The sequence below is a fragment of the Trichoplusia ni genome, chromosome 6 (assembly GCF_003590095.1).
Source record: "Trichoplusia ni isolate ovarian cell line Hi5 chromosome 6, tn1, whole genome shotgun sequence".
NCBI lineage: Eukaryota > Metazoa > Arthropoda > Insecta > Lepidoptera > Noctuidae > Trichoplusia > Trichoplusia ni.
In genome coordinates, this window is record NC_039483.1 from 8,905,380 (window position 1) to 8,977,468 (window position 72,089).

The 72,089-nt window shown below is 33.9% G+C and overlaps 3 protein-coding genes across 3 annotated transcripts; all 3 read left to right on the forward strand.

Annotated features, from left to right (window-relative positions):
* The first annotated feature begins 2,569 nt into the window (after positions 1–2,569).
* On the forward strand, positions 2,570–12,647 carry LOC113494895 (estrogen sulfotransferase-like). The gene is made up of 7 exons (XM_026873410.1): positions 2,570–2,709; positions 8,386–8,520; positions 8,863–8,962; positions 9,208–9,530; positions 9,701–9,795; positions 10,026–10,191; positions 10,465–12,647. Exons 1-7 carry the CDS (start codon positions 2,628–2,630, stop codon positions 10,596–10,598), a joined length of 1,035 nt encoding a protein of 344 aa, XP_026729211.1. The 5' UTR covers positions 2,570–2,627; the 3' UTR covers positions 10,599–12,647.
* Positions 12,648–17,292: 4,645 nt separating this feature from the next.
* On the forward strand, positions 17,293–21,226 carry LOC113494830 (probable 3-hydroxyisobutyrate dehydrogenase, mitochondrial). Its single transcript, XM_026873316.1, has 6 exons — positions 17,293–18,032; positions 18,265–18,447; positions 18,998–19,115; positions 19,938–20,148; positions 20,494–20,650; positions 21,052–21,226. Exons 1-6 carry the CDS (start codon positions 17,895–17,897, stop codon positions 21,211–21,213), a joined length of 969 nt encoding a protein of 322 aa, XP_026729117.1. The 5' UTR covers positions 17,293–17,894; the 3' UTR covers positions 21,214–21,226.
* A 2,050-nt stretch (positions 21,227–23,276) lies between these two features.
* LOC113494831 (probable 3-hydroxyisobutyrate dehydrogenase, mitochondrial) lies at positions 23,277–37,429 on the forward strand. Its single transcript, XM_026873317.1, has 6 exons — positions 23,277–23,475; positions 32,264–32,446; positions 33,461–33,578; positions 35,988–36,198; positions 36,500–36,656; positions 37,253–37,429. Exons 1-6 carry the CDS (start codon positions 23,344–23,346, stop codon positions 37,412–37,414), a joined length of 963 nt encoding a protein of 320 aa, XP_026729118.1. The 5' UTR covers positions 23,277–23,343; the 3' UTR covers positions 37,415–37,429.
* Positions 37,430–72,089: the final 34,660 nt, after the last annotated feature.

The window sequence follows — 72,089 nt, forward strand, 5'->3', positions numbered from 1 at the left end:
GGCCAGAAATTAAACAACAAATAAGATAGATTAAGGATAAGGTTGTTGAGATCATAAATTTGAGTTTAGACCAATTTTGTTTTTCTTAATCTCATTTGTACGGAACCCACAGTGTCGCGAGATAGGCTCGTACTTGACCGGTTGTATTCCTTTAATAATTATTTATTTAATAAAACAGATATATCTTACTATCGTCATATTATGACAGATAGTCTACTACTAATTACAATTATCTATAAATTCTCAAATTTTATTTATTTTCCGTGTTTTTTTATCTATTCAAAATTATCATTTTATTTTCCTCCTTTATTGCCGTTAAGAAGAAACAAAAGATATTGTTTTAATGAACAGGTGGAACATTAAGTTACACTCATAGAATCTAAAGTATTAATCACATTGATTAATGCTATAGTATGCCAAACGCAATTAACTTCACTAATTTGTAACACCTTGAACCAATGAAACTGGATCACGATGGAAAATTTTCATAGAAACTTAATTTAACAGCGAATGTTAATGAATGTAGAGGTCAAATAATTAATTGCTTCCATGTACACTTTTGCTAGTAAAGACTGATGTTATGTTCTTAAAATTGAGTTTGGTGATATTGTATTTATTTGTTAGGATAAAGTAGAGTTAATTCTGATATATCAAGACCCGATTAAGTGCTAGTCAGAAACACGAACATCAGAGTAAAAAAGTCGGTTGAGTGATAAATACATTTGTAGCTAATAATTTTATCAACGCATCCTCGATTTTTTTTCTCTAGCCCACTGTGTCCTCCCCCAAATCCTTCCACGACTCTCTATTCTGGGCCGCATGGAACCAGCCTGCGCGGTAAGCGTTAAGGTCGTCTCGCCACCGCTTCCTAGGTCGCCCACGACAACGCCGTCCATCCGTTGGCTCCCATAGTGTGGTGACTTTGGCCCAACGATCGCTTGCCATGCGGCTAACATGGAATTTATTTTACACCCACTTAATAATTAAGACAGTCACGCCATCAAATTTCGTTAAACACAGCCTGGTAACGGATGACGGACACGTTTTAAATAGCTCTTTAACTCAGTCTTCGCTAAATATGCATCAACTTAGAGCTATGTCACGCTCACACAGAAATACAAGTTCCAGTTCAAAAGGAACAAATTTATTTAAAATTTTAGTTAATTGAATGGTATTTTTCAGTCATAAAATAACATAATTTATATAGTTGTTATAGATTACTTGCTTTACTTCTTTGTTTTGAAGAGTTATCCGTAACATGCGTCTAAATCTTGTAGTAAAATCTTCTTCAGTATTTTGTATAATAGTAAAAGAAAGAGTATTTGAATCTGTATTCGTTGGTTTTGTTCGGTTTACTCCAACTCTAAGGTGGAAGAAAATTATTCAAATTCAAATAAGTCCTCTTTGCCAAATCCCACGAATAGTGTTATTTTAACTTTTTTTTTTTAATCCTCATCTATTTTCTCATGTTCATTAACGAGACTTATAGGTAGTTGATGTTTTTGTTGCCCTGCTTGATTTGAGTCTGATTTGAGTTTGAGTCTTTGTGCATGTGACTTGAATGTCCGTGAAAAACCACCGCGTTACAAAAAATCAATTTGATAGCGCCATTAAAAAAATCGTAAAGCAAGCAGTTCCAAATACTTAACTTATATTTTATCCTTAGATCTTGCATAATTTCATTAGATATAAGATTACAAAATCTTATTATAAAATCCTATTTTTATTTAATTCTAGATGTCAAATTCGATGTAGGACGCGCTCAAAGATTAAAATTCGTTACGCACTTACTTTAACGCATGCTTTATAATGCTAATCAAATCGTATATTGTTCTAAATACACGTAATTTGCTTCCAGAATCGCAATCATTGCATTTACGTCATACATATAATGATATAGACTTTGTTCCTTTTTTAGAATTGCTTTGTAGTTATAGCTTCTTTTATAAGCTGGCCGGCCAAATTTTTTAATATAACGTGTACCCATAAAACTTTTTTTTTTTCATTTTTTTCTAGAATAGATAATATTTTTTTTACTATAAAACAAAATCATAATTAAAACTATCAGAGAACTGTAAACCGTTAAGAGACTTGTGAACGAGTGATTCAGGGTCATTGCGGCATTATTAAAAAAAAAAATATAATAATATAAGTATTGGCCACACTATTGACAGTGCCTGGGCACTGTCAATAGTGTGGAAAATATTCAAATGAAATAGTTTTGCGTGCGAAAAAAAGGATGAGGGGTTTTTTATGGTCCCCCATAAAAATCCTTCCACATCCCCATTTTTATCATCATCAGATCCATAAGAATCTCAAAAATATTTTCGCAGTATCTGAACTCAATAAGGCCTTGAACTGTTGCTTTCATTTTGCACGATAATCCTTATCTCTGTCATCTCACAGGACGACATACAGGCTGTACTACACAAAACTCAAGCAAAAATACAAAACTGACAAAAATCAGCCAATATTTATAGAAAACAGGAGTTCAGCAAACGCACATATCAGTTATCCTTATCAATAGATATGATTAGATTAAATATAAAAGGATACCCTTATTGAAAAACCTTAGTGTTGCGAATTAATATCACAGTGTGTTAGAGAACGTTAGTGAAACAGGCAGGATGGCGCCGCAGTTGGATTTACCGTACGAAATGAAAAATTGTACGCCCGAAGAAGAAAAGTTGATCCGAAAATGTGTCCTAGGTGCGTAGTGTTGTGTCGTGTCTGTGATTATTTATTTATTTGGATGCCGGTTAATATGGTATGTCGTAAATTGTTTTTGTTTTTGGCATCGTTAGGTATTTTGTTGATTTTTAACAGGAATTGTAGAGAGAAAAATTATGAAAATTTTATTGAATTTTGCTTCTAATAATTTATAGGGTTTAATTGGTAATTTAAGTTAGGTTCATTAAAAGAAATGGTTAGTGTTACTAAAGATAACATGACCTTTGAGTCTCGTGACAAGTGAAAAGCGGTAAATGTTAATTTACCGATTCAAAAATTTAAAAAAAATATACATTTACATGTATTAAAAATCAACATCAGCAATATATTTTTTTCATCTTAAATCTTACTTCATACTAAAAATTTACTGAAAAAAAGTTAATACTTCAAACTGAAACATAGCATAGTAGCATAAAATAAAAACGTTAAAAAATAGAAATAAATAGGAATAAAAAATAAGAGGAAAAGAAGACCGGTTTGAATTACGAGATACCACCGAGGTAAAACTACTAGTCCAGAAGTAATCAAACTAAAACTTAAAAAAATAAGTATCATTCTGACATGAGAAACCGGAATAAAATCCAAGGTCGTTCTTTAAACAAATAGATATTATCCAAGTCATTGCTTATCACAACGTTAGCTATATGACAGAGCTGCGACCGGCTAAACCTAGCTCACTGATACCGGGGTACATGCAGCCTAAAACGATGAGATAACGACTAAACCATATGAGCTATTTATCTCTTGTAGTTACTAACCAACACCTGTTAAGTACGGAAAATAAGGCAAGTTTATAACTGTTCTGGGAACTGGGAAAAAAAATGAACATAGATCTTTAGTCAAAAGGAGGCCTACTACCAGCTCTTAAAGAAAACTTGTGTTAGCATGATAGTCCTCTACAAGGCGTTAAAGTAAAGCGGGGACTTTAATAGTCTTATTATTATAGATGTTTCAGTTAGGACAGACATATAACATGTCTTGGGAGCAAGGAGCATAATTTTTATAACTGTCCAGTATAATTGAAGGAGACACTTCTTAAAGTCTTAGAATCTAGGAATGGCATCATCGCTTACTTAAGTATTCTTATACTTATGTATTAACTATGAGGAACGGTGATAGACCCCCTAGCTGAACGGATAAAACATTTTAACTATTTCGTTTCAGCACAATTATTAATTTCAGTTCACTACAAATATTAACTTAACTCTTTTTCTTTAATGATTTTGGTTTGATGTATCGGTTTTCATAATATATGTAACCAATCAATAACCTGTTTTATCTAATATCGAAAATCAAGGACAATATAGATAAACAAAACAGAAACTAATCAAAATATGATAAATATGTATTCGCCAGTTATTTTGTTCATTACATCAATTCGCATTCTTTTTTTTTTGAGAGAAAATTTTTTTTTCGATAACTCAAAAAGCGCGACATTTTTAGTCAAAATATGCATGACCAAGTAAACCGTTGCATGGATTTTTCATTTTTCACTCTTCTGCTTTTGTCCCAATAATTGAATTCTAGTAATTTTATGTATAGTTCTAACAATCTACTATCCTACTATGTCAATTTGTTTTCAACTTAATTCACTTTAAATTTTGGTACTGAGTACCAAGTACCAAGAATTAACTGCAAAATAATTTTCTAAGAGCTTCAAAGGAGACTGTGTGAGTAATTAAACTAAGTACCTGTGTACATCACTCAATTGATTTAGAAAAAATGGTTCAAAGTCAGCTTTTGCTAGAAAGGAGATAGAATCTCAAAATCGCGAGAAAAATTTTCTTTAAGAATAATATCTCAATATCTGCTTAGATTAATATAAAGATAAGCAGAAAGTGTCTTATTACCTAACGTTAACGTTAAGTTATTGTAAGATTCTAATCTCAATCTCGTGATGACAAATATAGGTTATCTGTATTTGATTAACTCACAGCTAGTTCTCCCAGAGTTTGTTTGGCAATTGTCAAGCTACAATGTACCGTATGCATGCATGCTACACTTATATGCGGATTTAAAATATTCCTATTTATTTTTAAGCAAAGAAAACTAGTGCTGTCTTTGTTAGCAGAACAGCTGTGATGCGTTTCAGTTCCTAGCTAAGAAACATTTCAGCAATCAACGTCAAAAAAAGGTTGATCGTTATTCCTATGTATTTCAGCATGTTGACTACTGATTGTAGATAAGTCGCTAAAGAGTCTAATATGTCTATTGAGGGATGTGTTTTAAAGAGCTAGGTTAGAAATTATTGTCTTGCCTGAGTCCTACAAAGCTATCAGTTCCTTTCAAGTATTGTTTGGGACGTAGGATAAATCGTTTGTGTAGCTTGATTTTAGGGCTACAGCGTACGATGTTGGCTTCGGCAGTCAATTAGACTTCTAGGAAGCATATGACCAACCTCTGCGCTGATAGCTACAACTTATTTTAAACCAATGCCTAGAATTTCAGGCCTTTTTATGAAAACACATTGCTTTTAGTTCTTAATTTATATTTCACTGGTTTGAAAGAAAAATAACACCGTTATAAACATTCCGATAAATGGCGGCGTTACTTAAACTGTTATAAAATATGACAAAATCAGTAGGTAATAATTAATTGACAAAAAAAATCATATCTCATACGAAAATAAGATTAGTTGGTGATAAATCATAAAAAAACTTAGTTGATATAATACTCGTCGACGCGAAATAATACGACTGCACGATATAATAAAGGTAATTAAAAAAATTAAGATTTATTTCTTTTTATTTAGAAAAATGGATACCGTATCCAAAAACCTTATAAAATCATGAAACACACCAAATGTATTTAAAAATTTAGTTTTCAATGATATTGTATTTTCATAACTGACTCACTCACTGCTTATTGAAAAATGTTACTATGCTGTGGATGATTTCCTAAATGATTCATTTTAATTATTATTGTATTTTTTTATTTCCTCTTAATTTTATTTCTTATTGTATGTTTCAAATTCATTTGTATGGTTTAAATAGTACCTAAAAATGTATATATGCCTTCATGGCAAAACATAGCGCTCCTTATGTATATTTAACACCAGCATTTAATGCACCTATGTTTAACAAATAAATATTCTTGATTCTTGATAACACATTTTTATCGCAAAACTGTAAAGACGTTTAGTGTTCCGTAATTATATAACGTATAATATAGGTGCAACAACACTTACATATATCGATATATGTAAGTTGTTATCGTATCGATATCTTTAGATAAGTTGGAGATACCACTTTTAGTAGGGCTTACGTTTATAACTCTATACGTCATCGAGTGTTTATTTATTATCATAGAAACACAGCTCTGCATATTTAAAAATGCCTACAATATCCTCTTTGGAACACTTTCCGAAGAAGGATTATCAATCCATCATGTTTGCTCTGTAAGAATGTAGGAGTCGCTCCTATTTGCTTGCTACAATTCTTTCAAAGTTTAAGTCTGACATATAACCACGCAACCGGTATTCATAAATTCACCTCCTAATTATTTTAAACTGGCTTTTCGCCCGCGACACGAACTCTTCAAAAGTCTCAATAAAAGCTATCCTATGTTCTTTCTCAAGGTCAACCCTATCTCTGTACCAAATTTCATTAAAATCAGTTCAATAGTTTATACGTGAAAGCGTAACAAACAAACAGACAGAGTTACTTTCGCATTTATAATATTAGTAGGGATAATGTTCTCTTCAAGTCTCAAACCACTATACAACATAGCCATAAACAAATGAAGATATATATAATTGTATGTTCATCGTACAGATATCAAGTGTACTGAGTATTTGCTCGGTGCAAACTACAGTTAATTAATTAATATTCTATTAACTAGGTTAACAAGTAATTTGTGTTCACTTAGGTAACAAATTGTAGGTTACGTCACACTGATAAGGATGTATAATTAAATTCTAACTGAAATAAGTTTAATTTTGACGAACTATTTAAGAAAGTGTATCTTCATGGTTCAGAAACAAAATGAAAGAAAGATACATTTTGTCATATCCTACCAATATTATAAACAAACCAGCACAAAAACCACTGAACGGATTTGCACGAAATTTCGTACACAGATTGTTTATAACCTAGATGTTCCTGTGGGTTCATTGTAGATTTGCAGCAGTCGGAGCCGCTGTCAACGAAAGTCAAAAATATAAAGATAAAACATGATAAAATTGTATCATATTTTAGTATCTTAGGTTGTCTTAGAATATTCTCGGTCACCAGGTATCACATTTTATCGAATACATAATCGTTGTAACATATCTGTCGAATCGATCGCTAGTACATCGAGTGCGATTTGTCATTATCGTACGTTTAGTCATTATCAAAAGTATAGGGTTTATTCGTATGTACAATATTATGGTCCTTTTTAATGTTATGCCTGAAATTATGCTGAAAAACAAATGAATGGAAAGGTGGTGTATTGTCCTTGTCACACAAGAACACCATGCCACCTCCTGCTGATGCGGGGCACACATAGCCAAAATATCAGAAAAGCAAAGAGGTTTCAAAAAGAGGTGCTATAGTGTCAAAAAGATAATGAATAGTTAGGTTACCCAAATAATTCTAAATAGGTGTTAGTTACATTAAAACAGCTATGACTATATGAAAGATTATCTCGAGTAAAGTCCCGAACGAATTTCGTATATTTTTATCTAAAGTAGATAAAATCTATGGAAAGTTTCAAGTCAAATTTCAAGCGTGAGAAAATGTCATGGAATACACGCAAAAACCTTCAATTGTTACGATGATATGAGTATTCATCCTCTCCTCGTCAAATTAGAAGTTTAAAGCGCTTCAGTTAAACAATGGTATAGAATGGGGTATAGAACACGAAAAAATCCCTCATTAATTAAAGTGACTAATTGCATTATGTTCGACCGACATTTAGGTCGATAACAGCATATCTCGTGACATCAGTAACTACGTCACTACACCTCAAATGTTATTATCGATAATTTACAGTTTTATCGCTTTATTTCTTTACGATATTGATCGGTACGATTGTAGTTTATCGAATTCCTTCAGATAAATTTAGTTTGATTGGTGGGATTATGTTCCAAATATGCTCTTACTCATGTGTTATAGGCAGCCAATGAACGATATTGGTTGTTGCTACGTGAATTAAAAAAATACACAACTTACACAAAACTAAAACAACTTTAACTAAAAACAAATGAAAGTTGATTGAATAGTCCCAGTCATATGTTTTCTCGGGAAACTAAACATTCTTCAAATGAAGTGGATCCACTTGTACGCTATGATAATACACAATTAATAGTGACTAAGTATTTAACTTTAGTCATTAAGCGTTTAATTATACTTCAATTGTTTCACCGTTTAATCTAAATCATTTGCACTCAATGTACTCGTTGCTACGTCTTATAAACCAGTAATTTTATAAAATACCCAAAAGTTTTAATCTCGCAAAATGATTTAGCACAGATCTAGAATTTCATATCATGCATAAAGTCATTATAATCAATCATCAAAACCAGTTTGATAATGAATTTGAAAATATCATTCAATATACATATGAATTGCCAGTCTCAATGACATTAAACTGAACAGTTTTACTTAATGAAAATTTACTATGATGTTCTGAGCCAAAAGACATTTTATTTAACATTTATAAATTTAATTACAGGTCATACGAGAAACTTCGTGAAATGTGGAAAGGAAGGGTACGTGATGCCCGGTAGCTTCAAGAAGCATGCCCAAGGAATATACAACATGCAAGTCCGTCCGGACGACGTGTGGGTCATCACCTTTCCTAGATCTGGTTAGTGTTTACAGACATTTTTTCCTATAACCTAAAGCACACCTAGCTGTGGTATAAGGTACCGCATTAGTTCCAATGGCGAAAATAGCCCTTAATTGTTTGTTTTTGTTGTTTAAATCAACACACCTTAGTGCAGTCCTCTGCTGGCCATCGGTCGCCCTCAACCTGCGCCACAGCACCCGGTCGCCTCTTTGATTGACCTCATTTATTTAACCTACATTCTACATACATTCAATTAGGGAAGTTAAATGGAGATTCTTTTGGATTGCATAATAATCCATGAGGACCATATAATCTCTTGACAATTTTAAATATAACTCATTTTTAAAATCAAAATTTCAGGCACCACCTGGATGCAGGAGATGGTTTGGCTAGCAGAAAACAACTTGGACTTCAAATCTGCAAAGGATATTCCGTTGTACAAGAGATTCCCTATGGCAGAGTAAGTATTTATTTCTTCCTCAATGTCCTAATGGTCCAACTTCAGCAGTTCTTGTCATTTTAACTTCTGCTGTCCATAAACAATTCCGTTTAAATACAAATACAAGAATTAATCAATCATAGAAGTAAAATAAATTGAGTGATGGACTAATAATTATTTCGATTTAACATATCTTTATAAATTACGTAAACTGTTACTACCTCTTTAGCCTTTTTCTCTACTAATTTAGATTGCTCTTTTCACAGGATCACATCACAGATTCCAGATATTGCATTCGAGCTTATCAAACTGAACTTCTTAAATTTGAAGAGTTTCCAAGGTCTCAACGAAGCTGTCAAGGTTCCAAGCTGGAAGTCATTGGATAAAGCACCCTCTCCTAGATTTATTAAGACTCATCTTCCTCTGTCGATGTTGCCTCCTAACTTACTGAATACGGCCAGAGTGGTGTATGTGGCAAGAGATCCCAGGGATGTAGCTGTATCTTACTATTATTTACACAAGATGATCGCCAAGAGTTTGATGCGGTCAAACTTTTCGCATTTCTGGGAAGCTTTCAGACGGGATCTGTGTAAGTGTTTTTTCTATTTCTGTTTTTGGATTTTCTGGCTTTAACTCTAATCAAAACTAAATGCATACTATCTTTGTGAACGATGCAGATCTAAACTTTGTTTTTTTGAAGAAGTTCCTTTTACATGGTATGGTTCTTGTCGTATATTAATTTGAAGTCTCTGCTTTCAGTGCCTTGGACGCCGATAGTATCTCATACAAATGAAGCTTGGACGAAGAGGCACCACCCGAACCTACACTTCGTATTTTATGAAGATATGTTAAAGGTAAATATTATTTTTATAATCATTTACATATAGGTCTATTGCCAGGCCATACAACTATTGTCACATTTTGACTAAGTAAAGGTGTTTGTAATTACAATCTTACAAAAAATTGATCAGCTTCTTGGCATAGTTTATAGGTAGTAGAAAGTATGCTTCGCATTGCGAATTATTTGCCTTGTCTTCACCATGATTATAAATCGATAATAACGATTTTGATTCTTTTGTTGCAGGATTTACCAAAGGAAATTGGAAATGTTTGCAAGTTCCTGAATAGGCAGTACAGTGAAACTGAAATCAACCTCCTCGCGAACCACCTCAGCTTCAAGAGCATGCAGAAAAATAAAAATGTCAACAACACAGTAAATGGCGATGACAGCATACAGTTTGTGAGGAAAGGTAAGACGATACCTTTGAATAAAAGTTACATTAAAATTGAATTTTCTATAATTATCTAAAAACGACATTTTTCAAAAGATTTCGATGCCGACAAGTATAACGTAACTAATAATTTTCGCAAAAACAAAATTATCTCCCTAATAATCAATTTATTATTTTAATCTAATAACGATTAAACATGTTTCGATAATGGAAAAAAATATTACGAAATGAATGGAGAAAATGACTCAATATTCGAAACTTACATAACGATGTGCTATTTGTTGGTTACAGGTGAGGCTGGTGGATGGCAAACACACTTCGACGAGAAAATGCAACTCCAAGCCGAAGAATTCCTCATTGCACGGCTGAAAGGGCTCGATCTGTCTTACCCGTCGTTCCCTATCCATGAAATAACCAGATTATAATATTTATTGGAATCAGCTCAAACTTGAGCGTGAATGTAAAAATTGCGAACAGGAATGCATGCTGTCGTTTGTACGTGTGAGAAAGGAGCTAGTGTTGGCTTGTTTAACAGTTGTATCAATATATGTGTGTATGTTGTATCAAGAGTACCCTTCATGAATGCAAAGTGAAGCGACAGTTTTGATGGACTTTAAGAAAGGAAATAATGTCAAGACTAATAGAAATTTTAATTTACATTGATAAGGCTCTAATGATGGAAATGACATGTGCTGTCATATCATGTAGTCAAGTGACTTTAGACCTGTAATTTTCATAAATTTGAGTGTTGTTTGAAATGTCGTTCCTAGTTGAAAGGTATGATTCGAATCATTTGATATATTTTTGAATAATACGCCAGAGAAACAACGGTGTCATGCAAATTGCTTGGGAGATGAATGTTTTAAATTAAGACATTAATGGATCAATTCGTTTTTAAGATATTAACTTCTTCTGTAGTTTTTTGTTAAATGCTGAGTGGGATTCCATCGGAGTCACAATTAATACTGTGATACTGTATTTTACTTAGAACTATTTAATTTCTTGTACCATTTTTCGCCATTTTCTAGTATTGTTATTTATTTAATTAATTATATTAATTATTATTTAATTAATGTGTCTTATGAAGGGAGACCGAAATTGTTAAGACTGGTTGCCAGAATAGGATAGATGATGACGTTCTTACAAAGTTAAAATATTATTATTCCATCAGAAAGCTTGTGAAAGCAGAGCAGAGCTGACGAAACGGTTCATTTCCATTCGCTGTGATTTAGTTTGTATAACAAGAGAAAAAATATGTATTCATTGTTATTCATTAAAATACAAGTCAAACATTGTAAAAAAAACGTCATCATCCTATTGTAATGACAAATCGATTTTCAAATCAGAAGTCTGTGACATTAGGTACCAATGACTTTACGTACTCTCCGAGGCTCGGAGTATGCCATTGACAAATGGTCACCCATCCATAGACCAACCGCAGTGAGCGAGGCTTAACCTCAATTATCATTAGTAATTAAGAAGCGATGGTGATAAATGTTCCTATTAGAAACTATGTGATGATATGGAATTGTTTTTAATTATTATCAAACGGGTCTAATGCGGTTTTCCAAATAAATTATAATTATTCTTAATATAGGCTAGCAAATAGGTTTGTTCTTGTAAATTGACAAATATCATAATGCTGCATTTAAGCTTTTTAAGTAATTTATTTATCTTGTAAATATTATTATTAATATTTTTTCTAATTTATTTTCGTTTTGACAGCTGAATGCCTTTGACACGTTTGTCTTTTACATTTATTATTACATTTCAACTTCTTCATCTTCATTTGTACATACCATTAGTTTTAAGAATAATTTAACGCTCAATTTATTTAATTAGTTTAAGATCTCGTCAATATTTTGGTTTGACGTGTCGTATTATATGCTATTTTTTAAAAACTTTGGGTCTTCTTTTTCATTGTTGCAATGAGACGCCGTCCCTGTCATAGTAGCTGCTATTTAGAATTAATAGATGAAGAACTAGTCGATGCCATCCGTAAGACAGATTTCCAAAAAGTTTGGATACAGATTGTTTCTTATATCTCGAAAACAAAAAATGAATGGTACACAGTGAAATAATATCTCGTGTGACGTCCTTTACCAGTACGATTTTACAAACAAGTGATGTTACTAACCCTCACTAGCTTTCGTTCCATTAACAAGTGTTTTTATTTTTCCTAACTTTTTTTTTTAATGATGTGATAAAATGAAAACTATGTATTCAATATTTTCGCGAAACCTGTATGACGGACTATTCACATTTTTCTATGCTACATTGTGATGGCAAATGTTAATTATTATCACCAATCTTATAATTGTACTTTAAACTTTAATATGGTTCGTGATGTAAACGTAAGATGATCAAGCATTTTGAAAACCGACATATTTTACCAACTGTATCTCGGATCGCTATTTATGACTTATGATAAGTATTTATATGATGATAAGAATTAAAATTCAAGGTTAAGATAAGGGGTTATTGTTTTATTGTACTACTTATATCTTCTTAATGTTGATAAAATAATACCTGTTATTTTTTAAAGTTGATTCAAAATCGGCCTTTGATCTTGAAAGATTACCTTTCAAGAACCAAACCAACCATTTAAGAAAGACGACTCCCCATTACACAAATATTCAACTCATATGCATAAAGAAACCCAGGCACAAGCTTGTCTTCGCCGATCACACAAATTCTTAAAGCGGGGGTCGAACCAACGACACGTTGCGCTCAGTAGGTTTGTCGTGGTGCCCTCAACCCCTCGGCTATCCGCGCAATTCTACTACAGAACGAGAAATGGAACCCTAAACTCATACCGTGGTCATTTCTGCGCAATTTGCTTCTACAACTAAAATAGTTCCACTTTCAAAATATTAAAAACTAGCTTTTCGCTCGTGGCTTTGCCCGCGTCGAGGTCGGTTATATCGCGTTTCCAAAAGAACTCTTCAAAAGTCCGGGATAAAAACTATCCTTTGTTCTTTCTCAAGGTCAACTCCATGTCTGTACCAAATTTCTTCAAAATTACTTCAGTGGTTTATGCGTGAAAATGTGACAGACAGACAGAGTTACTTTCGCATTTATGATATTAAATATACGGGAAGTAGGGATAAACAAAAAATCATTTTTTTATTGAATTATCAAGGCGATTAACACACTGTCTGATGTGTGTCCGGCTGTATGTTACGGGTCTTTGCACCTGCATCATAGTCGTTTTTACGCACTGACGCAGCTTCGTCCATTTGTAGGCGCGTGATCTGCATGAACGCATATCAATGCAGATGTGTTGGACAGGACGTGTTTTCTATACAAACGGAGATATTTACAACACGTATACATGCTGTTCTGTATGTTGTCTGGATATGTTTACATCCTAGTGGTAATAGTATTTGCAGCTTTGAAATAACTTGACCAATTCTTAAGGTTTTGTGCTTCTGTATCGTGTGTCTCAGTATACCAACAATATGGTAATATTTGAATAATAGAAATAAAAATTTGCGCCAGCTGTGGTTTTGCCTCGTTTAAACAGTAGACAGAGCGGTACTTTTTTTACATTTTTAATAAAGGACACGTATTGCGTAATGCTAATTTTGAAATTGATTGGGCACAAGTGCACAGAAAAATGTACTAGTTTACTCTATTGTAGAAGTTCTCTTTAAAAAAATGTCAAAGAACAGATTGCACTTGTGTTATATTTTAACTAGCTGTTGCCCGCGACTTCGTCCGCGTGGTGAGAAGATATAAGTTATGATTTATATCTACCCTGTTTTTTCCACATTTTCCATTGTATCTTCGCTCCTATTAGTCGCAGCGTGATGGTTTATAGCCTAAAACCTTCCTCGATGAATGGTCTATTGAACACAAAATTTTTCAATTTGAACCAGTAGTTCCTGAGATTAGCGCGTTCAAACAAACAAACAAACTCTTCAGCTTTATATATTAGTATAGAAGTATAGATATAGATAGGTACTTACTTCGTTACGTAAGAAAGAAATAACTTAAATTTACGTTTCTTTTAATATAATAAGTCCACAGTGTTATATTCTTGCGGTCTTAATTTAATAAAATACAAAAGGTTTTTTTTTCAGGAATAATAGGAGGTAGCCAAAAGAAATATTCACATAATTAAACTTAGAAGAGATAATGTTAGCAAAATATACAATGGTTTTTATAAAGCCTTGTTTGTATTTCCGTTTAATTTATCAAAGCAAACAATAGGCGGCTATCGTGTAGGGTGGCGAACGTTTGTTAACGCTGGCGGGCTTATTACGTACTCCTGCAAAAGCAATCCGGAGGCAAAATGTCTACAATGATTGCTGACATTTTTTTATATTTGTATCACGTATTGAGGAAACATAATTGAATTTATATTTATAGTTCTAAGATTTTTGCATAGGACACTAGGTCATGAACCTGGAAAGATGGAATTTGTTATGGCTGAAATCGGTCATAGAGTGGTACAGTATAGTAGAATTTATTTTAAAACATCGTGTACGAGCAGGTTGGTGATTAGTTTGAATCGTGTCATTGTGCATGTGATTTGAATGTTTGTGAAACTCCCCACGATACAAGGATAAAATCTCTGTCGTGTCGGTGTCGTTTAAAAAAAAATTGTAAATTATAAAGAAATGTTTTTTATTGAAAGGGACTGTAACATTACTGTAACAGTACTAGTAATATTTTATCCAGCAGTGGTACTTTAAGTAACAGCTGCCAAATTCATACTAACCAGTGCAGACTACTTAAACCAGTGCAGATATAAAATTTGGCGCGGTCTGTTTTAACTCACTATTCGGCACATCGCGCCCTCGAAGAGAAAAAAGCATAACTCAGAATTACACTTTTTCCTGCATTATGCAACACAAGCAATATGACGAATTTAAAAAGACGGATTTATAGTTTAATGCAATCAATTAAGATTTTTTATAAATGATGATTGTTAATTCAATAGATTGATTTTTTTTTAAGACAGTGACTTTACTAATCGGATTGTAAAGAGCTCGTTCGGCGTTTCCTGGTACAAATACCTTATGTTTTATTATAGAAAAACAAACTAGAAGTCAAGTCCAAAGGAAGAGAGACGGCCCCCATCCGCTATGTCTTTTAAATATGCTCGTATAATATTACTTTCAGACGTGGTGGAAGGTCAAAGACAGCTAGAAGAACACATCCGTCATTGTAGATTAAAGCAAAATTACAAAAATGAAATATGAGTTGTGCCCTTCTCGTTTCAGGACTACAATATTTGGCGGAGTAGTCGTCAAAAAACAAATGAATTGTAAATAAAAAATGTCTGGATGCAAATGTAATTGTTCTGCGGTGATGCAAATTGGGGTTTTCGTCATGTTAGCGTGTCATAAAGCTTTTTATATTTGTTTAAAGATGAAACATTTTTGTAGTTTTTTGTTGACCGGGTTGTTTGCTTTAGTTATTGTTTCGAGGGGTCTTAATTGGTTTGGGATGTAGGGCAAATTGAAGCTCAGTTTTAAAAGGATTCGAGATTAATTACAAAGTAGAAATAGCTTCTAAATTGAGTTTCTTAATTGATTTTTCGTATTATTTTGATCAATTTCAATGTGATAATAATTGTATAATTTGAGGCCTTCCTTTTGCTTATTCGTTGCTCGACGATATCAATTCTAATTTAGAATCACGGTTTCTCTAGGTATCATTATTTATATTTTAGAGTTTTAAAGTTCAGATAATATAAAATGCCTTATTTCTTGCAAATAGCTTGGACTAGAACCTGCAACCTAGTGAACGAATCTAAAAAAATAAGTAAACACTAAGTTAATGTTCAGAACGCCTGATAAAAAAACCCAATCAGAAGCACAATTATGTTTATGCTATTATTAAAATGTTAGGCGCAATGCAATATATAATTTACATTGAAATGCACAGATGGCACTAATGGTCTGTTTTAATAATTAAATTACATACATATTTACATTATTTCTCGTTAGCAGCAACTCACGATTTAACACACTTCGACCATTTTCTGGGCTACATTTTTTTGGTTATTTCATGTAGTATATAATTATATGTTTCAAACTATTTGAGTGCTGGTTAATTAAAACTTAGTTAATACTTCTGTCTTATTAGTCTTATTAGGAAGATAAGTTAATCTCATCTTAATATATATAAATCTCGTGTCACAATGTTTGTCCTCAATGGACTCCTAAACCACTTAACCGATTATAATAAAATTCGCACACCATGTGCAGTTCGATCCAACTTGAGAGATAGGATAGTTTAAATCTCAAGTTATCGTCGCAATTTCTTCTAACCACGCGGACGAAGTCGCGGGCAACAGCTAGTAGCTTTAGAAATTTGAACTTATGAAAGTGGAACACTTACATACGGCACCGATTCCAACTTTTTGAAAACACCACAAACTAGAAAACAAAATCAAAATTTGATTAAAAGAATCACAAAAGAGAGTTTCTGTTCTGATTCAATTATAATACGTTTGTTTAGAATTGATAGCGACTACGTGTGTCGCGACCTTGACTCGCGAGAGTCTTTGAATATCTTTAGAATACGAATATATTTGATAGCAGACTGGAAATTAACTCGACTTGATAACCGGTGTGCGCGATTATCTTATAATGAGATTTTGGAGGTACAGATGTATCCCACGTACTCAAGGAATGCACGTATTGTGGGTGTACTCGTGTCGTTATATTGAAAACTAAATAATAGGAACACACTTTTCGTCCTTATTTTGCAATTGTCTTGCATTAAAAGAAATGATTTTCTAAATTTTACAACAATAGTCCTGAAGTGATCAATGCGATTTTTTGTTAGGCTTTGACGACAAACGTATCTGACCAATTTTGATGAAATCGGTAATTGACAGGCCATTATTCATCGGTCATAGTAAATAGCAGAATTGGGGCTGGATCTGCAAAGTTACGTGTCGCTTATATTGCAGTGCTAAACATAATAACAATTATTTCAAGCATACTACATACATACTTACCTACTTGAAAAGAATTTTGAGTGAATATTTTTTGTTTTTTATTTCGCTCAGTAATCATTAACAGAAATAATTTTCATTGCGACCTCCTTGTTGTTAACTTGTACTACGTATACTCGTCTACTCTTATTATTTTGACGTTTCCAAACAGCTGATACTTGTCAAAGTTGTTTACTAACTCAAAATGTAAAATTGTAGATTCAGATTTTTTCAAAATTACGAAATATTGTTAACGGTTAAGTAAACATCTAAAATGATGATAAAATAAGTGATTATCACGCAAGGAAAAAAAACGTAAAAGTATAGATATGTTTTAAAGTGAAGCGGTCTGAAACAGTGAATAATTTTTTTAAAGTGTAGTTTTGTACAGAATCTGATTTGAAAAGCAATATTTATAGAATGAGAGTGGGAATTAAATAGGGTGCTCGCGAAAATGTAATACGGAGAACCTGAATTAAAGTAACATAGTTTTGGCAGCAGCAAAGCATATCACTTGAGGCGAAGCCTTTTAAGAAGTAGATGCAACTTCAATGAATAAGAAGATTCAAAATTGTTGAGAGGGAGATTATCAAATACACATAAAATTTGACTTGTTGGCCCCCCAGAAATAATTACACAATTATTTAGCTACTCACATCCATTGCTACCGCTGAAGACGTCATTGACAATAGCAGCAAGGCAACGTGGCCGGTAACGCAGGTTCAGTTGTGTTGGTAACACAAAGTGCGTAAGAAGTAAATCCAAGATGGCGGCACGAGGCTCACAGTGTTGCCTAACCATGGCGACCAGAAGTTACAGCTGCAAAAATAATGCTGACAAGAATGTCAGCTTCCTCGGATTGGGCAACATGGGCGGTCCTATGTCTGCCAACATAGCCAAAAAGGTATTTGCACCGTTTGAGGTTCTTAGCAGCTCAGGCACAGCTCGATGAAGCGGTCAAACGTTTTTCGGCTTTTGATAGATGTCTATTTAAATAATAGTAATAAAATTTTAATAATCATCATCATTTGCTAGTAATGGTATATTTCTTGTTTGCACAAGTGGGTTGGTAGGTTGGATGGATGACCATCTACGTCATAACAATTTGACATGTTGTGGGTAATGATCTGTTTTAGGGCTACAAAGTCCGTGGCTACGACCCAGTCAAGGAGACTTTGGATGCGGCAGCCAAGAGAGGTGTCACCAGCACCAGCTCTATCGCGGAGGCGGTCAAGGGCGCTGACGTTGTGATCTCCTGTCTACCCAGCAGCAAGATTGTGCTGGAGACGTACCTTGGAGAAGATGGTGTGGTTAAAAATGCGAGTATTTGTTTTACTGTTTCTTTCCGTAGGTATTTTTCAAAAGAAAGTAAATTAAAAATGTTTAGGAGTTTCGAGAATGTTTCTGATTGAATTGTTGTAGAGGCTTTTTTTTACTCGTTGGCTTCCAGTCGTATTGAACCCCCTTTGTCTTACCAGTGAATTAAAAGAAAGTAGGTGAAGTTAATACGGAATTATTTACTAGCCTGTTTTCTTTTTTTTTTTTTTGATCTCAGCATCGTGATACCCATATTTTTCTGACATGATCTAACTACTTGAACTTTTTCTTTTCAATAGGACGGATACAGTCGTTTTTTTTTTAAGAATTGATATTTGATTATTTTTTTGGTTTCCGCGATTTTCGTGCATATGATAAAAAATACCAAATTTTTGATTACCAGTTGTCAAGCAACATGATAACTTTTTAAATCAACATTCACATACCTTAAATGTTAGTTTAAAAATGTCAAAGTTCAGTAAACGTAAATACTACTGTATGACACATTGTGTTCACTCCATCATAATAGTTACCATTTTTTCTACCTAACAGGCGGCGAAAGGCACTCTCTTCATCGACTCGAGTACAATCGATCCCAACGTGTCGAGGAAAATCTTCTGCGTCGCTCAGGAAAGTGGAAAGCATTTCGCTGATGCTCCTGTTTCTGGAGGTGAAGATAACATTATATAAAGAGCATTAGCTTAAGGCTAAAAGTAAAAGCTGTATTAAAGCGCTGCTTAAGGGCTATTCGGACTCGCGCCGCGGCGAGATTCTACGAATAGGCTTGAGGCTTTCCGATTGTCCGTCTCCAGACGTACAGATTGGCAGAGAGCGAAATCCTAAAAATTGCACTTACGGTAAAAATCTATAGCGGACTAATGTCCACTACCGCATAATTGATTGGTATTGATTTTTAAGGACAAAATGTGCTTAATGTAAAATAGGTTTTTTCAAGAAAATGTATATGTGATGCCATTTCAATAACACTATATCAGTTGACTAAAAATCTCTCTTCATTCAACGGATAATTTTATGGGAAGAGACCCGGACTTTTTAAAGGCTTACACGGGGACACAGGTCCAACATGCAGAGGCCTTGTTAATAACATTAATCTAAAATGAGATCTACCAGAGGCCATCCAATAATTAAAATCGTTATCTTCTAAACAAAATTGTTATAATTTATTTATGACGAATTGCGGTTTATAATTAAACGATTACAAAAATTGAAAATGCTTACTGTAGTTTTAGTTTTATTTCGTCTTTTGCTTATCAGAACTATAGTGATAGAAATTGCTCATGATGGCTTCGCCTAGGCGTATCAATGGGATCTTATACTGACAAGCTCAGATAGATCTACTGAGATCTCACATAGTTTTGAAACTGTTACATCTTATTTAAGCGATAAAAGAATAGGTACTTACTTTTCCTACTGCACCCTTAGACCATAAATTAAAGACCTCAAAGAACTTAAAAACTTTTTGCATTTCCAGGTGTAATGGGTGCACAAAACGCAACGTTGGCCTTCATCGTCGGAGGTCGCAAGGAAGACTTTGACAGGTCTCTACCCATCCTCAAGTGTATGGGTGTCAAGCAATTCTACTGCGGAGAGATCGGTAGTGGTCTGATAGCAAAGCTGACTAACAACATGCTTTTGGGTATCACTTGCTGGGCCACCTGTGAGTGCATGAATATGGGAATCAAGTTAGTACACAACAAAAGAGTTTCTATGCCTATAGTGGTGAATCGAGGGTAAAAAAGAAGTTTTCCAAACAAAAAAGTAGATAATTAGGTCAAATCAGTAAAATAAGTAGGTATATAAACGTTATTTTAAATGAAATAATTTAAATTTTACGTTTCTACATATATTGATACTCTTTAATGGGAATGTTATTGATTATCAACCTGTTTGATTTAAACTAAATTATTTTTCTCGTCATTTACTCACTACCTTAATAGTAATCTCATCGCAACCCTGGTCAAAGGCAAACATTGACTTCAGAAAGTATCACATCGACTGTCTTCTCTTCTATATTCTCTTCTTTCCAGGATGGGTCTCAACCCTCGGGTCTTGTTGGATGTCCTGAACAACTCTACAGGCCGCTGCTGGTGCACGGAGGTGTACTGCCCCGTCCCCGGTCTCATACCCACCGCGCCCTCTAGCAGAAATTACGACAACGGCTTCAAGAACGAGCATATGGTTAAGGTATAAAGTCCTTTTTTATATACTCGTATTTATAAATGTGATCACTGGGGAAATTTGATGAAAGAAAGTGGTTTGTTGTATTAACGATATTTTAAAGAGGAATAGGGTATAGATTGAAGATGTGTTCGCTAAATGTTATTTGCTTAGAGTAGTGAAATGACTGTTCATTAGTCGAGTCATACTCGGTTATAATTCTGATATTTTATGATATGAGGATAGCCATTATCAGGATGGTCTATTTATTTAAATGCTTGATCATCTGAACTCGTTATCGTTTATATCAAATCTACATAATAATTTCTGACTAAAGTCTCTTCTAGACTGAAAAACTGGACAGGGAGAATGTAATCTACGGCATTCTTAAATACAATCAATAATTATTGCTTTCTATCTCCCTCCAGGACTTGGAGCTGGCCAGCAACATGGCTCTTGGCATCCGCTCCCCCGTCATTCTCGGCGCCATGACCACGCAGCTGTACCGCGTCATCGAATCCCGTGGATTTGGTGAGAAGGACTTCTCTTTCGTCTACAAACTCCTCAATGAAGAAATTAAAAATAAGTAAATTTTAAGTGTCATTTTTGTTGTTTTATTTATTGTGTTGATGGTTAATTTCAACCGAATTGAAACCCTATTTAGCTATAGTTTCGTTAATAACGATGCTAGATTTGAATAGTTCGATAATCTGTTAAACAAAATAATAATGTGACGGATCCCAAATAGGGGCAGTAGTGTTCCTCGATTGAGGTCTACGTTCAGCAGTGATAGTTTTATAGAGAAATGATAGTAGTTACTATGCAATGTATTGAGGGCAAAATGTTAGTGTCTTTTAAACTTAACCATTTATTTGAATGCTTTTACGATTTCTTTGAATTAGTCTTGTAACCGAAACAAAGATAAATGACTACGATAAAAATCTGGTGACAGTATAATGGCAGTGGTGTCTTTTGGTTACAGATACCCTCTTTATAATATGGATATTGATATGTAACGAAAGTAATTTTTTGTTTCGAAAGTGATTTATTTTAATACGTTCGTATAGAATTGATAGCAACTACGAGTGTCGCGACCTTGACTTGCGAGAGTATTTGAATATCTTTAGAATACAAATAGCGGGCTCGAAAGTAACTCGACTTTATAATCGCATACGCGATTATCTTATAATGAGGTTTCAGAGGTAGGGACAAACATATCGTATGTGCGGAACGTATTGCGTGTGGACTTTTGATCTTGTATGATAAACCTTATATAAAGACTTCATAGATAGGAGTTTATAGGATCCAAAAAAATCAAATAAAGATTACATTTACTATTGTAATTAAGTTAATTATAGTGGGTTTACTATTGCAGCCGGAGGAGAAGATAGAAAAAAAATTTAATTATAGTATATCATAATATACATATATTGTAGTGTAGCTTTCCCAACTCAACAACTGTTGATGAAATTTGGAATGTCAATTGTCGGTTTTCTAGAAAAATACGAGATTTGCAAATTTTATAAAAAAATACAATTTCATCCAAGAAAACATACTTATGGTTAAACATTGTAATAAACTAATTGTATTTGCATAATTAAATCCTATAACAATTATTAAGAAATATAAACATTTAATAAAATAATAGAGCACATTACTACTAATGTTGACCAAATTGACGAGTGCTTGATATAACTCCGATTGCGTGGTGTTTATGATAATAAAGTTAGGGCGGTTACACACGACGCAAGCCACTCGTGGTGTTTTCATAAAGGGAAACAAAATATAAAGTTCAAATTTAAACGAGAACAAATAAGTATTATGTGTTATAGCATGTTTTTTTTATTTCTCCCTAGTAACTAATTTTAATTTGATGAGAGACTTGAGACTTGATGTAGTTGTTGTAAGGCTTTTTGTTCGTCAGTTCTTCAGCAAATCAAATTTTCTACGGCTCTTTCCCTTTAATTCTCGTGCAAATATAACCCCTCCGGCCTTTTAGTTGGTTGATTGAGAGACAGAAAACAAACGGCTGACTAATTATGGCTGCCTAGTGTAGAACTCACTACCATCACGACTATTTAGTTGGTGCTGTGCATGTGCTTGCATAACAACTCGTAACAAGTAACTATCGGCGAACTAAAAGTCTGCAGTCTGCGTAAACTTTTACGCTTACTTTTTTTTGCATTCCCAAACAGCTGATACCTATATGACAAAATTGTTTACTTATTGAAAATGGGTAATAAATTTTACTCAAATTATTTTTGAATGTAAATAAGTTTTAGTAAGAATTAATATTATTTCTTATCACGCAATTAAGTTAAAAAATGCGTAAGGTGGTTGGATTTGAAAATGAGTAAAATGATTTAAACCCATGGGACTTGAAAATAAAATTTATTATGGAACTAAGAAGAATCACACTATGTGAAACCTTAACTAAATTATATAGTTTTACCATAATAATATGATTTTGAAAGCAAGTGTTGATGTAATTCAAATGAACATGATCACTCAAAAATATCGAGAGATAATCAAAATTAGACTTATTTGCCCCGCCACGCCCAGCATTAATTACAAAATTATCTAGCTAATCACCGCCACTGCCATCGTGTGTCGATAACATTATTGATAATAGCAGCAAGGCAACGTGGCCGGTTACGCCGGTTCAGTAACGTTGCGCGCGCGCCGGTAACACAACGTGCGGCTAAATAAAGACAACCAAGATGGCGTCGCGAGGCACACAGTGTTTTCTAACCATAGCTTCAAGACATTACAGCTCAAAAGCTGACAAAAATGTCGCCTTCCTCGGATTGGGCAACATGGGTGGCTTCATGGCTGCCAACATAGCCAAAAAGGTAATATAAAATAGTTTGAATTGAATACCGAACGCGAGTAAGAATTATTCAAATTGACTTTGTTGAATTTGAAATTGAAATTTATAAGTCGGTTCACTTGTTTATAATGTCAATAGGTGATGGTATTCTTCTGCTAGTGATGGAATGCTAACATTCATCATCATTTGTCTTTTCTTGTTATTCTCGTATTGTTTGATTATCATTATTTACCTCTTAATCCTGTCTCTACATTTTAAGAGACAATTAGTTTGAGTTACTCGGTGACTTTCAAATAAATGTTGCAGTACGGAATTATGCAGTCGTTGTAACATATCAAATAAACAATTATGTAGGTATTTAAAATTGAAGATGTCATTACGTTAACTTTGAAAGCGCGAAATTTTTTTTCATTGCTCTACTTTATAATTCAATTCTAATAAAAATATTATATGGCTTAGGTTAGTTTTATTAATAAGATAATAATAATTGGTTACCTAGTTACCTACTATTAGTTTATCTCTATTACATAATTCTTTTATAACTACGTAAATAGTAGTTATTTTGTAACCACTGATAAAAGAAGGACAAATATCATAAAAAGTATTATTTGCTAATAATTACATTATACAAAATAAGACGACATATTAAAGTCTTTTATTTTGCGTTCGTTTGAGCATCTTATAATGAATCAAGTTCTTTTGGGGAATCTTTAAATTAAGTTGTTATGCCAATTTAGATCTTGTTGCAGTAACGAATAACTTCATACTAAATTCCCTAGTGGTATAGATCGATGCCAATGACCATTACGAACGTTGTTGTAGGTTTGATACCAATTTAGGTCTAGAATTGCATGTGATCTTCAAAAGCTAATGTGATATGAATGTTTTTGGAAACTTCGCGACAAAAATACGAAAAGAGTAGAGTAAGGTATTCCATATATTATACTTGTTTAGAGTTTAGGAATCATAGTATATTTGATTAAAATGTCTATAAAAGCTACCAAAACGTATACCTGTTTTTTTTTATAGTCATCTGTAAATAACATTTTTGAAACTACAACTGCACTATCACAATCACTCTATTTTGTACTCATCACACAGCCCTATAAAATAAATAATTATTTGTATTATATTAATGACAAGCGTATATTCATGATAAGTGAATGAATGTCGACTTTATACTTAATGAGACAAATAATAATGACGATGATAATGTTCTAAGTTATCTAATTACGTAATTAGTTAATACTTTAAGTAATAGTGAAATGACAGTGATGTTCAATCGAATGAACTATATTGAAGATTGGACATAATTAAACTAATGACATATTATTTGGACAATATGCAGTATTGAATTGTATGCCAATTAATGGTAATTTGGTTACTTAAAAATTCACTGGACTTAGAAGAATCCTAATGACAACCAATATTAATTACTTATATTACTGCTCGTAACAATACGACTTCAACGTAGACATACAATTTAGCGACTCTACAAAATGTAGACAAATGTCTTAGAAACTAGGTCTACAAAAACAAGCGGAAAAGTAATCGCAAAAGCAATTATCGTATGGATATTTGAATAAAATAATTCAAATGATTTGCCAAGTATGTTACTAACTCGACACACGCCCCCAAAGACACACACCCAAACACCTACACCAACTGCGATACGAGATGACGTCACGATAAACATGTCGTATTAATAAACGAACGACATTGACCGGGTTCAAAAACGTTCAACTCTTCGAATGAATTTATTGTCCGAATGACCGATATACATAATACTGACTCATTCAAGTGACGCTAAGATTTTTATGCAATTGTTTTTTGTGGATATTCAAATTTGGAATAGATGAATGGAGTCAATATTCTCGTTGAATTAATGTCAGCTTAGGCCTTATAAGTAAAAAGTTTTTAATGCTCTTTTAACTTCTCTAATGGTTTTTTGTATAATCTATGTCCTATTAATAATTTCATGCAGGGCTACGGTAGACTCGGTCGAAACCTTATATAAATAACAAAACAAAAAACTGATTTTGGTTCGCAACATATAACAAAATTACGTCCGCAAAATTCGGATTATGGAGAGTTTCGTTATATTCCGATGGCACTGACAAACAAACCGCTGTCGCCATCTTTAACGTTGACGTTTCGCGAATATATAGTTCAAATGTCATTTAATTTGGTTGATGTATATAAGAACTCTTTTTGTAGTTGCAGCGTACCATCGTTTTGATAACTGTATAACACTTGAAGTTGTATTGACAGGTCTGGTGGAGGTGATGGGAACATGTCTGTTGTATTAATTGATTATATCAAGGAGTAGGCCCTAGGTAGTCGTCAACTTCATTCATAAATAGAAATATATCGTTTTCACAAACGATTGATATCAGAAATAGATATAAACTTTTCTTCTTGCTTTTTTGGATTTTAGTAATTTTTGTAATAAATTGAAAGCGGTATCGTAAGTACCTAGGTATTGCTATGTGGCGCAACTTTGGGGAGGACCTATGTCTTGCGTTTGATCGCGATAGGTTTTTTTGTGTTGTTTCCACTCTAATATTATAAATGCGAAAGTATCACTGTCTGTCTGTCTCTCTTTCACGCAAATACTACTGAACCGATTGCATTGAAATTTGGTATACGATAGTCTGATTAAGGACATAATATGCTACTTTTTAAATGGAAAAAAGGGTTGTAACGGGTGTTAATGGTTAAAATTTATATAATTTTTTAAACGTTGTTAAAAGTAATGAAATATGTGCGGTTTTTGGGTAGTACTACGGTTAAGGCTACATTTTATCTCGGCATTCCCTTGGAAACGGGGACCACCGAACGCTGCGTCCTTAAGTCCACGCGGACGGGGTCGCGGGTAACAGCTAGTTATTTTAATAAAGCAAAATATTTGACTCGTGTCATATTTCATACTGAAAAACTTCAAAATGTAAGGCTGTCCAAATTAGGCTCGTGAAGGATTTGAACCTCCGACCTCCGATACTCAGGTGTTTAAACCTGGATACCGGCGCTCTCGCCCTCTGAGCTAACGAGACCTGTGAGAGGGATTTGCAATTTATCGACCAGTACACTCAAATGTCGTCACCACCATTTCAAAATCGACCTTACCGCTTAAAGAATAAAGCTGCTTTTTATATCTAAGTAACGTCTAACTCCGTACCATGAGATTTCGTACACCGACACGCTACGGGGTACAGGGTACTAGCCGTAGTCGGCAGGTAATACAAGTTCAATAATTAATACAATTTGAAAAAATAGGGACAGCGTGCGCGAACGCTAAATGTTGATCTGTTTCGCATATTCTTCGCAGTTTCGCGCTTGTTCCCCAATTTTTGTCAGTTTATTGTTCTTCGCCGTGATCCGCGGGCTAAGTGTAGAGCGGCCTTTAGAGTTTGTTGGGCGGAGGCTGGCAATAAGGGGTGGGGACTATTTGTTTGTTTTTTCTTATGACGTTCAACAGTGCTTCGCTTAAAGTAGCCTTCTATACGAATGTACGAATTTTAATTTGATTTTGATTGAGTGAATGGAAATTTTATTTTCATTGAAACCTGTTTTTTGAATCTCCTTTTATTTGCATAGTTTTTCTATGAGTAGAGAATGTCACCTGAATGATTTAATCATAATTATTATTCAATATTTCCTTTTTATTTATTTAATCATAAATTTGATTGATCAATGGAATGGATGTTGTTCCACTTTCACGCTAAAACTGCTGAAAACATTAAAACGAAACTTTGTACACATACTTTATAACCAAGATTAACTTAATAGGAAAGTTTTTATACCAAATTGATGTTCCCGTGGAATCATTTTCTATTTGTATCGGGCGAAGCCGCGGGTAACAGCTAGTACCTAATAAAGCTCGGTAAAACTTGATAAAGTTTAATAACTGACTTTATACTACGATTTATAGTTATTTAAAATGTAGAGTCGTGCATAGTTTAGATTCTTCAGTCATGCATGGTTTATCTTAGATTCAGAACAGTTAAAAAAATATATATTTATTAAAAACATAGTTCACATTACTTAAATACATGTACGGATACAAATGACTCGGATGTAAAACCAGTAAAAATATCTTAATAGTCTTAATCATAGGAGTTGAGTTAATCTACACAAAAACATAATAATATACGAGAAGGATGGTCTAAAGATAATATAGGGACACCCGAACTAGGTTTGTTTTAAACCTGTGTTTTGGGTTATCAGTGCAAAAAAATGATTGATGGATATTTTAATGTAATTCTATCACTTAATTGTATTATAAAAGACTAAGCAGGACAAGCTGTCCTGAATTATTTAATTACATTACCTGTACTTATTATTATAATTTCTAAGCTAAACAGTTTATTGTAATATTTCTAGCAATTTTTCCGTATCTGAGTAATTGAGGGACTGTAAGTATTCTATTACCATTCTATTACACCTATTTAAGCTTACACTATATAACTTTAGTAGCCTGTTAAATTTGTTATATAAATAGGGTCCTTGAAATAAATAAAATCTGTTAGTAAAAGCATGTTGCGTTTGTGGGTTAGTGCAAACTAAATCCTTTCTTCTCTTGCCGGAAGGTACCGGGCTGAAACCAATTTCAGTATGCTGGAGTCGTACTATATGTAGAATAAATAACTGGCGTACTGTAAGTACTTTGCATTCCCTGTATAACTGGTGAGTAGGAAACCTGAAAGGACGAAAAGTGGCGACCTTTAGGATTGCTCTTTGAGCACGTTCTAGGGGCAAGATAATAGATTTAGATGCACCACCCCATGAGTCTATGCAGTAGGTAAGAATGGATTGGCACAAAGCCATATACACCTGGCGAATTAGATTAAAGTCTGCAATGTTGCGTAAGTGTTTAAAGATATAGATTAATTTACGTACTCTGGTGCATAATGAATCAATATGTTTACGGAAATTAAGGTGACTGTCAATAGTGACACCTAGATATTTAGTATTTTCAGTTTTTACTAATGTAGGGCAAACGCATGCAGTCGCCGCGGACGCGCTCGTATTACACTTATGTGCATAAATATTTAGGTTAGTAGTCGACTTATTACTATTTCTCATTGAAAATAACATGTAATTTGTTTTATTTGAATTTAATGTTAGAATATTATTGTTAAGCCAGTTAGACACTACATTAAAACCATTTTGGGCATTTTGATAGACCTCATCCTTAGACTTACCTGAGAACACAAGAGCTGTATCATCAGCATACGATATAATGACACCATTTTGCAGAGACAAATTGCACAGGTCGTTTATGTAAACTAGGAATAAAGTAGGTCCCAATATACTACCCTGGGGGATTCCGTAACTACTGCTGTTTAGTCCCGCACTTCTATATTGACCAATTTTTACGCACTGCTCACGGTTATTAAGATAGTCCGAGAATAATTTGAGCTGTGTTCCTCTTATACCAATTTTTTCCAGTTTATACAATAACAGAGAGCAAGCAATGGTGTCAAATGCCTTGGCAAGGTCTAAGAAGATCCCCATTGTGTACATACCTTTATCTAGACTTGTACATACATAGTTAGTTAGCTGATGCACCGCTTGGTTAGTTGATCTTTTTGATCTAAAGCCAAATTGGCGATCCGAAAGCAAATTATTGCTCTCAAGATATTTAATAAGCCTAACGTTAATTATTTTCTCCAAAATCTTAGAAATTCCTGATAGAACTGCAATTGGTCTATAATTGGTAATATTGTTTTTGTCTCCGGCTTTAAAAACTGGGGTTACTAAGGCCTTTTTAAGCAGATTAGGAAATATACCGTTCGAAAAACATAAGTTAAATATGTAAGTTAGTGGAGGTGCAATTATGTGCTTGAATCTTTTTAGTACGCTATTTGGGATGTTATCCCATCCAACAGCACAAGAGTCTTTTAAACCATCTATAATACTAACAACCTCTTTAACGTCCGTATCTAATAACACAAACGAATGTAAGGTATTAGGCGACATATGTGTAGTTTGTGGACAAGAATTTCGGGAATAATTTTCAGCTAAATCTTTACCCAAATTGACAAAATAATTGTTCACTTTATTTGCCGCTAGTATTGGAGTTACATCGGTTGCTAAAAGTTCTAGAGCAGAGTCTGATTTCTTACATCTGAAAGTGTTACTTTTAACAACTTTCCATATCAGCTTACTGTTTTTGCCGGCTTTTTGTATTTGAACTTTGTCATATTGGGTTTTTATCTTTTTCAATAGGTTATTACAGAAATTCCTGTAGCGTTTGTAAGTAATGGAAAGCATCTCGTTATCAGGTGCAAGTTTTAGCTTTTGGTGAAGTTTATCCCTATGTCTAATGCAACGGACAAGGCCAGGCGTAATCCACGGCTTAATATTGCTGTATTTTCTAGGTATCATTTTGTTAGAGGTATTATTACTAATTAAAGTTTGTAATGAACCAACAAAATACTGCAAACTAATATTTGGATCACTAGAACTGTAAACGCGGTCAAGATTTAAGTCGCGTATGTCGTTTTCAAGTGTCGTCATGTTTAATTTTGTTATGCTACGCATGCAGTTTTTTCTAGGTAACGAGGTTTGTAATGTTAGTAATATTGCTTGGTGGTCAGTAAGCGATGAATTCATAATATAAGTTTTTGATGGTAATTTAGACTTTATAAATATGTGATCTAAGCATGAACCACTTTGGTGTGTAGGGTAATCATGAGCTGGCCATAGTCCATGGAATGTACAGATATTGAGGTAGTTATGTGCATGAGTGTTAATTTTCCCAGAAACTATGTTTATGTTTATGTCGCCTAAAAGTATGATATTATTATAAGACGAAAGCTGTTCTAAGATTATACTAAGCGAGTTTAAAAAAGTATCAACATTTTGAGATGGTGGCCTATATATAGCCAATGCTACTATGTTTAGGTTAATTTTAATCAAGAGGCTATTACAGCCTTGGAATAAGGGTTCTTCTACTGCTACTTTTAGGGTATTTTTAATATATATAACCAGGCCATCATTTTGATTGACATTTATCGCGGTTTTATACATAGTATAACCATCTAGCAATGGCAAATTATCTATTTGTTTTGATAACCAACATTCCGTAAGTACTATGATGTCACAGCTTATATCAAGGTTCTGTAGAAGAACTTCAAACCCACTAAAATTTCGGCAAATACTACGAATATTCTGAGTTAGGAAAGTTAGTAGTTTTTCACCAGTAGGAATATTCTTTTTGCAGTTTTCGACATTGCAGATTATTGCTTCAGATACGGAAAAATGATCAATTTCGCTTAAGAGATTATTTATCATTGCGTTAAGATGTAAATAAGTTAATACAAAAAGAGAAGTAAAATCTAGTGTTTAAGTGCTACTTACAAGTAAAATAATCGGCGCTCTTAGGCGCCTTCATAATCTATCGTGTGTATATAATTGTCCTCTGCATATTTGCGTGCTGGGCAGTTCACATCGCCAGTAGGGTGGTCACATTTACGCTTGAATCGCTTGCAGGTTGCACATAACAGCACAGTAACGAGTTGATCTTAAATAAAAATATAAGCACGCTATAGGTTAATAAAAAAACCCGAAAATCTCTCTGAGATTAAGCAATAAGATTGAAAATCAGTTACCAGCTGTAGAAAGAAGGGTTTTATACTTACTGAAAATTAGCAAAAAGTTATAAAAGTAATATTCAATATAATTATCGACACTATAAAAATGTGCTAATCTTCATTTGGCCGAGTGAAATCGCGTGATAAGTGATTAATTCATGAATCTTATCAATTAAAAGGTGTTTTTCATTTATTTTAATATCTACTGATAATAGTGAGTTAAGCAGCAGGTGATTTGTTTCTATGGAGATATTTACAAAAATAAGAGATGAAATTCAACGATTATAATTTCTATGTCTATATTACAGGTAAAATGGTGTCTTTATATGTATAATTCTATGCATGTCACTGAAGTCTTCCTAAAGGGCTGGACCGATTTTAATGTCTTTTTTTATCGGCTCTTCGTACCTTAAATGTGCGTTTTATATAAATGGAGCATAACACATGAGTTGGACATAAAATCAACTGTTTTTCCTCGTGTTTGTGTAGATTGTCAGTTTAAACTTTAACATGTACTCGTAGTTTGATTATGGTTGCCGAGCGCTTTCAATATATTTTCGAAAATTGCATCTTTCCCAACCTTCCGGTTACCATAAAATACATTAGCACGATTTACTTTAATAACCAAACTCTGGGGGTACTAAAATCCCTTTTAGAATTAACAGGGCGTGACCCCAAATTCAACTTGTTCGCTTCAAATCTCGGCGAACCTTAAAAATGTTTCACGTAAAAAGCTTTCATCTGCATAACTTAACATAATCTTTGAATCAACTGAAAGGATTTTAATTTTAAATTACAGTAAATGTACCATTAACCGCTGGCAGATGCGGGCGAAATTTTATCTTTTTTTTGTCTTATTGGAAATTCACTTTATTGAGTACGTTTTGTTAAAACTTTTGCAAATGCTCTGATGAATATTTAGATTTCGATTTAAGTATGCTTGGCGACAATGTAGTATAGTCATAGTGAACCTATTTCATATAAAACCTGCAGGACCGATTACTCCACCAATTTGTCCACCAAATAATTTATTTTAGCATAGCTACGGCATTTTTACAAAATAGGTTTGAGTACATCCCTAAGTGACTCACAAAATAAATCTTGTCAAAAACTGAAAAGAAACGAGAAGAAAAGGTTTTTTCTGATTTTTAGGTTACTTGGCGTAAGTCTACGAAGTAATTACATTATTTTAACCTTAATCATTTTTTCCAGGGCTTCAATGTCCGTGGATACGATCCATCCAAGGAGGCTCTGGCCGCGGCCGCCAAGAACGGCGTCACCAGCGCCACCTCCATCGCTGAGGCGGTCGACGGTGCTGATGTAGTGGTCTCCATCCTGCCCAGCAACAAGGTCGTGCTGGACGCATACCTTGGAGACGACGGTGTCGTTAAGCATGTGAGTATTTGAGATGTAGTTTATTTTTTTTCAATAATAAGTTAACTAGGTTCCTGTCTTTTTTCCATAGCTGGACCTAGTAAGAGAGAGCTACGGTATCAAAATCAAAATTACTGTGTTAGGTTTTTGTAGGATACCATGTGTTTTTTTTTCATTCTCTATTTAGAGCTACATTTTTTTTAGGTGTTCAGTATAATCGAATGTTAGTACGAAACCTATTCCCATTTCCCCTTTTTTTTTCAAATTAACCTTAATTAGATTGGCTCTAATATATTAATTGAAATTCTTCTAAATGCAGACATTCAGATCTAATCTTCATTTGAATATACTCTACGTAATAAGTATCATTCGAAGACGGGAGCATTTTTTCTTAAAACAAGAATTGATATTTCAACCATATCTCCAGTTTCTTGCCAAAGTATCTAAACTTTCCCATCACCAACTTAAACAAAACAAAAAATGACAATCCTTCTTACGTTTCCTTTAGTGAAAATTGAGAGACTTAGCGAACTGTGGTCAAGTAATATTATACAAACAGAAGTATCAGTTACATTTGAGGAAGTTCTGACCGAAACTAACCACGATACAAGTCCCCGCCGTCGTGCAGATGGCTGAAGTTTAAACGGAACAAGTTGAAATGTGAAGACCACGGTGTTATGGGTTCTGCTGTTTAATTTGCTCATTTCCGGGATAATTCAAGAACATTTATCATATAATGTGTTCAAGTTTTTGATAACTGTAGTCTTTTATTATTGACTGCATGGATAGCTGTGTGATATTTAAAGTCACCATGCCAAATCCATTGTATATGACTTCATTTTTATAATAGAAATTAATTCCATAATGAAGTGATAAAACATGAACTATTTTGGACTTTTAAATATTACAATTTTTTAATAACGTTTGTCTAAATAGTGTACATTTTTGTTAACAGTTTTTACTATCTATTATAAAATACCTAATTTTCATTTTTCACCAAGCATGTGTATATAAAGTATACTCTTTTTGTTATAGTCCGCGAAAGGCACCCTCCTCATCGACTCAAGTACAGTGGACCCCAACGTGCCCAAGCAAATCTTCGGCGTCGCTCAAGAGGCCGGCAAGAACTTCACAGATGCACCTGTGTCTGGAGGTGAGGATAACATTATGTCATTAGCTCTTAGACTATCAGCCATTTTTAAGAAGGTCACCTTAATGTGTCAAGCTGACTTTTTGATCTTCAATTAAATCGTAACGTATTCTTTACGTTGTTTAAGCATGTCATTAAACCGAAGAGTCTTTAATTCATGAGTTGAAAATGTGAGATAAGTTTTAGGTAATAAAGAATGCTGTATCATGCAAAATTTAAGTAACGTATCGCAGAATGCTAAAACTAAAGATAGCAAACGTGTTTCCAACTCGCAAAATTTTCTTTTGTTTTACCAAACAAAAATCCATCTTAACAGTTTTCCTTTTTTCCTTCTTTAACAGATCCCATTCATAAATTCCTCTTTTACGATCCGAAGAAATGAAAATGTTACTGAGTTTAGTACACGTATATTTCATGTATGATGTTATTACTCTCCGCTAAAGTCGACACATTCGCACCCACGCGAACCAATTCACGATAAATTGAAATATTGAAAGCTGCCAATAAAGAGTGACAAATTCTTTTTGGAGGAAATTTAATTATTGTTTTAGCTGACAGTGAGATGGAAAATAAATATTATTTTCGACGAAAACGAGTTTAACGTCTTAGCGAACGTATATTTTGCAACGAACAAATATTTTAACCCCGTTTAGTCCCCGTGGGTAGAAGATATACATAAGTTATGATTTATACCTGCCCTGTTTTTTTCACATAGATTTTCTTATTGTATCTTCGCTCCTATTAGTCGCGGCGTGATGGTTTATAGCCTAAAGCCTGCCTCGATGAATGGTCTATTCAACACAAAAAGATTTTTTCAATTTGGACCAGTAGTTCCTGAGATTAGCGCCTTCAAACAAACAAACTCTTCAGCTTTATATATTAGTATAGATAAGCTTTATATATTAGTATAGATAGATTGGTAGCTCTTTAGAGATTTTGTAACGCCTGTGAAAGTAGGATTATGCTTAGATGTCCAGCCATTGTTTATGTCAAAACCGAGGATGTCGAAAAACTGTGTTTTTTTACGCCTGGATATTGCCGAAAAGACAATGTGTTGCGCTTTAGTAGGTGTTTTCCGAAAGTGATATTCGGGATTCAAAATGTGTTCAAACACCACCTGATTTTGAGCAATAACATAGTGATTTTCAGTCTTTTAATTCACTTATTATCGCTTCTGATACCAGTATACTTACCTACTTAATATTTGCTTAAGATTTATAAACGTGATTTTGTTGTTATCATTTAGTTACATCATTAATATAATGTTGATAACCGTATCGCAATGCTAACCTTGCCTTGGTATGATTGGCATATAATAATTTGATTAAAGTAATTTAATCATCTGTCAGCCGAAAAAGTTGTGTTGGTTCTGATAATAGTATAAGAAGAACGATGTTTCGAATCAAGTTTCAATGAAAATTAAGCTTCTTTGATTCATTATAATTATTTCATTTATAACAAGCATAACTGGTAGATCCAGTTACAGAAAGTAATACGAGTATATTTAGTTAGCAAGATCGAAATTTTCTATCCTCATATAAATATTCTTTTCTAAACTACGCTGGGGTCAGCTTTCAGTCTAACCAGATGCAACTCCTCAATTACCCAGTTACCTGGACACCACGATAAATCTTAGTAGGACCTAATAACGACTTTCAAAGATGTAAAATAATAGCCGAGACCCACAATTAAATGGCCTTCTAAAATCCGGTGGAATTCGTTATGACATAGGTGACCCATCCACGGACCGACTGCATCAAGCGTAGCTTAACCTGTGATCGGTTAATTTGTGCATTTCTAGATTAGCCACAAGCTCCTCCAGTTACAGCTTATTACATTCTATATTGAAAATGTATAATACTTGCAATTTGAGTATTCGGAAGTACTATATAACGAACTGTTGTCATGGCAACGTCAACTCATGATGGCTGCCCCAAGGGGGATTAATGTCAGCTTATCACTAGATATCTCAATGGTAATGAAACGCAAATAATTTTTCATATCTTTTACTGATGACATTAGCGTTGTAAATTACTTTATTATTTCGGCAAAAATGTTTTGAAAGTTAATATGACATGCATGTTGTTTTCATGTATCTGTTTATAGATTCTATAATACTACTGTTGATGATCACTGCGTCAATTTTGATAGTCTGATGTTTCTCGGTTTTGGAATAAAGACGATTGGATATCTCATGTAAAAAAAATCGACAAGAAATCAACATAATTTGATAAAACCTTGCATAACCTGGGCAATGGAATTGAAGTTTTGATAGAACTAGCTTAGAATGAAGAATAATTTATGAATGCTCGAATATGCCTAAAAAAACAAATTAATTGGATCTCTATAGCACTTCTCGTGACGACCACCAAAATAAATACGACTACTAAAATTCCTTTTCTATATTCCCAGGTGTCATGGGCGCACAAAACGCGACTCTGGCTTTCATGGCTGGAGGTCGCAAGGAGGACTTCGAGAGGTCCCTCCCCATCCTGCAGTGCATGGGTATCAAGCACTTCCACTGCGGAGAGATCGGCAGCGGCCAGGTCGCCAAGCTCACCAACAACATGCTCATGGGCATCACTGGAATGGCCACCGCTGAGTGCATGAACATGGGCATCAAGTAAGTTGGCTATCAAAAGAGGTTCCATAACAGTATTTATGAAGAAACAATATAATACATGATAGCGTAATCCCGAATTTGGTTAATTTGAATCGGATTTTCAAATTTTCAAGTAAACCAAGTTACGAATTTGACTACACTGAACTTTTGGCGCCTCCTTCTTTGGCTTTAGAAGAGAAAAAAAACTTCGTTATACGTACCACAGTGTACTGTGAAGTTGGTGGCAATGATGGTTATTCGAATAATCTCATAGATTTACTACATTATTACCAGATATTTATAAGCTCTATCTTCTTTTCAGGATGGGCCTGAACCCCAAGGTCCTGTTGGATGTCTTGAACAACTCTTCAGCCCGCTCCTGGTCCACCGAGGTGTACTGCCCAGTCCCCGGCCTGGTCCCCACCGCGCCTTCCAGCAGAAACTACGACAACGGCTTCAAGAACGAACTTATGGTTAAGGTATGGGATATCATGATTATTTTAGAATAGTCTGTGGTGACAATTTATAAAACGTGACTGGAAAAGGTAGATTTAAAAGATATGAAAAAAATCTGTGTGTTCTAAAACTTAATAATCTTATTATAACTTATTTCAAAGGATCAATATTATAGGCTCGAATTGTTGCATTTCTAATATTTTCTATCATTTTTTCAAAGCTGCTTGCTTTTTACTATTTACTCAAGCTACCTTTTGGTATTGCATCGATCAGAATTTCAAACCAAAATAGACTTCCATAAGGTATTATAGTAAGTATAATCGACTTGTTTTTCTATTAATTGTTGGATTACACAGAACAACAAGATTATTGACAATTCCAAATCTACTTACGTAAGTACTCGTAGATAAGATAGCGGCATGTTTTTCTATTAGCCCCAAGCAAACAAGGAAACTTGTTTAATGCGACGTAGTTAAAATGGTCTCGTCTATTTTGTTGATTATTTGTCTAAGATAAGTTTACAAATTAAGTATTTTATCGAATATTGAGATAAAACATTCTCTAACACAATCTTATCTGAACGATACTTAGAACCAAACTTTCACTTTTATCCCACCAGGACTTGGAGCTGGCCAGCAACATGGCTCTCGGAATCCGCTCCCCCATCCCGCTCGGCGCCGTGGCCACGCAGCTGTACCGCGTGGTCCAGTCCCGTGGATTCGGACAGAAGGACTTCTCATACGTCTTCAAACTCCTCAACGAAGAAGTTAAAAATAACTAAATTTTAAGGATAATATTTGTTGTTTTAATTCTGAATTCAGACTTTAAACCTTACAGCAAGAATCATATTCAAGTTATATAGTTTTAAGAAAACATAATGTTAAGGTTGTCAAAGAGGAAGTGGGGAGTGTACCTTAAGAGACCCTTTGTCCAACAGAAATGACGGTTGGAACGATTAATTATTTTATGATGTATGTAACTTCTGTTTACAGTTATTGCTTTAAGGATTTCTTGAAATCCTATTCTATAATAGTATCTGAAACAAGAAAATTTCAAAAGCACGTTTATAACCAAATGCCAAAGTATTTAAAATACGAACGATATTTATTTCTTTGGCCATAACCAATGAATACCGAAAGAGATCTTATTCAAAATTCAAAACCCGATTCTAAATTCAAATGTATTGGTAATATCCTTATATGCGGTTAGATGTTGCGCCAGCACGAACTCACATGACCCTGGTTGGAGGAAAAATCACAAAACTTTTCTCCATGGAAAATATTCTTTGTCCATTCAATAAGGACCGTTAGGTTCCATATTTACCGGTGCATTTGTTTTTATTATGTAATGGCTTCCTTTGTTTAAAGTTTTAGAAATAGAGAAGGTAGTTCGATCCAAAGGCTACTAATGTAATGAAAATGGACGTGCTTGTGTATCGGGGAATAAAGTTTTCTGTTCCTTGTTTGCTGTGGATATTGTGTTATTTACTTACATATTATTGTCAGAGACAGATATGTAAATGTGATTATCATAAAAATGTATTTTGATTTTTATTCTTGAAAACAACAATCAGTGTCATTACGATCATCGATTCCCAATCGATGATCTCTCAATCATAATGAGCACTTATCAGGTACGAAACTTTAAATGACATTATAAATGATGAAGTTTTAGATAGAAAACGATATTAGATTTATAAGTAGCCTTTAACAAAAACAATACACCAGTCTTACTAACTTGAAAAATAAGACGAAGATTTTTAAAATAAAATACGGTCGCCGTTCGAAATACTATTCTAGCAATAACGCAATTAAATTTTAATTGGTATCAGATCAGCTGGCCGGTACTGTCGGGAGAGAACCCTTTTCGCTGCTGACTTTGATCATTATTGTCAGAGCATCAATCAGCCGTGACGGAGACAAGATTCCTTTTATATTTTTATGCATCGCTGCCCTGATCATAACTACGAAATTTGTGAGAATTCAGCCTTGTGATTTTGTTTCATCTTCAGTAAGTTGAGCATTCCTTTGTTCATTCGTTCTGGTTGGTAGGTAAGCCTAGGGATGTCTTAAAAAGAAACAAGTATAAGGGTTTCCTATTTTAAAAGGTCTTCATGTTGGTTGTTTAAAATGTTTTTAATAAAAAGGGAATTTTTCAGCTCCTAATTCAACGATGTTATGTTAAACATTTTCTTGGCTGAAAAGCTGCTATCTTTAAATGTCTATACTATAGTCTGCAACTAGATTAAGAAATTTAGTATATAGATGACTTTATCTCTAGGAACATTAGGAAGGCTCAGTTACCAAATGGAAAAAATGTGTACGAAATAACTCTATCTTCGTCACGTGTTTCATGTAAAGCAAAATGTATATATGTAAAGTAAGCCTCAAACTACAGTGAATATATTATTCTTTTTGGAACACATTAGGAGGAGGACGTTTGCCAGATTTCAGGCCAAAACTCCACATGGTAGAAAAAATGATATAAAAGTAATTTTATTCAAATTTAGATCGGATGTCGGCCCAATTTCGGGAGTACTGACGGCAGGCGCTGTAGGGTACAAATGTTATACGTTACGTATATTACAAAGTATTTAAGTACAAAAGGTTTGGTTTTTATGAAGTTCAGCTACTTTTTTTAGCTTATAATGTATAAAGTATTCAAATTTTTTGGTTACACAATATGATTTTCTATTGCTTCGTATATGTTCCACGCTTCGTAGCTCCTTGATAGTATTGATTGTCAAATTAAATCCAGTTTAGTCAAACTTTCGTTTCATATGACGGGCCTGTTGGTTTAGTGGTTAGTGACCCTGACTGCTGTACCGGAGGTCGTGGGTTCGATTCCCGCCCAGGACAAATGTTGTGTGATGAGCATGATCATTTGTTCTGGTGTCTGGGTGTATTATGTGTTATATATGTATTTAAATAAAATAAAAAAAGATATGTTTATTAAAAACATAGTTCACATTACTTAAATACATGTAAGAATACAAACGACTCGGATGTAAAACCAGTAAAAATATCTTAATAGTTATAATCATAGGAGTTGAGTTAATCTACACCAAAACATAATAATACGAGAAGGATGGTCTAAAGATAATATAGGGACACCCGAACTAGGTTTGTTTTAAACCTAATTTTGAAATATATAAGTAAGTTTATCAGTTGTCTGGTTACCATAACCCAAGCTCTGCTTAGCTTGGGATCAGATAACCGTGTGTGAGTTGTCCCAGGATATATATTTGATTGATTAAGCAGGAGCTTCAAAACGTATTATAGAATAGAATAACATAAAAGTTTATTGTTTCTAGTATTACAGCTAGTAGTAGTACATGCACGAAAACTTTAATAGTGGAAGCTTAAGCTTAGGTCCTCCTAGAGAATAGCTAAGCACTGGTTTTTATTATAAACCATATTAACACTTGGTGACCCTTAGAATAATACCGATACAAAAGTCACCAAGATCCTTATTTTTTGTTTAGAGTTTACCTTCTGCATATTCTCCGATTTATTATACAGTGATTGGATTCAATCAATGCTGGAAAGTAAAATCAGATGGGGGTAATAAAGATTTGTTAGGGTCCTGTGTAAAAATCGTAAAAAGTTCAGAATTGATTGGTTCCCAAATTGTTTTTCTTTTACGTTGGTAATTGATATACTATAGCCCTGTAACTGTGTCAGTAAATAAATTCTGTTGCTAATCGACTTCAACCTGCTTGTATTTTGTTTAGAGTTTCCATAATAAAGGATATATTTTTTCTATCTAGTCCATCCAAAGGTTGTCTATAAAAGATCGCTCTTAGCGAAAGGACCGCCCATTATGGCACCATGTAACTATTTATTGTATCCAATCCTGAATTTATGTGGTGTGCAATAAAGAATATTCTATCTACCTTTCATAGGCTTCACACAAGTTGGGTCACAGCACCTGGTGCCATCGCACTGCGGCCTTCCGCCTTCCGCATCCAGTGTCAGCTAGCTACCTTTTTAAACCGACTTCAAAAAGGGGAAGGTTTTCGATTAAGCCAGTATTTTTTGCTGACTTCTCCGAGATTTCAGATCATTCAGTTGTTTTTTTTTTATTTATGGGTTCATCGTGCTAGGTTGCGAACTACAATGCGTTGGCGATTCGTGGCTTCAATTATTCTAGTAATTAATAGGTATTTGTTGCTTGAATTTCATAACCAAAATGAAGCAGAAAGTAACTCACACAAATATAGTTATTTATCACTTTTTTTTTCGTTTGTAACGAATCTTCATACTATGTTTAGTTATTCATAACATAACTTTAATTACCTCGAACTCGAACAAAACATAACATCATTCCAAGAATTTAAGAAATTTCTAGAACATTTGTAAAATAAAGTAATGTAGTAAGTATGAGCTGCGTATTATCGTCGGCGGGTTGTAAAAGTTAACCGAGAGGAACGTTCTAAGAGGTCGTGTCATGATTTACTGCCTCAATCTTTATGTACGGGACTAAACTGTACTTGTCAAATGTTCACGGTTTAAGTATATGTTTCAGTATACACAAGTATGCATTGGATATACCTATTCACTTATATTTATGTATCTCAAACAATATCGGTTAAGGATAGCAGAAGAAAAAAAAAACTTTTTTTTACTTTTGACAGAATACCAATTTTTTTTCATTCCTGCATCTCTCTCTTTAAAAAACTGCCGTACGTACTAATGATTTGATTTTTGTGTCGCGTTTGTACAAAAATTTACGTCGCATGCAGACACACATGCAATTGCTAAGTTAAGGTAACCTATTCAACACAACTTAAATATTCATGATATTGGGTAAATGTATTTCAATAGCTTCACAGTTGAAAGGTAAATAAAAAGTACACACCGACCAATGTAGCCTAGACGACCACACCAGACAAAGCAAATTTAAATTAATATCCATTAAACTACAGGTCAACATGTTTCAAACAGAATAATCTATCACGTAATTTGTTTCCTTTATCACGTTGCCGAAAAATCCCGCACAAAAATGTCCGGCAAAAATCCCTTCGAAGTACAGGAAGGAAAAAAATAAAAATCCATGCTTCATGTGGCCCTGACTTTCATTTATTACCAGTCCACATTAACGTAAGAACTCCTTTGTGTGCGAAAAATATGATTATGACATGGACCGGCCTTCCTATTGTCCTTTATTCGATTTTTTTCCCTCCAAAAACTCAATATGGTGGACCTTTTTGCCGCCCGTGGGGCAGGGAGGGGAATTAAAAAATGAGCATCGCGTGTCGCTCGATTGATTTGATCACGCTTGTTTTGTTTTAGTTATTCGAAAACGTACTTTTATTGTTTGAAGGTCCGGTTTTTTTTATAATTTTCTATTGACACTTGCAGAGACGCCATAATGAAGATAAAAAGGAAACTAAGACTCCAATGGAATCCGTTATAAAAGCAGCTTAATTTTTACCTCTTTCTACTTAAAAATGTGTGTAAACTAGAATTTTCATTTTGGTATCGAACGAGAGGACGCAAAAATAACTCCTTTATAACCCATGATGAAATTCTGAACGTGCAATCTCTAGAGATGAAATATGAATATTGATAGAATATTTAGAATTACTGAAGGTTTGTTCGACGGAGGTATAACTCAATTTAATCAGGCCGGAGTTTAAGCCTCGATATTAAACAACAAAGGTTCTAATACTTTTTTGACTGACGTTTAATTTAACCTTGGCCAGCGCTTTGGGGGTTTTTAGCTATTTTGTAACATCGAAATTGTTTTATGTTGAATTTTTTTTGGGATATGTTTTAATTGCTTTTTAACTTATTTTCTATTATTTTAATTTCCTTAATTCGTATTTATTGCCAAATTCGTTATTCCATTGTGTAATTTATCGCAAAGTTAACACAATAATTTTATTCATCTCGACAAAAAATCAAATATAAACTTCTGAATAAAATAAAATAAAGAAAAATATACAAAAAATTCAAATCCCGATCTCAAGGCAAACACTATAAGTATTACGATCACGTTTCTCTTTCCCACAAAAGAAAATTAAGGGGGGACCGTGTTAAATTTTTCTGCGTACTACAGTATATAAAGTGTATCTATCGACGGAAATTCAAATGCTATTCGTGTCACGATCGGCCATTACTTGCCGACAGTGACTTCCAATTTCTAACAACACAACACTATTGGTTCCACATTCCGACACACGACCACCAGAATATCAATTCTAGTAAAAAGCTATAAGGTTGATTTTACTTTGCAGATTAATTTTAGTTAAGACTTTTTTGCTGGAAGTCAAACAACATCGTAACGTGAAAATTTTAAATTTCGTGTTTAAGTGAATTTTTATTGGGAATCCTTATTTTTATTGGGAGTATTCCAAAACGTTGCACGGGGTAATGAAAGATACTTAACGGTAACAGCAACACTATTTTGTAAGGCACCTGAAAACTGAAGTAACCCCACTGAAAATAACAACTGGGTAAATAACGGATTTTCAGTAAAAAATCTATGGTTAGTTCTTGCTTGGACGTACTGAACGACTTTAATGCTAAAATGCTAACCTGTAGCATTGAGTTGAACAGGTTTTAGTGCCAGTAATTGTAAAACGAGAGATCCTAGACAATGTTACATTGGGAATTATTGCATTAGAATAAAAAACTTCATGTTAAAAATGGTTATGTTTATTTACTTACAAACGCTGCAAATCTTATATTATTTGCAATGAAATACAAATAGTACAATAAAAAAATATGTCTGGACTGTGTAATTGTAATACATATATAATTGCAGATATTTATTTTAGCCAAGTAACGTTACTTCAACTTATCAGTGCAGTAAACAAACAAATGAGAATTAGTGTTACGTTGTGCGGTAAATAAATGATATAACCTATAGAACATTTTCACAAAAACACAAACTGATCGGAGTTTAATTTATGGCATTTTTTAATCCATAAAAGTTGTCAGAGTCAACGTTTGACTAACATCACGGCCATCTGTCAATATTGAAAAAGAATTGAAACACGTTTTTTACATAAACGTCAGTTGTAACTCTGCCAGACAAAACTCGACCTTCCTGATAAAATATAAAAGGTCAACGAATAAAATTCACAAAAACAATTTTGTACCGAAACGGGGATTCTAGTAACCAGTTTGTTACGTAATTATTTTCTGCCTGTTTCAATCAGGGTTTTCTCGAAATATCTCTGTTTATGCGAATTTAAGCTCAATGTTTAATTTAGTAAACGATCAAATCCATATTGTGTTTAAGGTAAGCTGAAAACGTATCTTACAAAACTAGCTTAAATACAAAAAAGAACCTTTTTAAGATTGTAATTATTTAGTAAATATGCGCTCATATCATACGATAAACCCGCAGATCCGGTTCAAACCAGTTTCAACCAGCTAAGATTAAACCTAAGCTTCCTTGAAATAGAAAATTTGATTAATTTTTAATAAGGTTCCGTGGTCAGTGCCAGTATTATGAGCCCTTTGACCAAGACTATTGCTTATGTGGAAGCAAGATGGCACTCTACATTGCACGTAGCGGTGTCTTGCTTCAATAACTTAAACCGCCCTACTATATAACTTCACAATATGGTGAGTAGTGTGAATTCCATTTCAGAGTATTCTTACTTCCATATGAGGAAAGAGAGAAAATTTGTAATCGTAACGTTTTTAAAAGTAAAAGTTTAATACTCAGCAGCGTTTTTAAACCTAGTAGATTTTATAAAAAAATACTTACATTTAGTATCATCGTAGACCCTTTGAAGCTTCAGTTTTCAGAGATAAAATTAGTACAATAAGTTCTATGGGAAGCAGCAGGTAGATACTCATGAACATATAATTTGGTTGAGGGCTGTCATCAATGAAAAACTACATGCTAAACGAAATATTAACCCAAACGCTGAATAACCAAAATCAACCTTAACTCAACAGCACAAAGATCACGAGTCATTTGTTGAATGCCACTAAACACGTCATAGTTGAGATTTTTTAAACAATACGAGTCTCATTCGAACCGTCACACCTAGGTTGAGTAAAAGAGATGCCGCTCTACAACGCGTAGTGCGCCGTCACGCTTCAACAAATACTCTTACTTTATGCGTAGGCGTTAGCTTCTATACCTACTGCTCTTAAGCATACAATTTCGAGTGGACCCGGACGTTGGTTGTATACAACATTGCAGTATCTCATTAGTCTAAGGATTTAATTAAATTAATAGTTTGTGGGCACTCCATAAAGCTGTGGCTGCATTATACATTGTGTGATTACGTATTGTTCATCTCTGGTATAACCATGTTGTTTAATTACTTGGTTTCATTTATTTATGATGAGCGCTTGCATAAAGGAGTGGAAAACGTTGGCCCTGAAAATAGTAAAATGGAAAGGGAGGACGGAGGCCTTTGCCCAGCATTGGAACATTTTATTTGAACAAATTGGTGATGTTAGTTTTGAGTAAAAATATGTAGAAAGAGTTGCGATGATTAAAAACTGCTAATGATAAAAATAACGTAAGTATGTAAAATTCTTTTCACTTAACTAGTTCTGATCCTAAAAACCAATTCTAAGCGAAGATCTATAACAAAACCTTTATAAAAGCCTCGCCAAATATAAATCATTGACCACCACCATAAAGTATGAGATGGTCATTAATCGGATCGCGGCCATTTTTATATTAAATCCCTGCTTAGACTATGGACATCAATCCGTGTCGGGGACTATTCACGTCACGCGCTATTTCTTTTGTCTCCTCTCAAAAGCGGGGGCGGGGGTGTTAGGGCTCTGGGCTCACTGGGGGAGGGGGGGGGGAGGGACATTTTACGACGTGCAAAGAAACATCCTCGCGCCCCAGGCTCGCATGTTGAGAATGACAATTGAAATCCCTTTTAGTTCTTTTAATTTTTGAATTGTGGACCCTGATTCATAGTCGTTATTGTTCCGCCGAATGTTTTCTGTTTTACTTTTGAAACGGAGTAAAATGTTGGGGTTTCAACGGGTCTTTGTCTGCGCTTGGAATTTATTTAAACGCTTGTTCGCTTACGTTGTTGTGACCGTGTTTATGCTTACTTGAATTTTCTGCTCTTTAATGTAAACTCGAGACGTAAAAGAAAATGTAGAGCTAAAGAGGAGGTTAACGAGTGACTATTCTTGTTTCAGAATTTTTATAAAATACTGATGAAAATTTAGTCTTAAAATTATAAAACAGTTACTTTAGGGCAATAATTTTATTTACGAGTATATTACTGTGATACAAACTCATACACACTCAAAAAATCATCCCACCATCAAATTTAATGTCGTGACAAACGTTCTTAACTGATCTTTATTTGATGTTATAGTGCCAGTAGAAATCAAGGTTCAAGAGATACAGAATGATGACGGACGGACTAAAATATTGCTAAGTCTTATTTTACCTTTCGTTACCTTAAAAACGCTAATAACATAACTGGATACAAAAAAAAACAGATTATGTGAAGAAATTGCGTCAATTCTCAAAATACATTGCTTGAAAGCATTTCTCAGTATTTACTGGGAAACGGATCGTAAATAACTAGCCGTTATGTAAGCTTTTAAAACATTTACAATTCTTGAAACCCGGATCATAAAAATAGCCTTTTTTTTAACTAAATTATATTTCTGTTCTTACTTATTACATTTATTTCTCTTACTACCTGCATCGGGATCAGGACGTTCCCATGGGAATTAAATCCTCATTTTATAGAACACTGCGTAAATAAAAGCAATATTTTTAAATATATTATTCTTAGAAAGTGTGAGAGAAAATGCAAATATGAATTTCTGCATGAGATAGTAACCTCATTTTTTTTTCTTTATGTTGCGCATGGATCTACACTTTGTGAAGCTATAAATTAACGTCATGTTTAATTGTAATTTAATACACTTTTCATTTTCATCTGATACTACTTCTGTTAAAATACACATTTCACAGAACTCTTACATTGAGTGCTCTAATAAAATAAATCCCTCGATAAAGAGACTAAAACAAAATCCTATCAGATTGGAACACTACACGGAATCTACTGACTATGACAGTTCATATTCTCAACGGTATTTCGGAACTCAATAAGGTATTTTCCTCAAGAAAACTGTCGCGAAGTTATTTCAGTCACGGATTTACGGCTCCGTGGAGTAAGACAAACGGCTCGTAGCGTGTTCGCAAGCAAATTTTGAGGGTAACAGGAAAAAAATCATACCTCAGACGCGCGTTGATTTTGGACGTGTATCCGAAAGGAGCTGCGGTTGACAATTGAAGGATTGTTCCTAAAAATGCCCTGACTGATTTTGAATTTCGAAGGGTCGACTTGTTTTGTTTTAATTTTGTTTTGTTAGAATAATTCTTGGAAAGGAAAAAGGTTAAGCGGAAGACGGAAGACTCTTTCTTGGAAGAGGTTTTGTTCAAAGAGTTTTTTTATAAATAACATTAAAACTTTTGCTAATTATTTTTAATACCAGGCTCGCTTACAGATTTAATATTTCTAATAGAATGGTTTGTTTTTCATTAAATATTAAGAATTCATGGCGTAGTTCAGTAGTTATAATATTTACATTCAGATACTCCCATAATGCAACAAGGAAAGGGTACAAGTTACCACTTGTATTTTTTTTTGACATTAATATCTATCACAAGTCCTTTGACAGAAAAAAAAAGCAATGTGAAGCAAATTTAGAAGATCTATTACAACTATATTATTATCTAAATAAAAACTTTCAAGAGTTTATGGGAAACTATTTAACGCTTGTCTATCTTCCAATAAAAACGGTGTCTCTTACAGACAATGATATTATTGGAGAATGCCTCTACGTTTTGTATTATACTTATTGGATGAATCTCACACCAAAGCGCAACTTTGCTTTATCTTTGTCCAGAGAAATCAAATAACGAAAATTCGAAGATTTTAATAGAGCAGGATATCAAAAAATATCAATTTATCGATTTCTTCTTGCAATGTTTTTGAAGCCAATTTTAGTAGTCTATAAACAATAACCCATAAATGTCAAGACTTCTTCGAGGTTTCAGACACAACTTACCAAAAAACAGTGAAAGTTATTAGTATGCGACTATCTAATCTAAAGAAGTATAGGCAGAAAATCGTGCATAAACATCTCTCTAAAATACACGAGTATTTATACAAATATTATTTATGTAAACATTATATTTCTGTGTGAGTGGCAGCTACTTTTTTTATTGAATAAACTCGTTAGACGTTTGTTCGAAACAATTTTTTTTTTTGAATCGTTCGTATTACAAATTAATTTATTTTCTTTTGTCTTATTTTCTCTTTCAAGGTAAGAGGAAGTTGAGTAAAAACGTATAATGTTTAATTGATTTTCCTTCTTTTTTACTTAATTAAGCAATTTTGAGAAAAGGTAGAAACATGATATTGCGGTTAATGATTCATTTGTTTTATGGAGAACAATAAATATGTATAAGAAAGTGTGCCCCATTGTTTAAACTGATGTCGCTACAGGTTTAGACTGCCAATCATAGCATCTAAATTATTATTCTCACATTGATTTTGCTATAAGTAGTCATTTACTTTCGCGTTTAATGATGAAAATAATTCTATTATGAATCGCAATATGCAGCATTGTTGCACATTTCAGCACCAATCCGAGGTGGCATCAATACAATCCTTCAAATACTTATACCAGAATAATATGAAAAATACGTACAGCCAATGTCACTTTTCGACCACTACATGCCTCTAACACTCCATAATACGACCGGAGGGATCAAAAAGTGATCTGTTAAGTTACCCTCGGATTTGATACGTGGCCCAATTGAAGGCCACTATTGGCTGTAACATGTGCCGCCGGCGAGATTTATGCTTGGTTTCACTTCAGCCAATTTTCTTTGGCGTTTGTCAAAACATGGCCATTTACAAGAAAATTCCGTTTTAGGGATGTTTTTTTTTTGTAATATTTAAATCATAAGATAAGGGATCTTGTTTGATCTTAGTGGACCTTACTAACTTATTATTTGTCGTTTTTAAATAGCAGTAGTATTTGCCATTATCAGCCAAGCCTTTTACCGACTATGTTGGAATCGGCTTCCCGTCAAACCAGATGCAGGCATTTTACAAACATTATCTGACCTCCTCAACCATTATGACGAGTAACTTAACCTGAGGTCGATAAATCTGGGTTCTTATTATTGTCAAAAAGGAGCTTTAATAATTATATCAAGCTGATATAAGTTTTCATTTGTTCTTTAATTAACTCGTTACTTCTTGTAAATCTGAAAAGGTTTTAAATAAAATTGAACATTAAGCTAAATTTGCTTATCTTAAATGTAAATATTGGGGATAGAATTCAGTTTTAAATCGTATCAAACTTTTTAGTGTGACGTCTTGAAAACCCTTCGAATTAAAAGTTGGCAATCTCAATCCCACGTCACGCGTAAATCGGCCAGACATCCAATTTGGGGCCGTTACGTGGTGTAAACACTGTGCAGTTGGAACACAGTAGTTTTGTTCCAAGCAATTTTATACCAAAATGGGTTCTAAAGTGTACTTTTTAAGAAACTGTATTTATGCGTGTTTTATTAAGGCACTTGTACGCAGAACATTTTTTCTTCTGTTCTAAAATAATTTATTAATAAAGACATTTAAACAACATCATTTTTATCATCACAACATAAGACTCCAATATTAATAAGAGATTGCCCAGTGATGAGACTGTTGAAAACTCCATTATCCTGAAAGAAATGAGCATTGATCACCACCTCTTGCAAAAGAAAAAATATGTTCTTATTTAAAACTACCGACATTAATTATATACGGCCAGTACGCTCAGAGCGGAAATGAGAGCAAAAGAAAAAAAATGAACTTTGAAATAAGAACAACATTCTCGAATGTTATTTTGCTCCGTGTGTCTTTCTAACGTTGTAGTACTTTAGTTGCATTTTAATAATAAAATTTATGTTAGCAAAAAATGATATAATAAATGGACTTTTCTAACATGAACGTATCATATTTTGTAGCGAGATTTTACCTAGTATAATTAACTGCATATCAAATTCTCTCAAAATTGGTTTAGCCGTTTGAGGGTTAAAAAGTCAAACACCGTCACAAATTGTTGATTCGTGTCAAAAAATGTTTCATGAACACAATGTGGAATGGATTCAACAATTATTCCGATATTTCTACATCGTCAATTGTTTTACTGCATTAGCTTACACAGAGATGTGCGAAAAAATTGAAAATAAATTGATCGTGCGTAAGTCGCGCGTGAAGTGCGAGCAATCGCTTAGAAGGAACGCGATTACGTCACAATGTGAGCGGCGGCGGCGAGGGTAACTCTAGTTTCTGGGGCGTTCACCCTGTCGCGTGATTTGTAGGGGATGAGCACTGTGATAGCGCGAAAGGACGTTTCCATGTTCCCTGTTTTTTTGTATCGTCGCACTTGTATTTTGTATTTATTTCTTTTATTTAAAGGGTTCCTTTATCTCCTAGATTAAAAATTGTAGATTTGGTTACTGATAAATTATAATTTGAACATTAAAAGAAAATCGATTAGGAATACGCGTAGTGGAATTTATTTCAATGTCAATATTACATTGTTGCAGTCAATCAATTTTCAACAAAACTTTTCAGTATCATTATAGACACAGCAGATTAAATAAAAAAGAAAACAAAAAAGAAATAATTTCAAAAATCATAAACACAAACACCAACTGCGGCAAACGACCATCAAATAATATTTTCAAAAAACGAAACCGTTCTAAAACGTTACATTACCGTTTAAAAAACGTTGCGACCGGCTATCGGGGACATCCGCTGCGTCGATTACGAACGCGTAATGGCGATAAATAATTACGGACCACGTGACGCATGCGTAATTGGGCCGTACGTGGAACGTCGGGCTAAGGACTTAAAGCGAACGTCCCACGATCAGAGATATCATGAAGTCGTCCAAGCTACAGACTGGCGACAAAGGACTGAGGTAGATCACTTTTTAACAAAATAATGGTGCAGTAGTGAAAAAAAAACCTAATTCTATGTCACTTTGTACACCATCTTTATTCTAGTCAAGCAACAATCTTGCTTTAAGAGGAGGCAGTAGAATTTCTGCTGGCATCATTTTCGACTGCACCTTTGAAATTATGGACTCACGCGAAAGTGACCGTAGTAATGTCACTGCTAGGACGGCGTGTGTGCGACGTGTTGTATCCTTGTGTCACGGGGGGTGCCAAAACATCTCAGGCCACATGCACTAAGACACCCAAACAAGCATTCGTGGATCATACAAACCCTTGTTAAACCTCACTTTCCACTCTTTTTACTTATCGTCCAGTTAAAGATGGAATTATGATATAACTCTAAACTCGGCTATACATGCAGCCAATTATACATTTATAGAAAAATAAGGCTACTCCGCTTCTCTGAGTTGTCCCATTCCTACCGCTACAAAAGTCTTACTTTAAGAGGTTTCGTAGGCCTCTTGCTACCGGTCGTCCATTCCAGTTTGTTCCCTGATCGTGGAACATCAGCTTAATAGTAGTGAGGTAGGCAGAATTGAAAGCGTTGGTAATGAAGCTGTCAGTTGTTAAACAGGTTTCAGTGCGACGGACAGACGAGGGAATTGGTTTTCGTTACACACTTTGTTTGAGTAAAAAATCTACGTGGCCCTGTACTAAAAGCGATGACATTTGAGTGATGAAAATTGTCTGTTGCTATGTGAGCATGAATCGTTCTTGGAGAGCTGAAAATCTGTTATTCAAATAAGAAAGGAGATGGTAGGTTTTAATTCTCTTCTACCCTTTAAAAAAATCATAGTAAATGCATGCGTTTAGATGATTATGTTGTGACAAACACAACGAAAACCAACGTTACGAAAAAAAATTACGTTTGTGTTAAAAAAATGATGTTCACTATGTTATAGCTTGAATAACTTACATCTTGTTCTTCCGCGTTGTACATGGATATCTGCCCCTTGAACCCAATTACCGCAAGATACCAATATCATAAGAATGTGGAGAAGGGTCTCTTTTGTGAGTTGACATTTACAATCTCTACATTCCATATCTTATTTAATTTATATCACAGCATTTATTTGAACGTATTCGTCATCATCCTAGCCTTTCCCAACTACATATGTTGGGGTCAATTTTCAGTGTAAGCAGTGCAGCAGCTAAGTACCAGTGTTTTACCAAAAAGTAAGATGGTGTACCCAAAAGAGCGACTGCCTATCTGACCTCTCTAACCCAGTTACATGACAAAAATCAAAATCAAGTTTTTATTTCAATAATGTTGTTTTCTAGGCACTTTTCAAACGTTACAGTAATAACTCTTGGTGCACGGTTCCAAAATGTCATTCCTATGGAGAAGAGGGAGCAAGAAACTCCATAAGTTAATCATTTAAAAATAAATTTTACTCAACACGATATCCCTTAGTAAGCCTGGTTGTCAGACTTTCTTTTTAGTTCAACGTATTCGTGTAATGAAAATCGTATCGGTTGCCTTTATGGCATACAGTTTATGAAGTACTAGTGGTGCTTTGCGGTTTAGCTGTTCTTTATTTTATTTTTTAGATCGGACAAATATACGTATACCAGTAAATACACGTGTCTTTAGGTACCACGACCCTATTTGCTACGAATGTTAGCTTTGCTACTAATTCCCATATTTGATGAATTTTCGTTTTTATATAAAGTTTATTCGACAGCCTTTTTGCTTTTTCAACCAACCAACTTTTAGTGCCTTTTCAAAAAATATCAATATTGATAAATACAAAAAAAAATCAAAAGGCATAGGCAGTCCATATTCAGCCATACCAAATTGTAATGTATTATATTATAGTACTAGTGAACAAAGTCGACTGTATCTCTAGTCTAACGAGCAACTTACACTAAAGTTTTAATTAATTTATGCGTTTAGTTTGTGTGTGCTAATATTCCACAGTGACACCATTTCCTAGTGTTTATTGGTGTGTTTGTATTTATACATGTATTTTGTACTGTAAGCAGCATAAATTAATGTATACCACAAATTTACAAGTTACATAATTGACTGGGTAGTCTGGTCGTGGATTCGATTCCCACCCGGGACACAAGTTTATGTGATGAGGTCGATCGTTTGTGCTGTGTCTCGGTCTCATTAATTTTTATTTTGCATGTATTTAGAATGCAATAATTATATTTATCGTTTGCCTAGGTGGTGTTGCGAGAAAGACGTGAAGAATTATTATTATTATAATAATTATGCTCTAAGTCAACTTCTATTATTATCATAGTTTTGGCTGTTATGTTAAGGCAATATAATTTAATGATCGTTAAATTAACTTTTTTACTTAATCAATAGTTATAATTGTTATCCAGTGTTTTGTAATCGAACTTGTGAACTGTTGTTGCTGTCTGTAATGATAGTACGTAGGTACGTGTTTGTGTGCGTGTAAGTTTTGTATGTGTGCGTGATATGAATTATTGTTTCAGAATAGTTATAATGAGAGACATCAATGTGGTTTGTTTAATATGAATATTGGTTTGTAATGTATATGTTTATTCATAGAGCGTGGGAATTAAACATTTGCTTAGATACAGGACTAATGAACGGGTTTCTAAGAATTATTTCATAATAATTGATGAAAGACATATATTATACCCCTTATTTTATGACAAAGAAAAAACGTAACTAATCAGTAGTCAGAAGGATTAACACTTAACATTTTGCTTTACTAGTAAATGGAGAAAAATCGTTATCCAAACTTGATTTGAAATGTAATATGTGAACTTTATCAAAATGTTCTTTCACTATGTCCGAAAAGTTATCTGAACTAATACAACACAAAATCTGTCGCAGCATGGCAACGAATATAGTTAAACTATAAAAAAAAATGCATCCATCTGACATGAGTTCATCCAACTGAGATAAAAACTCTTTTACTCGTATATTTCACGATGATATAAGAGAAAATGCAAGATTAAATAATTCACCGCAACGATTCCATCCGAACCGCACTGTTTGCTTTGGATGTGGGAGAGTTTATTCGATTTTTTATACGAAGCATCAATGTTCGAAGAAATAACATCGTACGTTCTTTGTTTTCCGAATTCGCTCGCAGTTCCACGTTTAACACAATATTTTGCTCAGTCTTGATCAAAGTTATTGTATTGTGGCATTCACGTAGCTTAGAGCTTATAAGGCGTAGCACATAACAGGTGTACTATCACGGAGTGGCGTGCAAAAACTGAAACATATTAATTCACGTAGCAACCCCGTAGCGCGTAGCACACGCGTAGCTCGAAAACACTTAGAAACAAAACTATCACTTAAAGCTACAACTAAGCAAAACTGTACTACGTAAACAATGGGATTAAGACAATTTATGTAACAGATAACTTAAAATAATCTTCGCAATCCAACTTAAAGAGCTGGACTCAAAACAAACTGATTGATGGAACTCTAGGAAGCATTCTGTTGAGGACAAACATCGAAGTTATAAGCGAGGTAAGTTCAATCGTTAGTCTGCAACTTAAACAAAGGATGCGCGAACTTGCGTAGTTAAAAGTTCTTTTTTTGTGAGGAAACAAGCAAAGAGTTTGTACTTCTTATGTTCGGACGAAGTAGTTTTGTGTGTTCGATTTATGTCGGGGATTTTAACGGCGTACGAATGAGGTGCGAAGTTATAAAGTAAAGGAACCTTCAGTAGTTAGGTTTGTGGGCTTAGGTACTTGATTATATTCTGTAATCTGAATGCCAGGTTTCATGTTATTAAGAAGGGTTTTATAAATTTCGTTTTCTTATAATGAGATGAATGCTCTGAGATTTATACGTTGCTCAGATATTTGTCCATAAGTAAATTTAATATTTCTACTTTAACTAACCGAGCCATTTGATTATCGATTGATGTGTGCAAAATGTAATGTTGATAACTATTATTGGCATAAAATCGTGAAAGGACAATCGCGGAGGTTTGGGACTTGAAATCACACTAAGATCTAAGTACCATTTACTTAACGCGGCACCGCAATAAATTCGACAGCTAATAACTAATAACTTCCTTTCCTATATACAAGGACCAAAACAAAATTGCATCAATACAACCTAAAACATAGATGTTTCATCTGCGCGCGGTGTGCATGAAATTGTTGTATAATGAAACAGGGTCCCGCGGGACGTCCCCGAAATATGAAACGTGTTGTCGCTGTGTTGATTGAATTTGTCACGCCAAAGAGTACAGGCGTGTCACTAGAAAATTTTCCGAAATGAAATTTTTTCACCGACTGTACTTATCTTCGCTCGTCAATTTTTTTTGATGCTCTGCTATTGAGGGTCCAAATTGAAGTTGTTTCGATACCTTGTTGTATTGATGAATTCGTTCGAGTACGGAACTTGGTTTGTTTTGGCAATTTGTTTCTAGTTGAGTTTTTATTGAATTTGTTGGCTGCAGAATGGAGATGTTGTATGCGTTTATGGTTGACGTAGTTTTTGTTTCCTACCGTTTTAGATGAATGTCGAATTAGAAAGAGTTGCAAACTAAATATAATATTTGTGTTGTTGTAATTTCAAACAGCTGCTGTTGCACATTTAGGCAAAAACCTCTTCTGAAGTAGAAAAACACATAACCCTTGCTTGCCTGTGGGTGAATTCTCAAGTAGTAAAAGAATGTCATTAATTAAACTTGCTCGCTTAAAAAAAAAACTTAGAAGTCAAATACGGTAACACAAGTGACATCAAATCAGTTTGCCTATTATTGAAACTAAATGATTAAGATCGATATTCTACACTACATAATTTGTATTATACATAGATAGGTCCCATGTACGAAAGGTTTTTCCAATTGCACATATTGGATGGCTCATACCGTTCGTAATATTTACAATACTACGTCATATTGGTTCCATGAATATGAATGGGGTTGTTTGACTTTCGGAACGGATTGAGATATTATAGCCAATATTGGTTAATATAGACATGTTGCAGGCATATTCGTATATGTTTCAAAGGTAAAATAAATGTTCAGTAAGTTTTTTACTTATGTATTATGAACCAAAATTAGTAATGTTCCCCTGTCAGTTCGTTTTTTACCAGCCAATATTATAATATATTTTCACACATTATTGTTGCGAGTCCATTTTAAATTAAATGTTTGTACCGAACCCAGTCGCGTGATTCTGGCTCGAACTTGGTTGGGTTTTAAAGAATGTAACAAAGTGTGTGATACTTAAACGTATTATAACAAATGTATGCAACGTATTTGAACAATAGAAAGGTAAATAGTGACGTAAGGGACTTGGCAAAATATTAACACCGAAGTGACGTCACGCATCGTCACACGTCATCACAGTTATTTGATATATTCAGTTTGTGGGACAAAACAAAAATCAGTATCTATTATTATTCATTAAACCACCTGACAAACATCCAAAGGAAAAATAGTCTTCATCCCAAGTCTCAAACATACCGTAATTAACGCTACGAACTTCAGCACGACCACTTATTAATCACAATTGGCGATTGGGCAGACGTATAACTTATAACTTAAACTATTTGGCATTACAACATAATAATTCGAACTAAAACCGATATCCAATCGAAACTTGTTCTGGAGACGTGTCGAACAGTTTATCGCTCGGGGCTCGGGGCTCTCGTAGTCGGGTGGCGTGTGCATAATACAACTGCCGGCGACCGTCGCACTTCGCGTTTTGAGGGTTAGAGCAGGAGCCTGGCATTCATTTTAATCTTACATTATTTATTTAAATAGTTTCGGGTTCTAAGATCTGGGATACAGCTAGCTTTTTCTCGGGGTTTTCGTTAGTTGTTTTCGCAAGCCATTGCTTAAACAAGTTCTGGTCTTGGTAAAAAATCTTGTTTCCTTCTAAAAATACGTGGTCGACATTTTTCCCTCCGCTATGTATTTTCAGTCTAGTCATGAGTTTGGAATCATATCTAGCGCTTGTGCTACGCCAGCAACGCGTACTTGTGCGCTTGTGCTAACTATAAAAAAAACATTTTTTTATTTGCTAACATTATGCAGTAAGTGGGTTTTTATTACAAACCACCTAATGCTTACTAAACATACTTAAATAAGATTGTATGAAAATGCAAATATAGTGAAAAACATCCCAGCTCCCGGTCCACATTCACAGCAAGCGGCTAAGTCTTGGTACAAACTTGTACCGTCCAAGACATCTGTCGAACTTATGCACAATGTCACTCTCCTCGGTTTTACTTCATTAGTACATATCACGGACTTAGTTTAATAACTCACTCGGATACCGGCGGAGGTAGCCAAGACTTAGCTTGTACCGCCATTATCAGAACAGGTCGTAGTGAAACTGCTGTACGTACTTTTGCTGAGATGTGAAATGAGGTTTTAGTTTGGTGAAGTGTATCGTTGTTTGTATGTTATTAAATTTTAATAATGAGTTTGTAAGTATTTTCTTTACATGAATATATAAAGGTTTTAAAAGAACATGCTCGATAAAATAAAATTTACTTAAACATTTGAGAAACAAAAACATATTCGTATCGTTCATATACAATTTCAACCACATAATTCCAAAAAAGGTTAGGTTAAAAAAGAAATATCCATAATTATATACTTTACATAGGTTTACTTACCGGTATTTATTTGAAAACTCCAAATTTTTGAACTTTAAAATTCCTTAATTATGAGCTGACGGAGTGTTCATGATTAAGGGGTCTAAGATTTAGTCAGCCTAAATATATACGCGGTAGTTAACTGTAATTAAGTAACCAAAAGTTATTATGTAGGAATATCAAGAAGACAAACAAGATGAAAAAGTCGAAGAAACAATACTGCACCAGCAAATTGAAACCCGATTTCAAGTGTAAATCATCTTGACACGACACTACCCGAAGACGAACGAAGGCACACGAACCTCTGTTATTACATACGGGAACGTTCGAACGATCTTAATAGTCATACGTCCTACCGAAGTGGCTTCCAACTAATTTGGAACACTGCCTCGTGCAGGCAAGGTGTATCTAAAGTTTACCTTACCATGCAGTGTTAAAACACACCTCAGGGATCCAGTCCGCTCTACTCTAAGTTATAGACCAAACAAATCGATTGGAGCGATGCTGGCGTCGAATTGGGAGGCAGTTCCTATGGGGGAGGGAAATAATGTCGAATAATGTCATATATAATAGAACATTTTTACTGTATAGGACTTACACGGTTACGTTTTGGGCGTTAAACAAAGACGTTCCTTCAGGTAGAAACAGTACAAACAGGCTAAATAAACATAAGTGGCCACCCATCACATTAATGAGTCTACAAACTATGCTTTACTTTGATGTCTATTTTCGTTATATTTTGTTATAAATGGGATGAGTAGCTATAATGGTTCATGAAATACAGCCTTTTGGCTTAGACATCCGGCTTTCAGCAGACGAGACAAACATACCCACGTGGTTTCGACGGATCGACATTAGCTATAAGAAAAAATAATAAAAAAGAATTACCCAGCCTCCAAAAACTACAGGGATAAACCAAGTTTTGTCGATCTGCCAAATATATGCAAAAGCGTATCTACTATTTTTTCTTTCACTAGTAATACGTACATTTTTTCCATTGACACCGAAGCGAGCGACAAAGTAAAATGAATTCCTCAGTAACCTTTGCAAGTGAGAATGATAAAATTGAAAAATATGTATTGCGAGTGAACGCAAGCTCCTAACAATTCTATTCTGCTTTACAATACAACTTTGCATCGGGGTGCTCGGCGACGTGGCTGCATTTACACCGGAGTGTAACATATCGTATACCATATCCGAATCTTGTAAAGTAAGGTCAGTCTTACAGGTTCTTATTATCGGTTTCTAGAAGGCTGCAAGCACGGGATCACTTTATAGACTTACAGCTAATTATAGCGAATGGCAGGTGTTTTACTTATTGTTTCGGAGAAACTTTTAGAAATCAGTACATGAAAAAAAATCGCCTATCTCGACTTTACCCATTAATATGGAAAATTAAGCAAATATATGAACGTTTTTAACAGATCTTCGCAATTAACCTGCGTGTTGTCTACTTCATCAGACTAAAAATATTTACCGATTATCATAATGAAAAACTCTTCGGTGTAAGAGAAATCCAACACGAACATTGAAGACATCTTTGAATGTTTTCTACCGAGGCATACAGCTGGCTGTCGGCTACTTTACGAGAAAAAAGGGAAAATTTAAACATTCCGCCATTGTAATGTTTTTGGAACAGTTGCAACGCGTTCCAATGTGTTGTGACGTCATACGAATGTGCTTTGTCTTTAACTTTTGAGGAAATTGAAGTTCGATAAAGGAAGGAAGGCGTTTGTTATCGAATGATTCTTCTATTGTTTTGCTTTAGGTGTGTGAAAGTTTAGTTGTTGTCGTAATCTGTTTCTTTTTGGTATTATTCTTATTTATTGCATAGTGAAAACATTTCTTTGTTTTGTTGTGTAATATGAATTAGTCAGTCAAAAATATAGAAATATATTTTTGGAAAAAGAAAATTGTTAGCTTGCGTTTAAATTTCTATTTTGCTATTTCAAAGAATATGTTTTTCTTCCTTTTGAAGATAGCCAGCCATATTATTTCGAGTCACCACAAACTTTCATACCAAACCAGCCACGTCTGCATTCATAACATATACAATAAGGCAACTATAATAAAAGACCACATAAAATAATGAATACCTCACAATTTACGATGATACGTTACCAAATATCTCGCCAATTCATCACTCTATCGGGACAGAAGTGGAAATACTATATTAGTAATACGATCCCTGTCAAAATTATTATTTGACACCCTTCTCATAGCTCATGCCCCTTCGAGGGAGGCTGTTATTGTGACCAACTACAAAGGGATGGGGCGTAGCTGGCTGTTGCAATATTCTCAGGTGTTTTGATGTTTAAGGTGTGTTGTAGATAGTCATATAACGAATGATGCTACAGAAATGGTACTGGGAAAATATACAGGCTCGATAAAGACGACAGAATGAAGGAATAGGGATCCAAAAAAGTCAAAAAGAAAAAAGAGAAAAATTGTTACCGTATAAAACTTACATAAGACCTTGTTGTTATTGTGTGTTTATTTATTTTTTATGTTTATCTATTTCTGGTTATAACGACAACAGAAGTTCTTCGTCTGTAAAAATACAACAGTCTATCCATCACTAGCTTTCTAGCTATCTCGACATGGGATACAGCCTGGTGAAACAAAAATGAAAATTTGTATTGCTGTGATTTTTTTGTACATTTTATCCGGCTTGTGTCAACTTTTACATGGTTTTCTTATATTTTGATAAAAATTGGTTTAAATATGCACACTAATTAAATTCACCACTGCTTATATCTGTAATTTTTAATTGCCTACTGATATGATAACTATTATATACCTGTACTATTATATACCTGTACGGTAAAACTACCTTTTATCGATCACAGGTGTGATAATACTAGCGTAATATATTTACCACAATACAGTGACACTATGCCTATGATTCAACATCAGTCAGAACCCAGTAAGTACTATTGTATGCCTGGCTAGTCCTTCCCTTGGCTCAGTACTAAACACCATTTGGAACAGGTACTTGGAACAGGTATCTACTGAACCGGATAACTATTCGAGTGTACTGGCTGTTCGCAGAATTTACCTGGTATCGAACTGTTCTGATTGTCGAAGTTGCTTTGATTATTGGGAGTACTTGTACTTGGTATTATTATCGTGAATACTGTTTTGTAATTATATACCTAAATAGTTACCTTAATTGCCACTTTAAGATTTACATAGGACCTATTTAGTTTTGTTATATCCAATTTAATTTATTTAGTTGTATTTTAATGGTGGAATATGATTTAAATTTTATTTCTTGTAATTAATTGGATGATGTTATTTATCATTAAATGAAGACTAAGCTTACTAAAAAACTCCATCCAATTTCTCCATCCAATATTCTCCGAGTATCCTTGGAGAATATGTTACGTAAATAACATTAAATATTTTATAAAACTTCTTTAATATATGCAAAGAAAGTAGGAAAGATTATGAACGGCAACAGTCCCTGTGGAAAGTCTATAATTGAACGCATTCATAATTTACACTCACTTCCCGAGTTGGTCGAACGGCTAATTATATTAAAGCAAACTCTATGTCTTGGGAGCTTGCCAATGAGACACACGGACTTAACGATTGTTAAGCTAATTAGTTAAAAGGTTAAATTAGATTCGCTTGCTTGATATCCAAAGTGGTTTCAGAGTTTTTAACCGCCCGTAGGCTTCCACCGTGATATCAAACACATCTTTGAAGAAATCACAGGTTTTCTCAAGATATATATGCCAGCCTACATACATCCAACTGCTGGGCAAAGGTCTCTTCTTGTAGAGAGAAGGTGTTGAGCATTGATCAATACACTAGCTTACTGTGGGTTGGCGATTTAATTAAATATGTTGTTGGTTTTGTTAACTGCCGTTTAGGTATTCTTGCGCGTTATTTGGGTAACGTGTATATTAGTGTATTTGATGGGAAAATACATAGCTTTGACAATATAAGAGTATTCAGCGATATTTTTACCCTTTAATTTCATTCAAATAGTTTATAAATATGTATATAATGTTAATAAATTGTTTAAATTAATATACAGCAAAAAAAAATCACGTTCAAATTTACGTTTAAATTAATATTTAACCTTAGATCGACCATTTCAACATTAAAAATTACTTTCAGAGTTAAATAAATAAAAAACAAAGCAACCTGACAAAAACAACAATACACAACTGGAACAACATATTGACATACCTAAAAACCGCGTCATTTTCTTCCTCTCGGCAAGAACTGGGGTACGGAACAAAAGGCACCTCCACCCACAAAGCTTTTCATCTACCTCGGCTGTGTGTCTGCAGATGTCCTGCGTTCATTTCTAAGGGATCCACATTACTCCGCGAATATTCGCTCCTTGACGTAACGTCTGAAATATAAAAGAGGCATTCTCTTCAAGCTGCAGGTGTCATTGATGTTGGAGTTCTTTATGGGGTGTATCTGTCTGCTTAGAAATGAGTGGATATTCTAGGTGTGATTTCGTGTGTGTTCGTGACAACTCTCACGATGAACTACTTTTTTGTATTTTCTTAAATAATTTTTAAATACTTATTTTCATGTATTTTTCTATCGATCGTAGTGTAAAATTCAATCTTAAAATATACAATTTACTATGATCCACCTAAACAAAAATGCATAACAAGAATAAGATACACAATAAATATATTATTCTTACAATTAACAAGCATAAAACCTTTTATGAACCATATGAAAAACATGATTAACAACAAAGACACTAAATTAATACATTTTTCTCCAATAATCTTTAAAAAATATAACAATTAAAACATAAGATTATTATACTCAGCCAAGGCTATTTCTAAACATAATTAAAATATATTTACGTAACACTACATCTCTCCAAGGCCATTACCTCCAAGCCACGCAAATTATAAAGGAAGCCCCATTGGGAGCTGCGACGTCGCTACAATATTTGCGCTCGTTAAAAATGCCAGAACATTCTATACAGACTCGTATTTAAGCATTTTTAGGTACATTGTTTAGATACGGTATGCTTTCGCATTAAAATATGGCGATATTTTAGCTTCATGATTTTAAATAAACGTGAACTGCTCAAGTCTGTGTTAAAAGCTTAAAAATTTGAAGTATTTCTTTCTACGAGTATTTATAAACGTTTCTCAGGGTTTGCTTTTTACTCTACAAGTTTGGATATCACATCTTAGCTCGAACGATCACTTTGTAATTTGTATTACCTACACATGTTACGCAAGTACTTACCAACAATTACTTACGGATAATATTGCTTCAGGGTTCAAACAAAAACTAACGGTTGTAATCACGGCATGCCATGCCCAGATCTAATAAATAGAGGTAAATTTTCAAAAAACCTTGTGTTACATAGCTCATGACTACACTTTTTACCGACAAGTGACGTATAAGCCCACTTTCAATACGTTAAACCGTCTGTGATCAATTTTCTAGTGATTTAATAAAGATATGATTTTTTTAATTCGAGTGACCCACCACTTCTTTTCTGGTTTTTAAATGAATTGGTATTCAGGATAAAAGAAAATCATAACGCCTGTTTTCAAACTAGTTACTTAAACATTTAAATTACAAAAACTTCACATAAATTTCCGAAGTACTAAGCCGTACATGATACGATTATGTACGAAACTATCCGAAAGTTTACGATATATGCACGATGTAAGGTTCTCAAGAACTAATAAAACTTAGAGCCAGTCATGCGATCGCTGCGCTTAAACACTCCAAGTATTATGCGTCGCACAAGTTTGCTGCTTCTATTAATACCCAATAATATTATAGAGGCTTTGGTAAACATGCTGGTATTTACTGGCTGGTAGGTACTTATGTATAGAATAGAATATATTTATTTTTAATCTTTGTATCGTGGGCGTTTGATTAAAATTGAAGCCTTTCATTAATAAAGACACCCAGACTGAGGATAAGCATACGTAGGTCACACAAAAGCACGTTCTACGAAAGAAAAACTCCCATCAATTTTATGGTCGTACTGAGCGTTACTTAACCGCAATGTTTATTTTCATAATATAGATCCCGTGGTGGTGACAGCAGTACATCATATGTGGAGATATTAACTTCAGTTCATGAGATAAAGCCAGGTAGTAGACGGACGGACAAAGGAAGAGACAGCTTAGCAAGAGTAATATCGCTTCGCTTTAAGCCTTTAGGTAAAAAACTCTAAAAAAATTCAAATTACAGTTTTAATATATAATTTTATTATTATGCAATCTGAAATCCACATACATATACAATTGAACATCAATTAATTACATCTAGCTTATTTCCCCGTATTTGTGTCCAATATCAATTTAATGTTCACAATACGGCTCAAATTACATTCTAGCCATAGGTATTCGTGTCAATCGCCTAATGTGCAGTAATGAGCTAAACCCATACAAAACGCAGCGATACGTGCTCAAATTACTATTATATTAATTCAGGTTTTATACAATTAATTAATGGTCCATTGAAAAACGTTATTGTTTTGTCATTTCCAGTTCGTATTTTGTAAATTGATAGTTATAAGTTTATGACATTACGGAGCGGTTAATTAACAAATGTTTTGTGATTGGTTTTCAGAAATGATGATTATTATTTTGTTAGTAGGTAATTAAATTCGGTGAAATGTTTTTAGTCTCATTTATTGAAGCTCGTGCAGTTTCAGTTTTGATAAAAAAATGGTGTCAGCAAATAGCGCAGCGAATGATGGGGGAGGGGGCTTGTGTAGGATAGATTAGGCTTAAAATGTATTTATTTATTATTTTTATAACGTAATATTACAGAAAAGCTTATAAATTGATGCTATATGAAATTAAAATCACTTACCTAGAAATCTTACGATAACTTTTTGCTTACACCTTTAATTAATTAATTTATTTTATGTATTTTAATACGTATATATAACACAATGACAATGTTATAATTATGTCCCCTGCGGTATTCATGCGACGTGTGTACATAATATTATGCGTTCTGAAATCTACCAAAAGTAAGATGATTTGTTAATAAACCGTATATTTCTTACAATACTGAGGTCCATCCATAGGAAGATAACTTCTCATCAACTTCTGGCTGAGTCCAACTAAGGCCATAATGACTTTAAGAAACGATTAAAAATAAGATCCTAAATAACATTCCTGTTAAAGAGTAATATAAATTGTAAAACAAATAAAAAGCTTCCTTTATTATGTTATAAGTAAAAACTAAAATTTTAACAACAAAAATGCAATCTATATGCAAAAACACTTGAAACGCATAAACCTCTGGCAATTGCTAACTACGCGTTTATAAAGTCTTTAGCCCTAACCGATGTCTCACATCAATGTATTATCGTACAAGGTCTTCTTAATAACTGCGGTCAAACTGATAGACGCTGGCTAGATTGTGGTGTAGCGCAAACGAATTCAAAAAAGGTGCGTGTTTCATGCGTGTCACTCCGGTCATAATTATAAGGTATAGCTACAATTTCAGAATACTGGTGACCTGATGGTGTGTGGCCTATTTTGTTTTTACTCTCTTGAAGTTCCTTGATTTTGGGGCGACAGACTTTCCATTGCTAACTACCTCCAGAATCGCAGTAATCGTCTAGAATGTATACTTTGCTACTTCCATGCTTTTCAGGAACACGTGAGCAGCTAATTCTTCTCGTTTCAGACAACCACTGCAAAGTTAACTTTATGTAGCATCGATAAGAATACAAAACTCAAGAGATTTTTCAAGAACTAGTACTAGCGCGACTGTATACTTCACTTTATCCATCACTTGAATAATCTCATCTCAGATATAAGTAAATACAGTCCTCAGTCCTACAGCCCTCAATACCGTCTTTATCGTCAATACAAATCAACAGCGAATCACGTCACACAAACCCCACCTTCCTCTATCCAATGATTAAACTTAATTAATTAGTGTAGAAATTTGAATGGGTTAACAAACAATTAGACCGCGGCTTAATCGTAGTGGGTAATGGCTTCAATAGTAAGGGCGTGGTCACATTAATGTAGCTTCGTTAGTTTCACAAGTGTGAATTATATGCTCACATCAGATTGTGTAACGGGTGTGTAGTCATTTGTTTTGAACTTGCTGAATGGATTTGGGATGTTCGAAGTACTTGAAAGGCTTCATGTTTCTTAATTTGTAATTCGGTCATTATAATAAAGTAACGAATAGTATTGAATGCACCTTTTCAGTTTTTATACTCAGTAAAAACGATTTCTTCTCTATAGTTTTCTCATGCCATTAAGTTTTCTGCACTGACACTAAATGGCTCTCATATTTTACTGAAAGAAAAGGGTGAATGGAAATAAAATTATTCTGTAAGTAAATATATTGTTGTTGAGTGTGTAAATTTTGGAAAGGTATCTCAATATTGAATATGATATATTATAAACTGTTAAATTTTGGCCAGACACAGGAGCAAAGCTGATTATATGACACATGATATGACTTCCTTTATGACTTCCAAGAATAAGGCGCGTTGCTAAAAACGAAATATAATAGACATAGAACTTCCCTGCAACACGTTTACACGTCACACACTAAAAACAATTGAAAATCATTCTATTTTCACTTGTCCTGCACACTCACTTCAGCATGGCCGCTTCGCTACTCAAACAAGCGTTGTATGTCCAGCCTATTAGCCTGACGAAATAGGGTCATAAACGTCTCAATCACGAAGCCTCCGTAACTTTGATATGCCTATTAATTTGTTGTGTTTCATGGGATAGCGTACATGTCGAAGGCAATATGGGTTCACTTGATTTACGCTGCAGATGTTGGTAATTTACCTATCTGTTTGGCGAAGTAATTATGTTTTAGAGTGAATTGACGTTTTGATAGTGTAGTTTGTATATTATTTTGGAGTAAATGGTAGGTTCTATTTGTAATTATAGTATACCCTCCTATTAATGTTTAAGGAATCCACCTTACCACCTAGTTTTTAACCAATACCCAAAAAGAGGAACAAACAGACAAGCAGACATCAAACTTAAACAAGTTTGATGTCTGCTTGTCTGTTTGTTGCGACATAGCTCCTGGTAATAGACGCAGAGGCCAGTCTCGTTTAAGGTTGACATGTTTCCATAATCCGTATTTATTTTAAAATATTTTCGACGTATTCATGAACTGAAATAGTAAGCAATGTGACTGACTGACTGAAGAAAACTAGATAAAATCAGTGTTTGCGACAAAACCTAACTTCCTCAGAACATGAAGTACCAGGTTAACAGAAGTAGTTAGAGCTACTCGATCTCCGAACAGACAGTAAACGTTTGATAGCCGCAGTAACAGTGGAACGACGTGTCTTCCCACACTTTACTTTGATGGCTCTATTTACGTAAATGCCTCTAATATACCAGCTTGTAACGATGATTGGACAACGTTCTATTACCGTAGCCTTAAGGCTGTGCTTAACTTGCATTTGGCAGGATATTTTGGTGTTTGTAGTTGTTCGCCGGTAATTTCTTCTCAAAATGCTAGGAGTTTAGTTTGAAATTCTTTTATTCCAGTCTACAGTATTTATTGAAGATCCGATCGATTAAGGGGTGGGAGTGTAGTGTAAAATGATTAAATACGTGTGGATATTAAATTGTAGAAGAAACAAAATATCGTACAGATTACTTAACTAAATAAATGCATACCTAGTAATTATATTCTTTTATGACGAGTGACATAAATTTAACTCTACGCCTCAAGTTACTTAGTTCATGAAAGAAAACTAGGTACTTGTCTCCCTTTTGATGGTTCAATACGAGATGATTTAAATTTATACAAAAATCAAAGACAGATTTGATAGAGACAAAATATTAATAGCCGTACTTCTGACATTCAATCTAAAGATCGGACTACAGATATTTCGACGTTTGACCTTTAAAGATTAGTCACTTTTGAAAGCAATTAAGTAATCTACCAATCAAAAGACATTTCAGTTGAAGTTATTAATAAATTCATTAATCCTAATGTAATAACATAAAATGGGAATAAGCGATGGATAAAATATATTCTTCCAAAATAAGTCGTATTTTTCGTTCGCTTCCCACTCAGCACATTTTCACGTTATCTCTAAATGTCACATTATTTCTATTTTTAACTTTCAACTTATATTTTATTCGGAACAGTTTTTTACTTATGCTTGCCATCAATCAATATCATTTCGATCAATTTTCGTTTTCTATTTTTTGTGCATGTTGTTGAGGTAAACCTCGAAAAAACGTTTTGACGTTTATTTTGACGCTTTTTCGTTTTTCCATTTGAATCTTTAAAAAACTATTTCCTTGAGATTTTTTTCTTTTTTAATTCTCTTAGACTGTGAACCTAAAATGTACTAAAGATTTTATATCAAAACCTAATTAATTAAATTGCAAGAAATAATTTGCATTTCTCGCAAGTCTATTTAATGCCTTATTAAGTAATAAACACGGTATTTTAATTGCGTCGTAATTAAAATTATGAAAGGCACCTTTTTATTTAATTACTCATGTTTTTAGAATCCTTTGATGAACACGTTTATGGCGTCGTTCAATTAGAGCTTTAAATAATATTTTTTAATTGAAACTTTGCAATTCTTGTTAAATTGCTTGCAGAGTCAATTATTTATTTAGTTTTATAAAGCTTATGTTGGTATACGTTGACAAAACTATAAAAAAAACTTAGAGTGTCTACTTATTAGATAAAATCTGGATAGAGAAAGGGAGATAGCGCGAGTGCTTATATCAATCTACCATATAAGTAAGACTTGTATACCTTGTTACGGATGTATTTAAAATTAATTTTAAAATGTCACTCCTTCAAATTATTCTAGGAATATTTGCAAAGACACTTGAAGTTATGTGTTACACATAAGTAACTCACACATCCTTCTTACAATTTACGTTATATAGTCAAAGCACAGCCTCAATGACATCCAGAACAGACATTGCTTCGCTAATTACGATGAAAAACAAGGAAAAACGGCGTTCGTTTGTTTCGCCTAGTTTTTTAGTTGCCGCGCTGATTAGACAAAGAAAATATCTCAAAGCTGAAAAGCTTTTTAGCATTCACGTAGCTAGCTGGAAATGTATCTTCAATATTTGTATTTTGAATATTAGTTAGTTTCCTTTGTTTTGAATATTGTTCATATTTTTATTTCTTTTATTTTCTTGTTGTTATTGTTTTTTTTTGTGCCAGGATTATTTTATATTATTGATCTCTTTAAATAAATAATTTGAATGTAACTAATATGAGGCAAGGAAATTATTAATATGATTGATGACGTCAGCGTCATGCATACGATTGAGTTACAATTATTTTTATCGTGATATTTTTGCCTTATTTTGTTAGTTACACGAAATAATTGTCTTTACTTTGCACTACTTTAACAGGACGAATTCTGTTTTTTTCAATATTTACGATGCATAAAAAATACAGATATATTTATCGTAAAAGAAGAATAATTCGCGTGCTTCTTCGTAACCTTTTTAACTGTTTATCTTTTACAGAACACTTTGCCTTTTACAATATTTCTTTTGCAAATGGGTGCTCCTTAAAATAAGTCACGATAAAGTATTCTAAACGTAACTGAAAATACTTCAGTAATGGTACAGATACTAGCAACAACGTTACCATGCATTTAGCAAATGCTTTTTTTCTGTTTTCTTCTGTAATGCTCATTTAATTCCGTGCATTTTAAAATTAAGACTAGAAATTAATAAATACTGTCACACTACCTAAACAGGTTTTATTTAAATTATACCATGCCCGCGGTTTTATTAAGAAATATCTAATACCTTTCTATTACCTCGTTGTATTGTTCCATATTTACGTACCTTTTAAAAATGAGCCTTGTTATTTTCTCAAAACCGTTATAAGGTCCAAACTAAGCAAACAATAGGAGTAGCAATCTCCTTAAAATGTTGTAAAAACTTTAAAAGAAAATAGCGTTTGATTTTCGCTGAGTGTTTTTAATTTTTTGCCGGCAAGTGTACTTCAGGCGGGCTGAAAAACATCTTTTATTTCAACAACCAAGGGAGCTTGGAAAAAGGAACAGAAGCGTAAAATAAACAAAAGATAGATTGGCCAATAAGCTTTCTCGATGCCATCACCTTCTAAATTAAGTTAATACCGATTGCCGTAAGACATAGTAGCCGGTTGATTGAAAAAGTTCGCTCAGGGATCCTTCTAACCGATCTTTCATTCATTCGTTCCTCTTTCGAATGTCTGAACGGAAAATGAATGGAAGTGTGGGTCTATAGGTGGGCGTCCTAACAGATATCGGGAACTTTTCGTGTTGTGTGAAATTGCCTTAGTTTCTCTTGTTTAATTTCTGAGATTAGAATGTGGATGTTCTGGATGAAAGAGTTTGATTAAGAACTCTTTTTGTTTTATGTTCTTGGTGGTTCTGTACAGAAGAGTCTGTTACTAAACTGAATCATGCATAGTTTTCAACACGAGAGCACTTTAGACTCAAATAATGTTTGTCTATGTAAGATCCTATTGAAGTTTATAGAGTTGTGGGTTTTTCGTCTATCAATTTGAATACAAAAAAGATGATTTTATTTAGTTACATTGTTTGCTGTGTTTTATGTTGTTAATTTGAAGAGCGGATGTGTACTTATTTACAAGTTAATATAAGAACAAAAGAATAAACATTCACAAACAAAAAAGGTTTCCTTCATAGTTTTCCTTATTTTTATTTAATTTCCCAATCAACAACGCTTGGACTGGTGTTGTTGATTCACAAACAGGCCACGGAACCCAGATTCGTTTCCTTGCTCGCAATTCACTGTTTTTTTTCCATTCTCAATTTTTTACTAAAAGCAGGCTTAGGGGACTCCCGAAACAATCAATTAGGGAACTTTGAACATCCTTGAATTGTAAATGTGGGAGTCGCAGGGTTTTTCGTTGGCAACACTTTTCTTTGTCCCATTTCTATATAATTGTTTTCTTTTTTTTTTTTTAATGCCTTGCTGATGTAATATAGTTTGTTAGTTGAAAGGGGCAGCTGATTAAGTAAGGATAATTTATTATAAGTTTTGTGGTGTTTTTTTTAAGCTAATTCGATTTATTTCCTGCTGAATATTTTTTTCTGTATACAACGACTAAATTTAATTTAATATGCTTTTTATAAAATTGATAAATTATGTAGTAGATATAAAGCTTTTCTTAAACTGATCTTACATAATACCAGCTATTTATTTTACCATTGTTTTACATAATAATTTGAATATACCTAAATTTTGTTCCAAGGAAAATACGTTAACACATTCAAATCATCGTCGCAATAACCAATCAAGTGCAAGTCGGACTTACAGCACTAAGTATTATTTGCAAACAGGCTAAAGAAAAACTAATTGGTTAAGAAACAAATAAATTAGAAAGTAAGAGTCCACAAATTTGTCTGCCATAAAATTTATGACCTTAACAACAGTTGCTTATACCCGGTACCTACCCAGAACTGGTGAAAGGAATATGGTTCTAATTATCCTTTCGAATACAGAACTCTAAAAACGACAAACGCTCTACATTTACAAAACACCAACGATGTTGCTATAACTGTAGCACTTGCTTCTATGTCACCCTAAAAAGGTCAAACCAATCTCGCGAAAACACTTTTGTTTACATTCATAGTTAGTTCTAGTCAACAAAAAGTTCCTCGTTATAACAACAAACAAGTGTACTACAAAAGGAGTAGCTCTCACTGTTTACTATAATAAATAATTTGGAAGCCAAAGAAAAGTCACTCAACGTTTATTTGTCAAAAAAAAAACTAGAAACAGCACTTTTGTTCGAAGGAAATGTATTTGTGGCGGTACTATTGGTTTCAGATTTTGTTTGTAGAATAAAAAATACTGGCTGGAGAACTGACGTTAAAACTAATCTCACTTTGTTTCTTTCCTGATCGTCGGTCATGCTGTTGCTTACTTTGCAATTCGAAATTAGTATTCTACATACAACTTAAAAATTAATTTATTTGACACCTTTCAAGTTAATTTGGATTTATAAAGGCATTTCAAAGATAAGGTGGTCTCTTTGTAATAATTTTAAATCATTTTTCTAAGATGACTTATTTAAAAGAAAGTTGAACAGGTGCACTTCAAATATTAAATAAGTTTTTTTTATTTGACGAATCCATTTTTTCCAGACATCTGATACATGTAATATTGCTAAAAATAAACAGTCCAGTCAGTAACATTTTACATTTTATTTAAATGTTTCTTAAACCAATGGTAGGGCCTCACAGTACAGTACCCGTCTACAGGTCTAGCTCCTAAAGAGTACGAGCAAAATAAAAACTCCTCGTGCACTCGAAACACGCTCCTTACTGCTGTTTTAAAGAAACAGTCGTCCTTTGTCTTCGTCTAATAACAAATAGTTTTTGTACTTCTCTAGTCGTACGGTACATTTAAATTCAGTTCGCTTTTATTTGTTGCTAACTTAGATTTTACGGAAACTTTTTCAGTTGTAAAATTAATTATAATTTGAGAAGGTGTGACGTTTCAAGCGTCAGTTTATCACCTCTTTTAATAGAAAAAATAAAGATAATTACTCATAATAAATATGATACTATTTTAATTAAGACAAATTATGTTTTCTCCTATTCATTCACGGTATAACTTTATGGGAACAAAACCGGGCCTTTCTAAAGGGTAACATGGTACACAGTTTCAATATAAGAAACAACAAAAGGCCTTGTTGAGTAATAAATCATATCGTTATGTTATTCTTGCACTATCGTTAAAAATAACAAGACTAACATACAGTCCCAAAACCAAATGCAGTTTCAAAATCATGCATTTTAATAGATGACAGTTTCCCAAAGTGCTGCATATACTAGACGTTGACACCAACCTAGCAGACAAAAAGACACCAAAAGCACAACAAACAATTATCATCACTCCATGCAATAATTATAACAGAATTAGCTCCG

What these genes read in the sequence shown, in the direction of transcription:
- LOC113494895 (XM_026873410.1), top strand. Translation starts at nt 2,628, where the DNA reads ATGGCGCCGCAGTTGGATTTACCGTACGAAATGAAAAATTGTACGCCC. An exon ending in AGCTTTCAGACGGGATCTGT is followed by an intron (nt 9,531 to 9,700) that starts GTAAGTGTTTTT and finishes CTCTGCTTTCAG; the next exon opens with TGCCTTGGACGCCGATAGTA. An exon ending in CATACAGTTTGTGAGGAAAG is followed by an intron (nt 10,192 to 10,464) that starts GTAAGACGATAC and finishes TGTTGGTTACAG; the next exon opens with GTGAGGCTGGTGGATGGCAA.
- LOC113494830 (XM_026873316.1), top strand. Translation starts at nt 17,895, where the DNA reads ATGGCGGCACGAGGCTCACAGTGTTGCCTAACCATGGCGACCAGAAGT. An exon ending in AAGATGGTGTGGTTAAAAAT is followed by an intron (nt 18,448 to 18,997) that starts GCGAGTATTTGT and finishes TCTACCTAACAG; the next exon opens with GCGGCGAAAGGCACTCTCTT. An exon ending in TGATGCTCCTGTTTCTGGAG is followed by an intron (nt 19,116 to 19,937) that starts GTGAAGATAACA and finishes TTGCATTTCCAG; the next exon opens with GTGTAATGGGTGCACAAAAC.
- LOC113494831 (XM_026873317.1), top strand. Translation starts at nt 23,344, where the DNA reads ATGGCGTCGCGAGGCACACAGTGTTTTCTAACCATAGCTTCAAGACAT. An exon ending in CTGCCAACATAGCCAAAAAG is followed by an intron (nt 23,476 to 32,263) that starts GTAATATAAAAT and finishes CATTTTTTCCAG; the next exon opens with GGCTTCAATGTCCGTGGATA. An exon ending in TGCATGAACATGGGCATCAA is followed by an intron (nt 36,199 to 36,499) that starts GTAAGTTGGCTA and finishes TCTTCTTTTCAG; the next exon opens with GATGGGCCTGAACCCCAAGG.